At 38.7% G+C, this 63,739-nt stretch overlaps 2 protein-coding genes across 3 annotated transcripts; both read left to right on the forward strand.

The window, feature by feature from the left end:
• The first annotated feature begins 10,839 nt into the window (after positions 1 to 10,839).
• Positions 10,840 to 37,425, forward strand: ifrd1 (interferon-related developmental regulator 1). Its single transcript, XM_043709522.1, has 12 exons — positions 10,840 to 11,095; positions 22,473 to 22,577; positions 24,587 to 24,671; positions 24,955 to 25,079; positions 25,363 to 25,520; positions 25,612 to 25,662; positions 25,754 to 25,932; positions 26,325 to 26,433; positions 27,222 to 27,356; positions 31,145 to 31,273; positions 32,825 to 32,920; positions 33,197 to 37,425. Exons 1-12 carry the CDS (start codon positions 11,062 to 11,064, stop codon positions 33,284 to 33,286), a joined length of 1,296 nt encoding a protein of 431 aa, XP_043565457.1. The 5' UTR covers positions 10,840 to 11,061; the 3' UTR covers positions 33,287 to 37,425.
• A 5,533-nt stretch (positions 37,426 to 42,958) lies between these two features.
• LOC122559668 (leucine-rich single-pass membrane protein 1-like) lies at positions 42,959 to 59,736 on the forward strand. 2 transcript variants are annotated; one of them, XR_006314495.1, is made up of 6 exons: positions 42,959 to 43,141; positions 47,873 to 48,005; positions 50,485 to 50,574; positions 54,027 to 54,085; positions 54,647 to 54,784; positions 59,073 to 59,736. XR_006314495.1 is itself a non-coding variant. In XM_043709523.1 (5 exons), exons 2-5 carry the CDS (start codon positions 47,873 to 47,875, stop codon positions 59,237 to 59,239), a joined length of 528 nt encoding a protein of 175 aa, XP_043565458.1. In that variant the 5' UTR covers positions 42,960 to 43,141; the 3' UTR covers positions 59,240 to 59,736. The 2 variants fall into 2 exon arrangements, 1 of the variants encoding a protein (XP_043565458.1); XM_043709523.1 differs by lacking the exon at positions 54,027 to 54,085 and having other exon boundaries at positions 42,960 to 43,141.
• The last annotated feature ends 4,003 nt before the right edge of the window (positions 59,737 to 63,739 follow it).

The raw sequence follows: 63,739 nt of genomic DNA on the forward strand, positions 1-63,739 counted from the left end.
AGACAAACTGAATTTCCTTAGCCTTCTGAGGAAGTAGCAGTGATGGTGTGTTTTCTTGACTCTTAATGAGGAGAGTTTGGTAAAATATGGTGAGTGAATTTACTATGCCGTGCAATGACAAACCCTCTAAAATCTTCCACACACCTTTGATTTAGCCTTTTTTTAAATTTTGCTAACAATTTGGGACTTTGTATGTGAGAAATCATGTCTCACAAACTTGATTGAGATTTTGAGGAAGTAACAAAGAAGATTAATGAGGGCAGAGCAGTAGATGTGATCTATATGGACTTCAGCAAGGCGTTCGACAAGGTTTCCCATGGAAGGCTGGTTAGCAAGATTAGATCTCACGGAATACAGGGAGAACTAGCCATTTGGATACAGAACTGGCTCAAAGGCTCAAAGGTGGAGGGTTGTTTTTCAGACTGGAGGCCTGTGACACAGTGGAGTGCCACAAGGATCGGTGCTGGGTCCTCTACTTTTTATCATTTACATAAATGATTTGCATGTGAGCATAAGAGGTACAGTTAGTAAGTTTGCAGATGACACCAAAATTGGAGGTGTAGTGGACAGTGAAGAGGGTTACCTCAGATTACAATAGGATCTGGACCGGATGGGCCAATGGGCTGAGAAGTGGCAGATGGAGTTTAATTCAGATAAATATTCTGGTCTCCTTCCTATCGGAAAGATGTTGTGAAACTTGAAAGTTTTCAGAAAAGATTTACAAAGATTTTGCTAGGATTGGAGGATTTGAGCTATAGGGAGAGGCTGAACAGGCTGGGGCATTTTTCCCTGGAGTGTCAGAAGCTGAGGGTTGCGCTTATTGAGGTTTACAAAATTATGAGGGGTATGGATAGGATAAAATAGACAAAATCTTTTCCCTGGGGTGGGCGACTCCAGAATTAGAGGGCATAGGTTTAGGGTGAGAGGGGAAACTTATAAAACAGACCTAAGGGGCAACTTTTTCACACAGAGGGTGGTATGTGTATGGAATGAGCTGCCAGAGGAAGTGGTGGAGGCTGGTACAATTGCAACATTTAAAAGGCATTTGGATGGGTATATGAATAGGAAGAGTTTGGAGGTATATGGACCGGCGTTGGCAGGTGGGACTAGATTGGGTTGGGATATCTGGTCGGCATGGACCGAAGGGTTTGTTTCCATGCTGTACATCTCTATGACTCTATTTCTCTGCTCTGTTGTACACATATATGTATAACTGCTTGATTTCTCTTGCATATCATATTTTTCCAACTTGTAATGCCCTTCACTTACTTAAGGACTATATTGATCTTTAAAGAGCTGCTTGTGTGTTTGCATCTGCAGTTTATAACCCTCCTATGATTGTTTTCACTGCTGGGGGTTATTATAGCTTAGTTGGCTGGACAGTTGGTTTGTGAAGTCACTATGATACCAACAGCATGGGTTCAATCCCCACACCAGCTGAGATTACCATGAAAGACTCTCCTTCTCAACATTTTCCCTCACCTGAAGCGTGGTGGCCATTACCATCAGTTGGCTCTCTCTAATGAAAGGGAAGTCTATGATCTGGTAAGACTATAGTGACTTCATATGATGTTGTTTCACTGTGTTGATTCTCAGCAGAGGAATGTGGTGATGCCAACTTCTTCTCAATGGTTACCAGCATATCCTGTGGTTTATTTATCTGAAGTTTGGATGCTTCACTCCCAATGATCATTCACTTTCCAAAAAAAGATTTAGCTTCCATGAGTTGACTTGCAGAATATTTGAGCCACTCTGCAAAGTCTAGAGTATGGTAAAATTTAAGTCTGTATGGCAGAGATTTTGAATTTTGTTCTGAAATGGGTAATAAAAAATATTAAGACCATTGAATTCTTTTATCATGTATCAAAGATCATTTACATGATATACAAGTATGGAGATTGGTCGGGGCACATTTTCATGGTGAGTAATTTTGAAAACCAGTGTCATTTTATGAAAGATCTTGTTACTTTTGAAAACAAACACATTTTCTAACACACTCAAAAGCTGTTTCTCAGGTTGCTGTCAGAGAGACCTGGCATAGACATGACAGCTGAATGGGCTCTTTCTGTGTTGTAACTCTTACATTGATGCCATATTCCAAAACAAAAATCAAGGGGTATTACCTTGTATATAAAGTTAATAATGAAGTGATCAACTCAATTAATTTTCATGACTAATGAGGAATAATTTTCTTCGAGAACAAGTATTATGCTTTAAATATGGTTCATACAATTCCCTAAACTTCTCACCATACTGGATGTATTCATTTCCAAATGTCTTTTTCAAATTCCATAGTTGGCAAGGAATTTACTTGATGCTTACTTTCTTTATCATTTTAACCTTTTTAAAATGCTGAAAATCCTTCAAAAATGTTGTCTTCTTTTTGCTTATAAATGAGGGACCTACGCTAATATTTGCAAAATGTTAACCAAACAGGTTCTTGCGTCAGAATGAGTGTCACTACACTTTGGCCTGAAGGTCCAGTCCAATGTGCCCCATAGATATGTCATAACATGCTGATTAAAAATACCTAAACCAATGTTTGCAATGTGAGGAAGTAACCTCACTAGCTGCAAATGCCACGTCAAATTGCAAACAGAACTCTGTGTGACTTCATGCATACACTCCTTTGTCCATAAGTTATAATTAGTACAAAGTTTGGGAGAAGATTTGTTCGGCAAACAGAACCACAACAATAATTAGTACAAAATTGAATTAATTGAAATTGTTATTTATATGTATTTCTCATTTAATCTGCGATTCATCATTTTACAGATGCTTAAAATGCTGAACACACAAACATTCAAATCCAGTAAACTCACACTCTCAGACTGAAAACATAGAAAAGGAAGTACGGTGGAGCCAAATTTCTTAAATTTCAAATTGTGTATATCTGTTTCCCTTCCTGAGACTAGTAACCTTATCTTTTGTTGCATTTCTCTGGAGATTACATGCAAAAAGTCCTTAGATTTTCATTCACCATCTTTCATACTTCAAGACTGGCAATCCCACAGTGAAAAGAAGATTGTTACACCATTGGCTGCTCAGAGTGCTTTTGATATGGCTTTTTACACTGCTGCCAATTGTTATTTACCTTAGTGAGCCTGCCAACTTTGGTTGTCATGGAGCTCTACTGGGAATCAGTCCCACTAAAAGTTATTGAGGTAATGCCAACAGAGAGCAGACATGCAACATAAAGAATTTAGAAACTAAACTATACAACAATTAGGGATAACAAACCTTGATACTGGAGGAGAGGGTAAATACAGAATGCTGAACAAAACAAAAACACAACACCAATAGCTGGTTACTTAGTTTCTCGTTGTATAATATACAACCATTGTTAGGGTAAGGATAAAAACAAGTTATAGAAATGTGTAAATTTGTGATCAAAACTACAGTTTTCTGTCACTGCAAAGTAGTTATGATTGTGAGAGAAACAGATGACCTGCAACATTAAATCTAGCTTTCCCTCCAAACTTCCTGCAAGACCTGCTGAATATTACAGACATTTTCTGTTTTTAATTTACCACTATTCTTTGCCTTCTGTCTTTTACTTAATGCCAGACTCATGCTTTGTGGAAGTTTACTATGTGCAAATAGGCTACCCTGACCTTCTATATTATGACAATGATGACACTTCAAATGCACTCATTATCTGCAAAGAGCTTTGAGTCACCCAGTGCTCATGAAAAGTGACGTAAAAATGTAAGACTTCCTTTACCTTTAGTGAAGGCAGAAGCAAAGTACTAATTTGATAAATTAATTAGAACCTTCATAACTCCAAGAAGGTTTATATTTTTTCTTCATAATTGGCTCCACCATTCCTTGAACTATGCTGTTATGTTTCATGATAGCAGATTTTTAAGTTCTCTTTTATCTATGAAAGTTTTTGTTTACTCTCTGTTTACCATTTTCATATCCCTTTTTCACTTGTCTCACTCTGCCCTTTCCATATTCTGCAGCTAACAACTGTCATTAACCTAATTTTTCTGTTTTATTCCAGCCTCTGCTTCCTTTGTCAGCCAGGGAGCGTCAGCTTTGGATGTCCCTATTTTCCTCCTAATGGGAGGTTAAACACCCAGCACTACCACAGCTCTTTTGTGTCTGTGAACTCTAACCAAATAGATTCAGTCTTTGAATGTGTTAATACATCACCGTTCCATAGAGCTGTAAATTTATCTTTGATTGATATAGCTGTCACATGCCTGTCTTTTTCTTCCTTTCTTTTCTGAACTAAATGCATTTTAGCCAGGAATGTTTGGTTTCTATTCTTGACCATATTTTATCTAGGTATCCATTTTAGTCGCTATATTATAACTTCACGTGACAACTTGCACAAACAACTTCTAAATTTGTTTGTAATACTTATGCGTTTGCATACATGCAGATGAACACTGGGCTACTCAACCAGTCAACTTTGCTTGATTTTTTCCTCTCATTTCTGATGGACTCAATTGAATCACAAGATTCCAGGTTCAAGGACTTGAACAGAAAATCATGGTTGGTATTCCAGTGAAGACCTTTTCTCTTTCATATGGCTTTATGAGTAGAAGCAGTTGTCACAGTTTACTGTCAAGTTTCCTAACCACTCCATTGGTTTGTTTGAGATCAAATTTAACTTCAAGTTGTCTTACTCATGCTTTGAGTCAAGAATAAGTTTTTCTGTGCCTAGTTTAGTGCAATCACAGCCGAGTGACATTGTAAGGTAAAAGGAGAATAATGAGGTGGTCAGGTAGACCACTGGACTTGAGAGGGACCTTGGCAGGCAGAATGGCTCAGCCGCTGGGGATGGCCATTTAATTAATGCTAAATGAAAAAGACACAACAGCAGATGCAACACTGCTTCCATAGAGAAGATCCAAAGGAGGATTTAGAGTCATAGAGAAGTACAACATGGAAACAGACCCTTTCGATCCAAATTGTACTAACCTAACCTCATTTCGTTTGCCTGCACTTGGCCCATGTCCCTCTGAACCCTTCCTATTCATATGCCCATCCAGATATCTTTTAAATGCTGCAATTGTACCAGACTCCACCTCTTCCTCTGGCAGCTCATTCCATACACACATCACACTCTGGGTGATAAGGTTGCCCCTTAGGTTCCTTTTATATTTTTCCCCTGTCACCCTAAACCTATGCCCTCGAGTTATGGACTCCCTCAACACAGGGAAAAGACTTTGTCTATTTATCCTATCCATATGCCTCATGATTTTATAAACCTCTATATGGTCACCCCTCAGCCTCCAACACTCCAGGGAAAACAGCCCCAGCCTATTCAGCCTTTTCCTATAGCTCAAACCCTCCAATCCTGGCAACATCCTTGTAAATCTTCAAGGTTCATCTTTCCAATAGGAAGGTGACCAGAATGGCACACAATATTCCAAAAGTGACCTTACCAATGTCCTGTACAGCCATAACGTGACCTCTCAACTCCTGTACTCAATACTCTGACCAAATGCATTCTTCACTATCCTATCTACCTGCGCCTCTGCTTTCAAGGAACAATGAATCTGCACTCCAAGGTCTTTGTCCAGCAACACTCCCTAGGACCTTACCATTAATTTGTAAGTCCTACTCAGATTTTCTTTTCCAAAATGCAGCACCTTGCATTTATCTAAATTAAACTCCATCTCGACTCCTCAGCCCATTTACCCATCTGATCAAGATCCTGTTGTAATCAGAGGTAACCCTCTCCGCTGTCCACTACACCTCCAATTTTGGTGTCATCTACAAATTTACTAACTGTACCTCTTATGCTCGCATCCAAATCATTTATGTAAGTGACAAAAAGTAGAGGGCCCAGCACCGATCCTTGTGGCACTCCACTGGTCACAGGCCTCCAGTCTGAAAAACAACCCTCCACCACCAACGTCTGTCTTCTACCTTTGAGCCAGTTTTGTATCCAAAATGGCTAGTTCTCCCTGTATTCCGAGAGATCTAACCTTGCTAACCAGTCTCCCATGAGGAACCTTGTCAAACACTTTACTGAAGTCCATAAAGATCACATCCACCACTCTGCCCTCATTAATCCTCTTTGTTACTTCTTCAAAATCTCAATCAAGTTTGTGAGGCATGATTTCCCACACAGGCAGACTTATCCCTAATCAGTCTTTGCCTTTCCAAATACTTGTAAATTCTGTCCCTCCAGATTCCCTCCAACAACTTGCCCACCACCGATGTCACGCTCACCAGTCTATAGTTCCCTGGCTTTTCCTTACCACCTTTCTTAAATAGTGGCACCATGTTAGCCAACCTCCAGTCTTTTGGTACATCACATGTGATTATTGATGATACAAATATCTCAGTAAGAGCCCAGCAATCACTTCCCTAGCTTCCCACAGAGTTCTAGGGTACACCTGATCAGGTCCTGGGGATTTATCCACTTTTATGCGTTTCAAGACATCCAGCACCACGTCCTCTGTAATATGGAGATTTTTCAAGATGTCACCATTTATTTCCCCACATTCTATATCTTCCAGGTCCTTCTCCACAGTAAACATCGATGCAAAGTACTCATTTATTATCTCCCCCATTTTTTGTGGTCCACACAAAGGCTGCCTTGCTGATCTTTGAGTGGCCCTATTCTCTTCCTAGTTACCCTTTGGTCCTTAATGTATTTATAAAAAACACTTTGGATTCTCCTTAATCCTATTTGCCAAAGCTATCTCATGTCCCCTTTTGCCCTCCTGATTTCCCTCTTAAGTATACTCTTGCTGCCTTTATAGTGTTCTAAGCATTCATTCAATCTCTCCTGTCTATATCTGACATATGCTTCCTTCTTTTTCTTAACTAAACTCTCATTTTCTCTAGTCATCCAGCATTCCGTATACCTAACAGCCTTACCTTTCACCCTGAGGAATATACTGTCTCTGGACTCTTGTTATCTCATTTTTGAAGGCTTGCCATTTTCCAGCAGTCTCTTTACCTGCAAAAAAATCTGCCTCTGGTCAGCTTTTGAAAGTTCTTGCCTAATACTGTTAAAATTAGCCTTTCTCCAATTTAGAACTTCAACTTTTAGATCTGGTCTATCCTTTTCCATCACTGTTTTATGATCGCTGGCCCCAAAGTACTCCTCCACTAATGACTCAGTCATGTACCCTGCTTTCCTTCCCAAGAGTAGGTCAAGTTTTGCACCTTCTCTAGTAGGCACATCCACATACTGAATCAAAAAATTTTCTTGTACACATTTAACAAATTCCTCTCCATCTAAACCTTTAACACTATGGCAGGCCCAGCCCATGTTTAGAAAGTTAAAATCCCCTATCATAACCACCTTATTATTCTTACAGATAACTGAAATTTCCTTGCAAATTTGTTTCTCAATTTCCCGTTGACAACTGGGGGATCTATAATAGAATCCCAATAAGGTGATCATCCCTTTTTTGTTTTTTTAATATAGCTTTCAGTTTTAACAGTCAAAGCTCTAGCTATGGTTAATTGGACAAATACAGTTAAGACAAACTTGGAAACTATTATGTTAAATGCTTGGGGCCAAGTTGAATCCAAAGATTAATAGCTGGGAAGTTAAAATCATAAAACAGCAGGCGAAGAAAGTCAAACAATGCGTAGCCTTCCTGTAGACTTTTGGTGGAGAAATGATATCTGCAATCCTCCCAGTAAGGGCAGTCCAGAGATATGTTTCTATTTTAATAACTTTGTTTGATAAATTTGTTTAAGAGCATTTTGTGAAACCTGGAGGTTTGTAAAATCGATTACCTTCCTTACATCAAGAAGAAATTTTAAGCAAGGGACACTTAACCTGTTCAAGGACATTACAGCATTTTCTACATCATATTAGAAAATGTAGAGGAGCCTGGGGAGGCAATCTAGCTTCAATTTATATGAGAGTTTGCTGACAAAGTCAATTGTAGCTTGGATTTAATCTAGTTTGAAGCTTGTTGAGTTAAGACAACTGAAGTAAATAGCAGTTAGGTAGGTACGCAGGGAAAAAAGCAAACATTTTCTTTCATGATGTAGAAAACAGGTGAGATTTAATTTAATTTTGGAACTTGTGAAGAAACAGTTGCTGGGATATTGCCTAGTTTGAAACAAATGGAAAAATCTATAGTCACATCTTGTGATGAAAGGGAGCAATCAGGAAAATTATTTGGGAATTATTGAGAAATCAACTGAATCAAAGTACTGAAGCATCCACAGTCAAGAGATCGCCAACTCAGTCACACCTCTGAGAATAGTCAGAATACTGGAAAGAATTAAAGTGAAGATCCAAAGGATGATCATGATTTGGAGATACTGGTGTTGGACTGTGGTGTACAAAGTTAAAAATCACACAACACCAGGTTATAGTCCAACAGGTTTATTTGAAAGCACTAGCTTTCGGAGTGCTGCTCCTTCATCAGGTGACAATCAGACTTTTGGTGCTGTCAGGAGTAAATAACTCTAAACACTCATAGTGTGATAGCATACTTGGGAGAAGTAAGAACAAGAACAAAGTTCATAGTAAGTACATTTGTGAGTCATATGAAGTTAATATGCTTGTTTTATTTAAATCATTCATTTACAGTAAAGTCCTTTTTACTTTATAATGTAGTTATTATAATTTAGTTGTATTGGTTAAAACAAGGCTTTGGATTTCTCTGTGAATGTTAAACAGTTCTTAAATGGATTGTCACAAATTGAATAGGTATCTGTTCCCAATTTTCACTTTTTCTGTAAACAGCAAACTTGGAAACAAAACTCCAATTTATCTTTTTCTTACATAGTGTATATAAACAAAGCACACTAAGGGAATTGTGTTTCTCTTTAATACTAATGAATGACTGTTGGCTTTCATTGCAGCATAAACTTTGAAGATCATGTAATACCTTGCTTTACATTTCATACATTTGTAATCAAGGTTATTATTGAGGTCACACGTTTTTGAGCCCATCTTTCTTTTTGTGCATCAGTTTTGCTAGCTTTCTAAATTCACAATTCTAAATTCTAATCAAATCTAATCAAATCAAATGTAATCAAATCAAATCTAATCTAATCACATGTAAGTCATGTAACATTTGTTTATAATTAGCCTCAATGCATCCACTGTGAAAATCTGCCAAGTTCCCAGCACCACATTGGATGAGTTAAATACCTATGACAGTCCAGAACAAAAACAATTGTACTGTTGAGAGTTTCCATTTACCTCACATAGTTAACATTCATAAGGTGCATTCTAATATTCCTAAGCAGTTACATGTGGAGAAAGTGTGATCATTCCTGATGAAGGGCTTAGTCCGAAACGTCAATTCTCCTGCTCCTCGGATGCTGCCTGACCTGCTGTGCCTTTCCAGCACCACACTCTCGACTCAATGCTTTATATGTGATTTGGGAATAACTCTAATTTGTCTCTCATTTAGTCACTCATGATTTTTGTTACCAATTATTCATTGTGCAGAATTATTATCTTCTTCAATGGTAAGTATAATTTGAATAGTGTAAATGCAATACTGCCCTTTTATGAACATTCATAATTTTACAGTTAGTCATCTTTGCGAAAAGATCTTGCAGTGCATTGGGTAGTTCTCCTGCCTCTGACCCAGAAACTCATGGATTTGCTGGTCAAGGCAGATGTATTTATGTCACAGCCAAACCAGTTGATGTTGACTTGTAAATGTTTCAAGCATATGCAAATGTTAGGTAATATTAACAGGGAAGATTCTTGGTTGGTTTTGTAATGGAAAGAAAATTTGACCATCACAATTCATAACTCTGGACTACAATGTGTATGTTGCTACAGCAACTCAGGGTGGCACAATGGCTCAGTGGTTAGCACTGCAGCCTCACAGTACCAGGGACTCAGGTTCAATTGTCTGTGTGGAGTTTGTACATTCTCCCCGTATCTGCATGGTTTCCTCCAGTTGTTACAGTTTCCTCCCACAATCCAAAGATGTGCAGGTTAGGTGAATTGACTATGCTAAATTGCCCATAGTGCTCAGGGATGTGTAGGTTAGGTGCATTCGTCATGGGAAATGTAGAGTAATAGGGTAGGGGAATGGGTCTGGGTGGGTTACTCATTTGGACAGTCCGTGTGGACTTATAGGGCCAAATGGCCTGTTTCCACACTGTAGGCAGTGTATAATTCAGACTCCTTACAGGGTCAGTTGGCTAGATGGCCAGTGAAGATTAGACTGGTGCGAAAGGCATGGTACCCGATTTGATTTGGAACCTGCTTCCTTACCCTGCCCGTGGCAAAGGCTGTGGTTCACATCTGGCTTTAGGACAGAGAACTGGAGATGAAACAGCTTTGGAAGGAATAAAGTTAACAACAAATTTTCTTATCAAGCTGTTGACAAGTGGTATTACACACCTCTGAAGCAGGTTGGACTTGAACCTGGGTCTCCTGGTTCAGAGGTTGGAACACTACTACTGCACATTAAGGGCCGGTCTACTGATCTGGTATTTCTCAGGCGGGTCTCCCATCCAAGTACTAACCAGGCCTGTAAGGGATATGATACCATTACGTTTTTGAGAAACCTGGAACGTTCGTATCACCAACACTGAATATTTCATTGTAAACATTGGTTGCAGAAAATTTTGGGAGAGACGATCTGATGTTCTTTTTGTGGGGCAGAGGAGGAGACAGTCACCTCAGGAGACACATTCTGGAGCGACGGGGGGGAGAGAGAGAGAGAGTTCAATACATTGACACGTCTCTTTCCCTGGCAGCTTCACCCAAGTCAGTCACTTTCCGCCAACGTGTCACCAGCAGCTGGTCCGCATTGTAACACAGCTGTCCGCCTATTGGCTGAACGTGACACCGCCCCTCCGCATTCCATTGACGTAATTCCGTTACGTAACCTGCGTGAGGACGCTAATATAAAGGGCGAGGCGGGCAGTCTGACGTTGACTCTGGTGAATGCAGAGGTAAAATGAGTCGTTTTGGTTCGTCGCCATTTACCGGGATTATTTATTACTTTTTATTGCCGTTTGGTGATTCACATCTGGTTCCTGAAAGACGTTACAGTAAAAAGTGTTCTTCAATCGGCTGATCGGAGAGACCAGTAGGGCGATATTTAATAAACTGCGGCGTGTCAATCCCGGAGAGCGGGACTCGGGAAAATGCCGAAATCGAAGAAGCGGAACAACAAGGGAGGTAAGGATTGGGAGGGAAGGGGCACTGGGCATGCGCGCCATCGCACTGCTCTTCGGGAGTTGTAGTTCGTTCTGTGTGAACAATCGGCAGCCACGGCTGAGAGGGTGGAGCTGTAGGGACTACCTCACCCAGCAGGCAATGCGGTGTGGCGCGCCGGTGCCAGCCGGGCTGTGGCCGCCACCGCCGGTGCTGATCGCTTTCCCGTTAAAGCCACGTGTGGCGGTGCCGGAACCCGGCGGTCAGTGTCTGTGTCCGCCGCCCGATCCGGACGGTGATTCATATTTGGAATTGTTCGGATGCGCATACGAACCTGCGTGAGTTTCTTAATCCAGCCGGCGGCGATGAGGAGACCCCGAGAGCCGGTCTGAGGGCGCGAATATTTCTATGAAATTATAGGCTGGCCTGCTGTGACTAATTCTCTGGTTCGGCCAGATCTCTCCACCCGTCCCATCGACTTCGCACACACACCTTGTTCAGCAAGTGCCATAAAACGCTGGCGACTATCCCTTGTGATTGTCCGCAGTCGGATTGTTGCAAATAATTCAGAAATTCCTCACTCACTCCTAATTTAAAATCTGACTAATACAATACCGTCTTATCTTTGAACATGTTCAACCTCCAATTGATTCGTGCCTGGGTAGGAGGTTGTCATGGCCGAGAGCGCCCAAGGCTCTTTACAATCAACTAAAATTTTGTGTACAGGGAAGTTTCGCAAACAGCGTTAAGTGACGAATAAATAATGCTGTTGATTTTAAGAATTAAATCGTAGCTAGGAGTTGGGATCTACCCATCTTCATTGTACAGTAGAATCTTGCAATCATTGTGCAGGAGTAGTATTTTTTGGTATCCTCTGAAAAGTTGCATCTTTCCACCATGTGTTGCCTGAATCGATTTTTGTGCAGAATACAAAGAAACAGTACACCATAAGAACATGCCTTTCAACCCATCAAACCTCTGCTGTGTGTATCCATCGTGTGTGTGACTTGAATGGACAAATTCGATCATAGGTGAAGTTACTCCCAATGAGTCACTGCTTGCAAAAGGTGTGCAAATTCTTAAGAGCAGTAGGGATGTTTTGCATGTCCTGAAGTGAATCTTGTAAATGCAGCACTCTGCTGTGCGGAACAACCTCAATTATCTGAACAAAATGGGTGAGGAGTATTTTGTTTAGATAACTGATCTGATCATAAAGGAAGCCTTACAGACACCTTGAGATCATCATCTGAAATCGATGATCTAAAATTCGGATAATTGATTGGATAACAGAGTTTGTTCTGCATGTTACTGAGATGACTAAAAGATTCCTACCCTGTCCATGTTAGTAAATAGTCAATAATTCAACTGCTGAGTTCTAAACACATCAGGATTCAGATCAGGAAATAGACTTCAACTTATCCAAGCTGTCCCAGTTACATAACTAGAGGGCATAGTCAACACACACATCGATACTAGAGGTTTAAGGTGAGGGGAAAGATTTAAAAGGGACTTCAGGGGCAACTTTTTGACGCAGAGGATGGTACGTATATGGAATGAGGTGATGGAGGTTAGTACAATTGTAACCTTTAAAAGGCATCTGGATGGGTATATGAATAAGAAGGGTTTAAGGGATATGGGCTGAAACGTTGATTCGCCTGCATGACCTGCTGTGCTTTTCCAGCGACACATTTTTCAGCTCTGATCTCCAGCATCTGCTGTTCTCACTTTCTCCTAGTTGATTTTAAAGGATATGGGTCAAGTGCTGGCAAATGGGACTACATACTTAGGATATGTGGTCAGCATGGACAAGTTGGACGAAGTTTGTTTCCATGCTGTACATTTCTGACTCTGTATCGAGTTCGAGATTGCAGCTTTCCTCAGTAAACACTTCGAGAAAAATTAGAATGCTGGTCCTTCCCATATGAGGGGCATGGATAGGGTAAATAGACAAAGTCTCTTCCCTGGGGTCGGGGAACCAGAACTTGAGGGCATAGGTTTAGGGTGAGAGGGGAAAGATGTAAAAGAGACTAAAAGGGAAACTTTTTCACGCAGAGGGTGGTATGTGTATGGAATGAGCTGCCAGAGGAAGTGGTGGAGGCTGGTACAACTGCAACATTTAAGAGGCATTTGGATGAATGAGTAGGAAGGGTTTGGAGGCATATGAGCCAGGTGCTGGCAGGTGGGATGAGATTGGGTTGGGATATCTGGCTGGCATGGACAGGTTGCACTGAAGGGTCTGTTTCCATGCTGTACATCTGACTGACTCCTGGAACATAGGAGTTTTAGCTTCATTCTATGTAGAAGTAAATGGCAAACACAACTTCTGTCTGCACTGGGGGTAAGGGTTCACATTCTTTCACTGTGGGTGACATGGTGGCTCAATGGTTAGCACTGCTGCTTCTCAGTGCGATGGACCCAGGTTTGATTCTTGCCTTGGGTGACTGCGAATTCAACACAGATGTTCTCTCCTTGTCTGTGTGGATTTTCTCTAGGTGCTCAGGTTTCCTTCCACAGTCCAAAGATGTGTAGCTTAGGTGGATTGGTATGCTAACTTGCCCAGGGTGTTAGGTGCATATAGGGTCGGGGAATGGGTCGGTTTGGACTTATTGGGCCAAATGGCCTGTTTCCATACTGTAGGGAATCTTTTTAAAAAGGAAAGTAACCAACTTTGCACAAGTTACTTCAGTAATACAATTTAAGTTTCCATCATTTTTCACCTTGCATCTTTTGATAATTTTGATTCATTACTGGGTTTTCAATTGTATCTTGCCCAAGTGGTTATCCTTTGAGATTCATTTATAGAGTCATGTCTTTGACATATGGACATTGATTTTGCTGGTTGTTTCTTATTTGTGTTGAACTACATGGCCAAAACAGTACAGAATGCAAATGAGGAAATTGCAACCTGCTATCGTGCTTTAGTCAGGCTGTGCCCTCGTGATTTAAATTCTAGTTGCAAACTAGAAGCTATCATTGCTGTCAAAGGCACAACTAGTGAAGAAAAATGGGAGAAACATGGGTGCTTTTAATCCTCTTTTAAAGGGGACATCTGATCAGTGATTGTGCAGTCTTTTATAGTACCTGAGCAAATGACAAAAGCTAACTAAACATTACTGTTTAAGCTAAATACCAAGATTACTACAGGTGATGTAAGTCATGCACTGATATTATGTATTGGAGGTGATACCTGAAGTGTTTTGAAACAAATTAATGTTGAAATTAGACATTGTCCAAAATTGATAAGGACACGTTCAATAGTATATGTACATCTTTGCTTTGTTTGGCCATTAGAGTTGTATTCTGAGAATACTTGATGTTTTATCCAGGTTGTGTTGGACTAAGATCACTTCTATTAGTGAGGTGCCATGAGTGTGATGGGTGGAGCCCCAAATATATTGGGCTGGTAGTGGAGGTAGTCCTACCATAGTAGTCATTCCTTTTCCTTTCTGCTTTGTTCATTTTTTAAATAGAATTGTCTGGGATGTCACTCGGTGACTTTGTAGACACTGACCCAGCATGCATGCAGGAAGAGCTCCTGCATGAGCACAGCTTAAACATCAGTGACTATAAATTCGGGGACATGTGTCCAAATTCCTGTTGCATTCTCAATGTACAACTTGTGACAGGAATGTTAATGAAAAATGTGTCTACAATGTAGACCTGTTATACTTGGCTATTTTTTTGACCTCAGGACTTGAGCAGATAGAATCCAAGCCTTTTTCTAACTGTTCCTGGTATTAGAATCCCTACAGTGTGGAAACTGGTCAAACAAGTCCTCACCACCCTTCCAATATGTATCCCACCCAGACCCATTCCCTGACACTATTGCTCTACATTTGCCCCTGACTAATGCACCTAACCTACACATCCCTGGTCACTATGGGCAATAGCAAGTTTTGAGAGGATTTGTAGCTCAGGTTGAGGTTTCCAGAGCTGAAAGGTTCATTTCCAGATGTTGCATTACCTTACTAGGTAACATCTTCAGTGGACAACCTGCAAAGGAATTTTCAGCATTGCTGCTTTCTATTTGTTTGGGTTTCTTTGGGTTGGTGATTTCACTTCCGGTGGTGTTATTTCCTGTGGTGAAGTCACTTCCTGTTCCCTTTTCTCGGTGGTAGATGGGGTCTAGCTACTGGGCAACTTAGCATGGCCAGTTCACCTAATCTGTACATCTTTCTGATTTGTGGGAGGAAATCGGAGCACTTGTAGGAAACCTGCACAAACAGGAGGAGAATGTCCTCTCAACAAAGACAGTTGCCAAAGGGTTGATTCGAACCTGGGTCCCTGGCACTGAGGCAGCAGTGCTAACCACTGGCTTACAGTGCGGTATTTCAAATTTCCTCTGAAGGAGACAGGGGATAGTAGATGAGATTTGTTTTCACATTGAGGTATGTGACTTGGTGTGCTATAAAGATCTGTGCTAGGTTCGCTGTTTTTTGTCACTTATGTAAAATTTATTTGGTTGTGAATGAGGAATGGTTAGTTTGCAGCTGAAACTAAAATTGGTGTAATGGCCAGTGCAGAAGATTCTCAGGACACTGGAACCTTAATCAGGTGGTCCAAGGCGTGGCAGATGACATGTAATTTAGATAAATGGGATGATCCATTTTCATAAGGCAAATCCGGGCAGTACTTGCACACTTAATGGTAGTGTCCTTGGGACTGTTGACAAACAAGGAGACCTTGGGATGCAGGTAGAGGCAACGGGTAGATAGGATAGTGAACAAGGCAAAAAGTTCACTGCCTTTAGTGGTCAGTGCATTTGGTATAGGATTTGGGAGGTCATGGTTGCAGTTATACAGGACGTTGGGTAAGCCACTTCTGGAATACTGTTCAGTTCTGGACTCCCTGCTATAGGAAAGATGTTTTTAAACTTAAAATGGTGCAGAAAAGATTTACAACTAATTGCTGTGGTTGGAGGGTTTTGAAGTATAGGTAGATTCATACAATGGGCAAGTTGGACTGAATGGTCTGTCTGTGCTGTGTCTCTGACTACTGCCTCTAATGCATTTTACATCCTTCCTCCTTTTTAAAAAAAAGTAACAAATATTTTGCAGAGTACTCCAGATGTGGTCTGCATTGTCCATCTAACTGAAGCATAACCTCGTGTGTTTTTTTTTCTGAAATGGCACTCTATTGGCTTTCCAAATTACGCAGTACAACACTAATCTTTTAATATTAATACATAAGTTGATCCAGATCCCTGTATGTCTGAGCCCTGCAACGTCTGTACCTTTTTGTTTGTTCAACCTTGAATGGTTTCATGTCTTGAGTTGCACTGTTTTGGAAAAGTTAGTGTTATCACCTTATGTTTGCCCCAATATGGCATGTGTACCTGCATACTTTACTTTAAGTCATGTGGGTTGCAGAGGTACCTACTGGTTTGATCTTTTGGCTTGAATTAAATACAAACAAAAGCCTCCTTATTACGACAGCACAATCTGTTGATCCCTATTTGTAATGCTATCTGTAATCCAGTAGTCCAGGTTAATGTTCCATTAACACTGTCTTGGTCCCACCATGTTAACTGATTACAAAACTGGATTTGAAAGCTCTTCTGAAGAATGGTGTCGTTGAGGCTGTTATTGTAAATCTCATCTGATTAGATTTTGTTCTGAAGTACATTAATCAGTCATCCTTGTTCTGGTCTAAATGTGACTCCAAATCTCCAGAAATGTGCTTGACTCTTAAGCATTCAGCAACCCTCTGTTCTTAGGCAAATGCTTGCCTTGCTGGTGGTACCCATATCCCATGAAAGAATACGAATAAATTGTGGTGAATGTGAATTTTATTTTTTATCTTGATCAAGTTGCTATAAAAATAATAGCATTCCAGATCTAAAACTTTCCAATGGCTTTTTTCTGCTTGATGTCATGTAGATTTTTAAGGAATTCCCCCCCCCTAAAGGCATGAGACAACATTGACCATTTGTTTTTGATTTGAAGAAATGTTGCAAGATGTCCCCTTTGAACCTTGGTACAGTTATCATAAAATCCCTGCAGTGCAGAAAGAGGCCTTTCAGTCCATATCCGCACCAACCCTCGGACCATCCCATCCAGACTCTGGCAACCCTGCACCTGGCTAATCCACCCCAGTCTGCATAACCCTGGGCATGGCAGGCAATTTAGCACTGTCAATCCACCCAACCTTCACATACTTGGATTCCAGAGCACCCAGAAGAAATCCACACCAACATGGGAATGACAGACAGTAGCCGGAAACTGTATTCAAACCAGGGTCTCTGGCACGGAGTAGCAATGCTAACTACTGTGGTGCAATTCTGCTCGAAATGACACCTTATGTGTTCACAGCCAAGCTCACTTGTACCATGTATTTAGCATTGGGAAATTGAAGTCCAGATTAGTGGTGCTAGAAAAGCACAGCAGGTCAGGCAGCATCGAGGAGCAGGAAAATTGACGTTTCGAGCAAAAGCCCATCAGGAATGAGAAGTCCCCTATATGACATGCAGGTAGTTCAAGTGGAAGTTCTGAAATGTGACACTCCTGCAAAGTCCCAATTATTAAACTTGATGAGAATTTCCATTTTCCTGCTCCAGAAAACAGTGTTTCTTCACTCTTAGGTCTGACCATTGAACAGTTGAACTCTCACCCTTTTGGGGGGGTGGGGGGGAAACATTGTTTGTGGAATGCTAATTAAGTAGATTTTAAGTTGTTTCTTCAGGATTTTTCACGTTTATGGTTTCTTGGCTGGGTATTTGGAGCATCCTTTGAAAGTGATTGGCTGCTTAGACAGCTTGTTAATGTTACTTGAGTTTCATACCAGGAATTTCCCAGTTAAAAATGCTGTTGTTAATTATAGTATCACTGCTAGGTGAATCTCTCGAGTGGATGTTGCATCTCTGAAGGCAAGTTTTGGTGTTGTGTATGCTCTCAGTTGCAAATTGAGCTGACTTACACTAAAGAGTGTAATTTCTTTTTTGTTGTGCATAAGTGTCCTCTGTTGTAACATAAATGCAGGGAACCAGTTTGGTGTACTATCATAACCCAGGAGGTTATGCAAGATGATGTGTGGAAGAGTGTTAATCACATTCATTTAATACCTTGTCTCAAAATGGAGACTATAGGAGACACTTGCTGCACTAATGTGTTTTGGCAAGGATTAGTGTTCAACGGCATGTCTTTGCTTTTGTGGGAATGGAATAGCATCATCTATGTAATGTTATAATCACACAACATGGAAATACACCCTTCAGTCCAACTAGTCCACATCGACCAGTTTACAAAACTAGATTAGTTCCACTTGTCTGCATTTGACTCATTCCTCCAAACATTTCCTATTTGTGTACTTAAATGTTGTTTAAACGTTCTAACTGTACCTGCATTCTCCACTTCATCTAGCAATTCATTCCACACCTGAACTAATGTTTATATTTAATAAAAAGTTGCCCTCATATCCTTTTTAAAAAAAATTTCTCCTCTCTCCTTTAAAAGTATGCCTCCTAGTTTTGAAATCTCCCAATTTAGGGAAACTGCCCTTGTCAGTCATCTTATCTATGCCCCTATGATTTTAAGCCTCAATAAGGTCATCCCCAACCACCTAAGCTCTAATGAAATAAATCCCAGTATTTCCAGCCTAGTTTTAATATCTCAAACACTCCATTCCCAGCAATATCCTGGTAAATCTTTTTAAATCCATTTCCAGTTTAATGATCCTTGCTATATTCCAGAAGAGGCCTTACCAACATCCTTAACATGATATCCCAATTATATGCTCAAAGAACTGATGAAGGAAAGCACACCAACTGCCACTGTAATCACCCTGTGATGCAATTTCAAAGAATTATGTACCTGAAACTCTAGCTCTGTTCTCCAAAACTACCCAGGGCCTTAACATTAATTGTATGAATCCCATCCTTGTTTTTACCGAAATGTAATGCCTCCAATTTATCCAAATTTAACTCCCATCTAGCCACTTCTCAACCTATTGTCCCAATTGATCATGATCACTTTGTAATCTTCAATAGCCTTCACTGTACCATGAATTTTGTTGTCATCTGCAAATTTTTATCCATGCCTCCTATATTCACATCCCAATCACTTTATATAAATGACAAAAAGCAATGGACCCAACACCAATCCTTGTGACACTCCATTGTTTGCAAGCCTCTAGTCTGAAAAACAACCCTCACCCTTTGTCTTGACAGTAGAATACAACTCTGTATAAATTATCAAGCCCCCTGAATCCCATGTGATGTAACTTGACTAATTAGTCTCCCATGTGGAAACTTGTCCAAAGCTTTACTGAGGTCCAAGTAAACAATATGAAGTCCAAGTACCAATTTGCCCTCATCACTTTTTTTAGTTGCCACCTCAAATTCAAATCAAATTTGAGATAGTATTTTGCTGGCACAGAAGCATGCTGACTATTAATCATTCCTTGTCCCTGCAAATCCATGTAAGTACATCTTTCAGAGTTGCCTCCAACAATTTACCCACCACCTCTGTCTGGCTCACGAGTTGATAGTTCCCACGCTTCTCCTCACAGCCTTTCTGAAGGACACTAGGAAACCTCCAGTCCTCTGGCACCTGATAATAGTTAGTTAGTTGGTTAAAGATGATCAATATTCTTAAGGAACTCTCGATTTGGCTCAAACATCAATTTGATACTCAAGTGTGGTTGTAAGGAAAATAACTAGTTTTTTAGCCGCAATTAACTTTAAGTATTGTTAAACTATTTTATTCAATTTAATAAGCCAACTGTACAATAATACATGCATATCTTGAATAAAATCCAGCTGCACAAGTTGAAACTTCCAAGTAATAATGTTGGACTTGTTTCTGCAAAGGTTGACTGGAGCTCTTGAATGATTAATCAGCTGTTTGACTTTAGCTGTTTTCTTGGATTGTAACTGTAGTTGATTTGAAAGGTGAAATGGTATGAATTTTGCAAAATGTGATGGTTTGTAGTGGTGGAATATGGATGTTGTGAAATGATTGCTTCCTTTTTTAATCAAGTTTTAGCTGTTCATGGCAGTGCAGTAAGTACTTAGAAATGGGGAATGAAAGTAATGGCAAAACCTAGTAATCTCCCAGCACTGCTGTTGTGTACGATCAACTTGTGGAATAGTGGCCTCTTTTAAAATAAGATTCTTCCCAGCCAGTGCTGTTATGAAGATAAGGTCAATTTTTCACTACAAATGTAGTGCTTCAGCATATTTACACTTTGGGGTAAAATGATATGCTATCTGTACTTGAGGTTGTAAGTCCTGTGGTGGTTGATATGAATGCTTGAGCAGTTAAAGGTTGTCCTTGCAAGAGAATTTTCAGAAAATTCAGCACAGCAGATCAGATTAAAATTTAATTTAATCATGAATAGAAGTAGGAATCCATCTCTCTCTTCCCTGAAAGACATTAGTGAAATCTGCTATGTTTATCTGGTCTAGTCTAAATGACACTGCAATCTCCTCTCAGCTGCCCTTCAAAATGACCTAGTGAGCCTATTTGTTCCATCCGCTTGGGGCTGGGTAATAAAACGTTGTCCATGTCTTGAAAGTGTATAATGTTCAAGGACTGGCAGCAATGACTAAGCTGACAGGAATGAGCAACAGAGCAATGATTTAAAAGGTATTAAATGGACTAGAGGGCTCTATATACAGTGGGTTCTGCTTTTCTTATTACTGTACTTGGATTTGTAAGGTGTAATTTGGAAATGGTTGATGGCATGCAACCTGGTATACAGTATAGTGAACTGTGGACAGGTAAGCTTGTGTGGAATGGGTGGACATATGGTAGATGAACATTGTAATGCAGAGATTCTTGAAGAGATGATAAACTCCTTGTGTAAAGGAAGGTCTGGGGTGCATTTGTGTACAAATCATTGAAGCTTGAGGAAATGGTTTAAAAAGGCAACAAGATCCTGGGCTTTATAATTAAAGGAACAGAACAAAAACAAGGAAGTTAATACTCCCCACAAATTACTTCCTCAAATTAGGAACCTGGGTGATTGGAAAGGATCCAATACTTGAGACCGCATTAAAGTAGGTGAGAGGTGGCTGGGTACATTTTTCTCACCACAGGTGGTATTTGTAATCCAGTGGATTATATGAAGGCAAAACTTCCAAAGGCTAGTTTAAATTTTACACTAGCTTCTTAATATTCCATTGTATTCAGACTGCAACAGTGGATATAATGATGCTTAACTTTTTGAATATCAAGTTTGCTTTGTTCCTTGATCATAAGCTTATTAGGGAACATCTCCAAATCACCTAATGTCTTTTAAATCCCCTCAAGTTGAGTGTCTTCTGTAAGAGGGTATATTCCATTTGTTTAGTCTCTTGATTTAAGCAATGAGTTGGATTCTTCACATCGAAGGTTAGGCCAGTGTAGCAACAAATTTATATATACAAAGATCTCATTTAAACAACCAAATTGCTAGTTAATCTCTTGGCATCTGTTAGCTAGCAGATTGAAAATGCTGCTGTTTGAGTAATAACTACAAAAATTCACCTGTCTTTTGAGATGGGACCTCTGTTTAATTAGTGAATTTCAGCAATATGGTACTTCCTTGGTATTACATTGACATAGTTTAGATTGTGCTTGTTCTGGATTGTACTTTGAATTCCACATTCTAATTGAGGCAAACTTCCATCTGAGCCTGGATACTAATTTGAGTTCAGTTTTTTTAGATACAGAAACAATAGACATTGAAATTTGTTTTTTAGCTAATTTTCCAGCAATTAATTTGATATTTAATTGGTCTAGGTTTTTTCACTAAACAGGGCAACCAGATACAGATCAAACATCAAGGCCCTTTCAACTGCATCTTTCAAACCTATGTTCTCTACCACCTAGAAGGCCAATAGGCATTTGGGAACACCTGCATGTTCAACTCCATGACACCACCACCTTAGCTTGGACTTGTGTTCCTTTGCTAGTGCAGTAAGCACTTAGAAATGGGGAATGAGCGTAAAGCCAAAACCTTGATCTCACAGGATTGCTGTTGTGTATGGTCAACTTGGAGAATAGTGTCCTCCTCCAAAATATAAGGTTCCTCCCAGCCAGTGCTGTTATGAGGATAAGAGGTCTATTGACAAGCGTAGTGCTTCAGCATATTTACACTTTGGGTGTAAAATGATATGCTATCTCCACTGGAGGTCAAACTCCTGGGGTTTATGATATGAATGTTGCTTAACTTGAGCAGTCGAAAGTTGTCCTTGCAAGTGAATTTCCTAACTTCAATCTGTCATCTTGACTGCAGATTTTGAATTGGTTCAATGCAAATAGTAATTTCATGTGAAGTTACATTAGTTAAATTTCAGCAGGTGTAAATGGGTGGTTTGGGTTTAAGGTCAATATCAGAATTGCCACTTTTGGACAAATGGATCATTGATCTTTGGCCAGTATCCAACAACTCTTTTTTTTTCTCTCTTTCGCACTTCCAGGTCGACAGCAGCGAGCAGTGCAGCCTTTCAGTGATGAGGATGCGTCCATTGAAACATTGAGCCACTGCAGCAGCTTCAGTGATTCAACCAGCTTGGCTGACGAAGGTAGAGTGTCAATTGGTCCTTCTGTAATGTTAAACGTCTGCTGTAAAGATCTTTTTTCCACATTAGTTCTGTATCTTGAGTGAATTAAATGCTGAATTCAGTGGAAACGACATTTAAGTGATTAGTCTGTGAAACACTGCCTTGTGGGACTATGGAACTAGTTAGTGGCCATTGAATCAATTGTGTGAAATAATCTCCAAAAAAATTTAAAATATTCCTTTGTCAGGTGATTTAGTTTGCTTGCTGAGCTGATGGGTTTGTTTTCAGATATTTCGTCACAGTGCTAGGCAACATCATTGATCCTCTGGTGAAGCACTGGTATTTTGTCCCTCTTGCAAGTTGTCTTGGTTTATTGTGGTTTCCTGAAGAAGGGCCTGTGCCCGAAACGTCGAATCTCCTGTACCCTGGATGCTGCCTGACCTGTGCTGTTCCAGGAATAAAGTTTCAACTTTGATCTCCAGCATCTGCAGACCTCACTTTCTCCTTATTGTGGTGGCTGATTGGTAAATGGGAGTTCAGATCGGTATGTTTTAGTGGAGTTCTGGTTTGAATGCCTGATCTCTAGGAATTCCTCTAGTGCATGTTTTTTGTTTAGTTTATCCCAGTATGGATGCATTTCTCCAGTTCTCTCAGAAACCGAACTGGAACAAACCAAAACATGAATGGCAAGTGGGGCAGAACAACTGCACTTCACCTGGAGACTTACTGGTAATGTTCCCTAGCATGGTGACAAAACGTCTGAAAACAAACCTCCCCAGTTCAGCGAGCAAACCAACAACCTTAGTTACAAATCTTCAAGTTCTCACTCACCTGTGTTTTAACATGAGCACTTGAGAAGCTAGTGATTTTGGAGCTTTCCATGTCTGAGGTTTTCCTTGCATCAGAATCTTATAAATGATTGTGTCAAATGACTGGGATTGTTAGAATATGGAGATTGTGAAGTTTCTATCATTCAGACTACCAGATGATAAAGCAGACTAAATGGGGCTTGTTTTGTTTTACAATTGTGCACCATTGTGATTAGTATTGCTTATTCAAGATTAAATTTTAACCTGTCATCTTGACTGCAGATTCTGCATTAGTTCAAATAGTAACTTCGTGTGAAGTTAGACTAATTTAGGTGCAAGTGGGTGGTTTGAATTTAAGGCCAATATCCAAATCATAAAAATCTGTTTCTATGGCTCTACCCTGCTCACTTCCAATTATGGAGATAGGGCAAGAGGTAAAGAACCAAGCAATTCTAAGGAGTGGTGATAGTAAGCTAAATATTTTATGAATGTTGGTGGTCTGATTTGTAGCGATTGTTGTGGGTGAGCTCCCCAGACCTGATGGCTGAAGTGAGGTGAAGACAGTTTTGGGGTGGAGGCAAACTCCTTCAGTACTTATTTTGGATCAAAACTATTGCCTACCTAGCTTCCTTTTTATGTCTCCAAGGGTCAATGATCAAATCTCCCTGGTCCTTTGGGCTTGGTATTTCCAAAAACATTGGTCACAAGGCTCTGTAATTGAAATCAAATAATTTAAACTCTCAACATGTAGGTACCACTTTATTGCCATTGACATCCACTCTTGCAGTTTCTGCAGCCTTATTCCTCTTAATTTCATATCTAAATTATAGATGGATGCAACTTCATTCTGAAGTGTGAACTGCAGTTATGGAATGAGGAGGACTGCATTTATTTTGGATCTGTCTATTCCCCAGTTAGCAGTAAATTTTTTAGACTTGTGTCTAGTAGAGTCTGAGTTGGGGACCTTAATGTGGAAATTTGGTGTGTGAATCCTCAATCAAATTCTGAAAGTTATATCTTGAATGTCAAGTTTTGCACATTGAGAACTTGGTCACCAATAGTCATGCCTGCAGTGAAGGATAAGGGAGATAGCAGTGAAAGAATCTTTTCCTTCACATGTTCAACTAGCAATGTATTTTGAATACAATCTACCATGTGCATATCATTTTACTGACCAAGATGAAACCTTCCTGTCTTGCATAAAAGCAATTTGTCTTCCAGCTATTGAAGACATTGATGAAGAAGCAAGCCAAGAGGATTATGAATATAAACTGAGAGGATTTATTGACAACACTCTGGATAAAAGGTGAACTGTAACACTTATAAATTGTATCCAGTCTTCAGAAGTGGTGATTTTGGGTAAAAGCTAACTGCTCTGTAATCTATACTGATTTGATGCCAATTGCTGATCTGGATAATTCCAGACAACTGTGCTAAAATTAATGGGGAAAGTAGATGACTTCTACAGTGCAGTTTAATGATTAATATCTGTTTTAATACTCCATTGATGTTCCAATAACCATTGCTACAAATTCATGAGTTTTTTAGAATTCATTGTTTCACTAAGCTAATTGTCATTATTTTAACAGTGCAAAGGTCAGATTGTCTGCTCTCGAAGGACTGAAGTCTGCTTTCTCTTCTAAAATCCTTTATGACTTTATTCTGGAAAGAAGGGTGACCTTAACTGACATTATTGAACGTTGTCTGAAAAAAGGTAATGGATACAGGAAGTATTGCTTTCTTTTTATATAATAGAAAAGTTTTGATATGTTTAAAGAAATCCAGCTGTTTCCTTTTAAGGTCCTCAGTAATGACTGTTGCAGTTTTTTTGCTTTGGAGTTTAGAACTTGGCATCAAACTTTAATCCTGTTCAGATTAGTTACTTTAATTTTTTTTTCTCTCTGCAACCTTGAGTATTGGCATGATTTAAAATAAAGCCCAAACTGCAATTAACTTTGTAAACTATGTTACTGTGTGACTTTTTTTTTCATGTGAAGGCAAAACAGAAGAACAATGTATGGCTGCCCAAGTTGCTTCTCTTCTTTGCATTCAGCTGGGATCTAGCATTGAAAGTGAAGAAGTCTTCAAAAGTTTGAGGCCCATCTTCAAGATCATACTTACTGATGAATCAGTCTGTGTACAAACACGAAGAGCTGTAAGTAGGTTTGATCTTTAACTATCCTGAAGTAACTGTCTTTCTGCTGCGTACTAACTTGTAATTTTTTTTGTTTTTGCTGTCCTTGCAGTGTGCTACCAGTTTGGCTGTTTGCTGCTATGTTGCAGCTGATGATATAGAGGTGAGCATGAGTATCTTTAAAAACATGTATGAAAAGTAATAGTTTTGAAGACTAAGACCAGATGTTTACAGTACAAATTAATTGTCAACAGGATCTCCATTTAACAATGACCTACCTTGAGAGTGTCTTCACTACATCCTATCAGAAGGATTTTCAGACTGATTGCTTTCACAGCCCTCCATCAACAACTTTGGGTATCAGCACTTTGGTAGCATGGACACTGCTGCTAACCATTTGTCCACCCTCACTCATGAAGAAAATATTTGAAATGTAAGTTTATTCAAATGCAGTGATTTTAATAATTGTTGTTTTATCCATGTTAATTTTTTTACCATGTAAGCCAAACCTGTTGTGAATTTGCATTCCAGTTGGCTGTTTATAAAATTGGCTTGTCAAGATTATTTTATCTTCTCTACTTTACTTGCATAATTTTAAATATTTTAATATCACAATTGCAGTCCTGATGAAGAACTGAATCAGTAAATTTAAACTTGATCTTGTCAACCTGCTGGTTTAATGGATCTTGTACCCCATTTGAAGTTTAATTTTTATTACATTTGTTATTAAATATGTATAAAGATTACTCTATTTGAGAATAGAAGTTAAACAAATGCATTTTGAGAACAAACTAATTAAGACTTCCCAACTAAATTGTATTTTAGCCATTTGACCAAACTTCCCAGTCTTCTTTCTTGTGGTGATGTGAACATGAGGATTGCTGCTGGAGAGACGATGGCTGTGCTGTTTGAGTTGGCCAGAGATCTGTGTGATGTAAGTTCTTAAGTATTTTGGTTTTCTTGTCCTCTACTAACATCAAATTTGTGTAAGACTCCATTTTAATAAGTGGACAATGGAAAGATAACTATAATGGAGATTCAGATCCACAAACTGAAAGTCAAATAATATTTGAATAAAGGAAGTTTTGCCTAACTTAATGTTTTAATCCAATTAATCTAAAACTTCAGCTTGGTCCCACTTTTGCGAGTAAGGATCCTGTCCTTGAAAGAGGGAGAAGTAATGGAAATGTTTAAATGCCTGAACTGTAACTGACCACCAAAATGAGATATTGGAAAGTTAAATTGCATAACATGAGTAAATAAGAGAAGTATCAAAACAAGTAAACCAGTTTGCTCACTTTTTTGCTGAGCCTTGTAAGATTGAAGCAGTCATCAGGAGCTAGTTGCCTTCTGCCTGATCTTAGTTATGTAAAGTTTATTGTAATAAAATCTAAGTTGTCCCTTTTTTCTAATGGGACTTAAATGCTGTGTGCAAAATCCGCTTCTGGCTCAATATAAACTTGTTTGTTTTTTTTTTCAAAACAATTAAATCACTATCTGGAGATTGAGGGATACAGGGAAAAAGTGGAAGACTGCAACTAGCTGAATAACTCTTGCAGGGAGATGTCTCTGGTTAGAGATAATAACCATTCTGATTGTAATTTGCATGAGGTCTTGCTGAGATACATATTTGTATATGCAATCCCCAAGTGGGGGGAAAATCAGCTTTTCAAATTGTTACTGTGGCACAACCTTTTGTAAAGGCTTTATATCTTTCAACAGGATTTTGAATATGAAGATATGGAATACTTATGTGGAAAGCTGAAGGGTCTGGCTACAGATGGCAACAAATATCGAGCTAAAACCGACAGGAAGAAACAGCGCTCTGTTTTTAGAGATGTTTTGAAGACTGTTGAAGTATGTGTCTATTCAAAGCATTTGGGCAGCTCATTTATGTTTTACATGTTGATGTTTGGTGTCTTGAAAGCTATTTTAACTTTACTAAAGACTCATTGGATTTTAAGTTTGGGGTTTTTGGTTCCTAATTCATAATTAATACAAACACTTACTTCATAAAGTGAGCAATTGATTAAGAGGTTCAGATATGACCGTTTCTCAAATAAAACCTAAATAGTCAGTCAGGTATAGGCAGTGGAGGCTTCCAGGATTCCAGAGGAAAATCCATTTTATTTGGATTTAAGTTTTGCAAACATGTTCCCTTTTTTTTTATTCAAACCATTTTTGAAAGCATCTGCCCATCTGTTTTGTAGTGAAATATTTCCTTTGTTACGTAAAACCCACTGGACAGTTTCCTGCATGTCTGGTTGTAGTATAGTGAGCTGAGTTAGTTGCAATATTTTAGTGTTCAATCTGTGCAGTGTCTCTAAACTTGGCAAGCATTTCAACAAATACAAATACAAATAGGACATTTTCTTGCAACTAATGTTTTCACTGAATAGCAAAAATGTTTTGATATTTGAATTATTTAAATGAGTTTTTTTTGCTTTGCTCATTTTAAATTCAGCCTAGATTTCAGTATCACATTGTAAGTAATGTGTTGCTTTGTACTGTGTACCAAGTCAATTTGTCTACCTCCTTTTCCAGAGAGAACTGTTTTTACTACCCAATTCTGTATTTAATATCTATTATGGTTAATGTTTCACCTCCCCATGTTAGATGAGAACTAGGAAGGTAGTTCAAAAATATGGATCTTCAATTCAACACAGCTGAGATGAAAATTCAAGGGTCATGAGTGGGGAAAATGTTCTGAAATAGAACCATGGAGCCAAATGTTAATGTAAATGGAGGTAGATGAACTCCAACTCAGTGTCTTAAAATTATTGGTGGTAAATGAGAATGTGGAGTTTAGTCCTCAATCTGATCAAGCATGATCTTGAATGACTGAGTTCAATCAAATGGCCCACATGTTGAGCTCAAGTTGTTTACTCATCATGTGAAACTCAGGAATTGTACCTGACAAATTAGAATATAGTTACGGGGGGGTCCATCTTTTAGGCCATTTTGTGTGATATCTGTAAGGATTGCTGCAGTTGGCAGAATGCATGAATAGATTTTGAAACGAGCAATATATCTAAATCCACCTTTCTTGAACTCCTGCTTTGGAAATGCCTTACAAAATTGGCTGCATAACTGTCAAGCTGGAATACTTTATTGGGCATGTATGGGACCTGAATTTGTGATTAGAATAATATAACTTATCTATGAAACAGCACCAACTATGGTAAGGTTCATATTTAAGTGCAAAAATACAAATTTGGCAACATGGTATTGCTTATCTTAGACTAGTGCCACTTTTAAAACTTAACAGGTTTTGCTTATTGCTGAATTTTAAATTCATGCCAATGTTATTAGAGGCATGAATACTCATTCACTACTTCAGTTTTAATTTTTGCAGCTTTCTTGCTGTTTTCTGTTTCAGGTTATTACCTCTAAATTGTGTCCTTAAATCCTGTTACTGCTTACCAGTGTTCATAGGCTTCCGATTTTAAGAATCCATGCTTCCTTGACTTGAGTATTTCCATTTCAGGATAGGCTGTCTGCTATTGTCTGTCCATTACAAGCCTATTGAATCTCTCCTTACCTAGAATGCACCTTTTCACTCTGCTTCCTGCAAGGATACCATTCCATTCCCAGTTTTCCTGTCTTATCTGTCCTGATGCCACCTCCCACTTGACTGCGTCTGCCATGACCTCTTCTCGTTTAAGGATTCTGTCCCTGCATGTGGGCGAGTAATATTTTGTGTGCTCAGGCCTTCAGTTGTGTCCAATCCTTCACCCCTTCCTGTCCTTTCCAGAAGGTTCCATTTTGTCCTCCCTTTCCACCCCAGAACACAACATTCCAAAAATTATTTTCTGCCACCATCAAACACATCTCCCCTTATTGTATCAGAATTTACAGGGAGACCCATGACACCCTGGTCCACTCTAACACTCCCTCACATCTTCTCCCCTCCATCCTCCTCTTTCCCCCCCACGGTCACCTTCCCATTCAATTGCAGAAGGTGTAGTAGTTGCCCAGTCACCACCTTCCTTGCTGTCCATGGCCTCAAACCCAATGCATCTTCCAGGCAAAGCAGATTTTTACTTGTAATTTCAAGCTAGTCTACTGCATTAACCGCAGAAGTGATATTTTACATTGGTGAGGCCAAATGTAGACTGGGTGACCACTTTGTAGAACACTTCTGCTTTGTGTAGGAATTACAATAACCTAGTCGGTTACTATTTCAATAAACCACCTTGTTCCCCGGTTAATGTTTTGTCTTGCCCCTGTTGCAGTCTTTTGCAAAGGCTATTGGTATACAACCTCATTGCCTGTTTTAAGCACTTTTATAGTCTGTCTCCATATTGAATCCATTACTTCAGAAACTGACCAAGCCTGTGTTCCATGTTTCTTGCGTTCTCTTTGCATATCCTCTCCCTTTATGCCTCAATTTACACCATTTTATACCTGTTTCTCTTGCAATCACTAACAATCCCTTTTGTCTTTTGCACTGGGCCTCACTTAACTGTTTCTTTTGCCACATGTGATGCCAGACCTGCTGATTTTTCTGCAGCATTTTGTTGGTTTCAGGTTTCCAAAATCCACAGTACTTTTTACTTTGGATTTTTATGATGTTTGGATGTTCACGGACATCCTGACTTGCTGTAATGCAGGTTACATGCGTATGCAATAAAATGTAAATTTGCAAGAGCTTGTCTAACAAACTGTAGATGCAGTTGGATGTCTGATGTATTTGTAAAGTTGAGTTTAATACGTCAGTCCCTTTCTAATGAGAATGCCTGACCACACCCTAAAATGCTCTCTGAACATGTGCAAGACACTCATAGTACCCCTGTCCTGTTTACTGAATTTATTGTGCTTATTTGTGTGCTGCTATGGACAAAGCATTTATACAAGTATGGAGAGAATCTTCTGTATATGCAATGTGAACTGCTGTTCAGGAGTGAGACAGAAAACCTTGTCATTTTCCTAGAATATGCAATATTTGTTTGCAGAAAGTTTTTTATTACATTTCAAAGTTATGTCCATATACCTTTAAAAGCAATTAAATCACTGCTTACTTTGTATACTTGTTTATATTTAAGCAAAGCTGGACTTAATGTCTACTGCAAAGTCCAAGCTGAATTACATTGTTCCATATTGCATCATAGATTCAGTATACTGAAGCTTGCTTTTCTGTACTCCTGTCTTCTACAGTTTGCAGCAAATGAATGCATATGTGCTGACAAGCTCTTATTTACTAAATGATGAAAAAGTTCATTTTGAATGCCACTGTTGGGGAAGCATTCAAGTAACTAAGCTGTAGTTCTTCATTATTGAACCATTTTGCTGGCTTAGACATGTACTTCATGTTATTGTTTTTTGTTTGTATACTTTAGAACATTGTTTTTAGGACAGGGGATAAACTTTTTGAACAAGTCCCCTTCAGTTGTCCTGAGACAAATGTTGTATAGCCAAGAAACCCCTCTCTTCCACCACTGCTACCTGCTCCACAGACAAGTTTTTTTAAAAAAAGTTTCTAACTTTTAAAATGTGCAATTTTAAGCACAAGGCAGACAGCCCATGTTGGAGGAGTTACTTATTTTTCTGGGAATCTGTACCTGGAAACCTAACACTCATCGCAATCTTAAAGGTGTAAATTGTAAATATTTGACACTGGCTACTTTTTCTTTTGCTTTCCACAGGAGGGAGACTTTGACCCTGAAACTATTACATTTGGTCCTGAATGCATGTATATTGATAGTTGGGTTAAAAAGCGTACTTATGAAACCTTCAAGGAATTGCTTGCATCTGGTATAAGATTGCATCTACAGGTTAGTTGATTTCTCAATTCAAGGTTCAGCGACAACCTTTTTGGCTTTTATGTATCTTTTCGAGCTCTATGGATGTAATTCCCAACCAAAAAATTGCTGCCATGGAGTCAAACATAACTAATTTAATGTGCAAACATCACTTAAACTGTAATAGTGTAGGGGGCTAAATGTTTCCGATTGAGGAATAGTACTTTGAATCTTGCATTTCCATCTAAATAAAAAGTGGCTTTGTTTTTGTTTCACTACTTGTGAAAATGCAACATTTTTTTTCAAGTGAATTTGTATCTTCTGTCACTTTTTTAATGTAATGTCTAAAGGTGCTTCATAGCAACATTATGTGAAATTTGAGCTAGGTAACCTAATTAATGGGGCAGGTGACCAAAACATTGGTCAGATTTTCAGGACCATCTTCAAGAATGAGAGTCCAGAGATCTGATATTTTAATGCTTTCTACTTCATGACCCTGTGGAAAAATAATGCTTTTAATGTTATCATAAAAATAACTATTTGTTATGATGACCAACTTCACTTTTTTACTAATGTGCTTTCATATTTCAAGCCAATTTATGAACTGCTGCAAGTATAAATGAAACTACTCTAGATCAGAACCCTCTTCAGTCTAAATGATCCCTATTATTTTCTGTAGTTCTCTCTTCCAGTTCCTCAATTTCTGTTCCTTTCTTCCTGTTTTATTTAAACTTGCCCTTTTAATGCGTAGCACAACAACTTTCTCTTACACATTCTCAGTTTTGTCTTGTATATCTTGATTTTCCATCTGGCTTCACAAAGGTGTTAAATCCATGTAGATATAACCTTTTAGGTTCCAGCTGGTGCTTCTCAATATTAGTGTGGATCCCCTAGGAATTGACAATCTCTGACTTGTTTGAATATAGGGCCTGTATAAATGTTCAAATTGAATTGTTGCTAGGTCAGTCAGAAGCTAGGGGGAGGAAACTTTCATTTAATTGCAATATATTATGCATTTTGGGTGGGGGGAGTGGTGGTGGGGAACTTGTGACTAGGTCGTTTTTTTTAGCTGTTGATTGGTCGAAATTAAGTTAGTGAATGTAATGCCTCTTTTTGTCCTAATTTCTAAGTCCTTTTAGTTGTAAAGCTGCAAATAACTCCCAAGTTAAGCTGATGCATTTTGCTCTATTGACTGCTGTTTGCAGCTGTATAACTAGTGGATTTTTTCAGTTGCTTAGTTAATCATTTGGCTATTTTTTTCTAAAGTTCAAAGAAAAGAACTAGAAAATCTAGCTTAAGTTCTATAAATATCCTGGAATTAACTGATTTTTTTTTTTCCTCCAATCAAATTATGAAAAGTTACAAAATTGCATTTCAAAAACATCAAGGATATTGGCTTTGTCCTGCAAAGTAGATTGTATATTGTTCACTTAATATGCCAACAACAATTGTGCAGCTACTTCTAAGGGAGTGAAGTGGTGATTGATTCCCTGTATATCTTGATTGCCTGGTGACATTTTGTTCAAGGTAACTAAATTGTTTTGCAGGAGCTCAAAAGCTTTTGTTGTTCAATATGTTAAACAGGCTAATGAATTTGTGCGCAGTGTCTTTGACCTAGGACCACCACTGCTGCTTGATGCTGCTACACTCAAAGCAACCAAAACATCTCGTGTTGAACGGGTAAGGCAAAAATTGTGCTCTCCTCCAAATAGTTCATAAACTTTTCTGTATTTAATGTGGTTAGGTTGCATTTTGAAAGAAAGGTCGACTGGATGAAATTTGAATGCTCAGTTTATTTCCTGATCAGTGACCACTCCTATTCCCAATACTTTTAATTACAAAATGTGATTCTGTTGACTGACTGTCTGTCTGTGAAATGGTAGAACAGTACAGTACAGTACAAATATTTCAAATAAAAATTTTTAAAGTTATTTTTCTGCATTTTTTGTTTTTCAGCACTTTTACAATGCTGCTGTTTGTAAAGCTAGAACTAAGGCCAGGAACAAATTCCGTGACAAGAGAGCAGACATCGGAGAATATGTTTAAATTCCTGACAGAATTCTGTGGGAGGTTTCCTCTGCCCTGTGTGTGACTGTTATATTTGATCTTTGTTAGACGTAGCAAATGGAGGAAATCTCTCCATCCTCCCATAATATACACACACTAACTTTTTTTTTTTTCCCCCCCCGACCCCCACCTCAAGTGTTTGCTTCACTTCACTTTTCAATCACTTCTGTATATCAAATAACCACCAGCACTGAGGTCTAATGGATTTCTCTTTAATTTGTAACTGAACTTTGCACAGATGGGAATGATGCTACTTAATTTGTACAAGACTTTAATTGGTGTAAGTAAACTTTTGTAACTCTAAAGTGATTTGGTTATAATGAAGTATTCATGTTTAATGTGACTGGATTTTAAAATTTATAATGTAAACATTGCATCCACTTTGTGCTGACTGTATTTAATAAATGCATACAAAAAACTGGCAAGAACTTTATTTCAATGTAAATTGAAAAATTGAGTGCAAGCTTAAGTACAGCACTTAATCAGTTTTAAAAGGCTGGCAATATTTCATAGGTCTGGCAGCATCCAGAGGAAGAAACTTAGCAACATTGAGGATCCCTGAATTAAAATGTGAACTGTTCAGTCATCAAACTGCAGGTTATTTGTTTCAATCTCCTCCAAAGCAGGGTATTTCTTGCTTTCTTGCATCTGTAATGCTTTTGTATTGGGATAAAATTGTAAGCCTTTCTTATTGGAAGGCAAGTGTTTACGTGTCTTGAATTATGAAGAAAAATTGCTTGCTCTCTTTTTGACAATGGAAGAATGGAACCTTTTTTGTTATCAAGGGGCTCACCTTTTAACACGGTTCAAAGACCTGAGATGATGATATGCATTGCAATCTCTTGTGCCCAGCTGTGAGATAGTGATCTTGAGCAGGGATAAGATCTCTTAATTGTCTCTTGATTGCAAGCAACAAAAATTCTGCTTTCAGTTAAAATAGTTTTTTTTAGAAAACAAAAACTGGTTGGGTAATAGTTATTCACTCAAGAACACCTTTGTTCTCAATGTAGAGAAAAGGCAGAAATATGTCAAATAAAAATTGTGTAATTTTAAGTGTCTTAAGACTGATAAGTCTAAAGTTAACAGCTAAATGGCTATCTATTTTGGATTACCTTGCATGGATCAGCAACAGAAGTACTCCGCAGTGCTGAGGCTGTCCAACAGTCAGTACTCCAAGACCATATTTTAAAGTCCAGTTGCATACTAGTTCAAATGCTGCAAGCCAGGAATAGCTCTTCAGTTTGCTCATGAATGGATCTCCTTTTTGGCTGGAGGTAAGTTTTTTGGCATGATGGCTTGCAGACAGGTGGATGTGGTGAAGAGGATGATTGTCTTCAGAACTGACAGAGGAGACCATGGTATCAGACCCTGCCAGCCTGGCCTGAAGCTGCCACCTGGATCAGTACTATACTCAATTGAGAGGAACATCTAGCAGTGCAAAGAGCTAGTTAATACCCTCTGCTCTGCAAGGATAAGTGCAACTATCTCATCTCTGCTACTGGACCCACTTCTCATCATGGCTGTGGATCTACCCTTCATATGCAGTATCTTTCCTACATGGATTTCACTTGATTTTCTCATTTCTGTTCTGTTTCCTAAATCTCTCAATCTTTGCCCACTTGCACAGAGACTAGAAGCTGTGCTAACATATTCCTGACCTTTTTCCAGGAGAAAATAGCTCAGAGGACAGTGACTTAAATTGGGTTGAGGGTTGGCTGACATGGTATGTTCAGTCCTACAAGGAAGCTATCATTAGGTGGGATAGGATAGAGACTGCTCCTGTCATGCTGAGTCCATTTCCCAGCAACCAAGCAACATTCACTGCAATGTGAAAAATTGTTCTGCATTTCCCATTAAGCTTTTAATGTGCTCCAGCTTCTCACTCTATCTTCCACTGGCACCGAAAGAACCCACACAATGTCTGCTATGAAAAAGTCAGCTTTTTTTTTGTCTGATTAGCTGCTACTCTTTGAGAGGAAGAAAACACTTCTCAAGTGAGGATTGGCAGAGCCTCTCATTCTGCATCAGCCAAGTTACTAAGACCTGTGGCATTTCAGCTAGATTAGAGTCAAGAGTACATTGTGAGCTTCTATCTCTGCAGCTGTCTCAGGCAAAAATACAGTTGGACTCTCACATTCCAAAGTACTGGAGAACATATTCCACTTATCCCCAGGCAGGAGAGAACCCTATGCTGTTGGCCATTAATAACAACATTGTGTGTTTACACAAACTGAGTTTGTTAGACCTGACAAATGGGATTAAAGGTTAAGAGCTCTGTCCTGCTACTGCTACTATGCTGACCCCAGTATTGCTGGGTGCTTGTAGAGAGCTTGGTAACTGCTTCTGAATAACCTGGTCTAATAATACGTACTGGTTGCTGGAGATGTGCGCGCAGACACCGTTACACTTCATTGCTATACCACATTATAGTCTGCCTCAATGGCTAGTGCACAAGAGACCTTGACCTACACTTGGAACTTGGATGCCCCTTCACTCCAAAGAGACTGGGTAGTGCCAGTCAACACATACAGGTCCTTTCTTCTCTCTTCTCTTTCCCCCCACCCCCAAGCATTTCCTCTTCAAGTACTCCAAAGTTGCCCCTTCCACTCAGGTTACAATGTTTAGTCTTTGAAAGCTCAATTTGGCAGGGGAGGGAGGGAGGAAAAGGGAGTGAGCTTGCATCTGTCCAGGACACTGTCTAGCCCTTATCCCAGTTGGAGACATTAGGGAGGGGAAAAGGAAATCACCTGAGGGTAAAATATAGATAATCTCTTTTGTAAATATTTTCACTTTAATACCTCTGTCATTTTAGCTCCAGTTACCAGAATGAATCCAAAGTAGTACCCCTTCCCAAGTATTGCCTAATGTTAGAACCCAAATTGAAGGAGTGTTGCTCCTTCTGTTACTCCCGTTGTGGCAAAACAGCTTGTCTGAATGTGGGAGTATCAGCTATTGTGAAGCCCTGCAATAGTTGTTCGGCGACATTCTACAAACAAACCAAAAAGATGCATTTGGGAATATGCAGGCTGTTTGACTGTAAACACATGGATGTAAAAGCAATGAATGATTGCTTCATTCAAATCTGCTGTAAATGTCAAGTCCTGTCTGGCTTTTTGTGCTGTATGATGAAAGTATTGTTCCTAATAAATGTTTTATTTTCCTCAAGAATGCTGCTGCTGTCATAGCTCCTCGTCCTCCATGTTCCCCTTCTTGCTGCCTCTAGTTAGTAGAGCCACAACATGCAAGAATTATGCAGGGAACTCTTTCTATCGAATGATGTAAAGTAGGTCCTGATCTGTCCAAGCATAAGAACATTGTCATGAGGCCTATCAATTTGCCTCTGATGGCTCCTGTGCAAACTATGCAGCATTGTATCCATGCTCAGCCTCCCTAAAAGTTGTCATAAAGTCATCGCTTAGATTTGGAGAGGGTAGATGATTTATTTCTGAGCTCTCAGTGAATTGTCATTTCCCCAAATTGATTTTTTTCAGAGTGCTGTTTTATTTTTTGAAATAGTGAAAATAGACAGAAAGGAAGAGTTCCAGCTCTTGTTACACATATATTCTCCTTACTGCTTTGCTTAACTATTTTTAAACAGCTACATTTGTGTGCATCCTAGAGTCTCGCTCCATGGCCTTTCTAAAATGGCTAAAAAGTAAGCAAGCTTTTCCTCTCCCAATATGTGAAACAAACTCGACGTGAATTAAACCAGAAATGTGTGTTTCATGATACATTTCTTTGTCTGGTTTCTGTGGGGTTTTTTTGGAACTGAATTAGACCTTTCAGCCTGTCAAGCCTAGTCAGATTGTGACTTATTAAGCACTTCAGTAGCTCTTTACCTATACCCTATCCAATGAGCCTCTGCACCATTGGTAACCAAACATTTATCAACTGCTATTGAGGATGACTCATTCACTCTTTTTTTTTCAGTCTGTTAGCCAACCTTTAATCCATGTCAGTATGTTACTTCTGATACCACATGCTTGAACTTTCATAATCAATCTCTCGGATGGACTGTATGGATCTTCTGAAGCTTGCCTGGATTTGTGGTTGGGTGGCAACTGCAGGCATTTTAGCCCACATTTTTCTTTGAGAACTTTTAGTCCTTTAAAGACCTCTGGTATTAAACAGCATATGATAAAAGTTAAATAATAAATTGAATTTTATTATGAAGGTCTTATAAGGAAAAGGCTGAGGGATGTGAGGCTGTTTTTGTTAGAAGTAGGTTGAGAAGTGACTTAATTGAGACATAAAATAATCAGAGTTCGATAGGTTGGACAGTGAGATCCTTTTTCCTCAAACCTTTTTCCTCAAATGGCGATGGCTAGCAAAAGGGGACATAGCTTTAAATTGAGGGGTGATAAATATAAGACACGTCAGAGGTCGTTTCTTTACTCAGTAGTAGGGGTGTGGAACACACTACAACAGTAGTAGACTTGCTAACTTTAAGAACATTTAGATAGGCATATGGATGAGAATGGAATAGTGTAGGTTAGATGGGCTTCAGATTGGTTCCACATGTTTGGTGCAACATCGAGGACCAAAGGGCCTGTACTGCGCCGAAATGTTCTCTGTTTCAATAGTCCATATCTTAATGTAACAAAAAGAACAACTCCATAGCATCCATCCTTACAGAAAGTTTTGTATCACATCAAATGTGAATAATGAATGAATATGGAACTGAATACAGCAAGCCTCCTGGCCTCCAATTTTATCACAATTTTGAATATAGTGTTTGAAAATGGAATGGGCTTCAGAAGATATTGTACGTAATTAGACTTTAATTGCTATTAACTTGTGCACCTTCATAATATTTGCATAAAAAGCCAACCATTTAGCTTAAAGTCTCTCCTGCTGTTTAATCCAATCGTCACAGCTGAAACACATTTGATTTCTCAAATTCTGATTTCTCTCTTGAATGACTATTTAATGTTTTATTATAGTTTTGCTTAAATGGTTCATGGTAGAGAATTCTAATCACTCTAGATGTTTTCTTATCTCACGCAATATTATATGTTAAAAATAGACTTTCAAGGTCATATTTTAGATACTTTACTACAAGCCTTTGCAGTAAACCTTCCAGTGTAATGGGAAACACTGTCTTCACCAACCTCTCCACATAATTATAACCTTAATCCTGGTTAATCTGTACCTTACTCCTCTATGGTTTAAACTGTTGAATGTTTCAAGCATTTTCCATTGTTATGATGTGAATAATTAACAGCTGAACACAGTGACATGTCACTGCCACCACAGTCTGCACTGGGTCTGGCATCCTTGCTCTGCCCAGCTTTTGCCAACTGCCAACCCCACTTTGGAGGCCTTACAATGACATTTTATCAAAGGTTTTTAATATTTCATGTTTTATCCTTTTTTATTCATATTTCTAAAGTCAGTCAAATGGGTCTGCTTTATAGATATTTACTCAGTTAACTGTTTTCTCAGTGTCTGCTAATTGTGTGCTGTATAAATAGTCTTGAGCTATTGATAAATCAATGTTGTATAATCCATATATCTTGAATATTTAATTGCAAATCCTAATTGAACAAAAACTATTTGGTAAAAGTTTGAGTGGAATGAAAGCCTGGACTCAATTTTGTATGTAATTCTTATTGTGTGCATCTGGTATTCATTCCTAAAAGCCATCTGCAACCTTCAACCACACACGCATTAGAAAATTGCTTTGTTCACAGCATCCAAATGTAGCTTTAGCTGGCCTTGCATTTCGCTAATTTTTCAATTGCAGTTGCAAATGTAGTTTTGATAAGTTTTTGGCTGCTCTTTTAGAACTTAAATCCTTTTCTTGATAACTGCTGGAATGTGTAGATGTCAATGAATGCTGTCTTGCAGTAGAAGAGTGCTGGAAACACTCAACAGCTTAAGCAGCATTTGTGGAGAGCGAAACTGGTCAAACATAAAACAGATTGTAGATATTGGAAGTGGAATTATTTTGACACAGTCACTAATTTAATATGCTCAGAATTACATGAGAGCAATAGACCGCCTGTATCACTGCAACCAAACTGATGCATTCCTTTGAATCTTTTAGGTATGATCTCTTAAATGTTGCAAAGCATGATCAAAATAGTAGAACTAAAACCTTATGCTGAGTGACTTGGACTCTGCCACCGGTTAGTTTTTTTCTCAAGTCCAGGAATTAAGGGATACGGGGAGAGTGTGGATAAGTGGTGTTGAAATGCCCATTAGTTATGAGTAAATGGCAGAGTGGACTCAATGGGCTGAATGGCCTTACTTCCACTCCTATGTCTTGTGGTCTCTCAAATGCAGTTCTTCCTTCAATTTTGTGTGATACTTCAGTCATATTCTGACCCAATCACAGTCCTTAAATCTCTTTAGACTTTGCAGTGATGAGCATAAACCATTCAATCTCAACATTCTAAGCGTATTGACAGCCTTCAACTGGTGGTTGGCACCATCCTCCTCCAACATATCTCCTCCCATGTCCAGAGTTGTTTGGCATACTTAGTTCCATTCTTCGCTGTTCAATCAAATTTAGAGAATTACCTGTAATGGCCTTTCCCCATTCCTGGAAAGCTCCTGAGGATCTACTTTTAGTTAGTCATATACGTGCGAGCCCTCAAGGCATTCACCCACAAACGCATTAGGAATGTAACATATTCTTCTGGCACTTGCTTCCTTCACCACCTCTTAACCACTTTCTGCTTGTCTGCTATGGAGTATTGGACAAGCAGAATTTTTTTCCCAGTATCGGTTCCCTGTCCCTCATTCAGACAATTGTCTGAAGCTGAACTAGATTGTTTTGCAAATTTTTTTTTCCAGGTGAGTTGTTGACCACCTAACTGAACCATTACTATGTGCTTTCAAATCTGTACCATTGTTCATCTCTGATCCTGCCTCATCTGCTATCAAAACCTGCAGCTTTGGTATCTCTAGGCTTTACTATTTCATTACAGTCCACTAAAGCTGTCAAACTTGGTGTAAATTCCTAACTCTGTCCCATTTTTACAACCAGATGAGGGGACTCCAAATCATGCCCTTCTTTCTAACCTGTGTAACTGGCGTTATTTGTTGTTGTTTTCCTTTTAAAAATGATCCACTGTGACTTTCATCCCAATGTTTAACTTCCAGAAAGGTTTGATTTCAAACCATATAATACATAGCTGGATTCCAGTGTCTTGTACCAGTAGTAGTTTCAGCTCAGACTGATTCTTCTTTACTGATGATTTCATGAGCTTGGCTCAGCCTGGCCAACTGATCATAGCAACCATTTAGGTCCGTGTTTATCTTGTTTAAAAATCATGAAGGTCTAGAGCATTAAAGTCAGAGGAAGTTAGTTGAGTATTGGTCGTCGATGCTTGCTGTTGTCATAATAAGCCTGAAACATTCAATGTTAAATCCAATTTTAGATTTGTTTTTCTTTCTACCTACAAGGATCCAGCTATTTAGCCAGGGAACTAGCACCTCGGATCACTTTGTTGTGGACCTGTTCAAGAAATGTCTGTCACAATACCATCTAAAATGCTGGAGATTGCTTCTCAGGCCAGAGCTACCTCCTGAAGATTTGAGTACTGGCTCTACCCATTTAAGAAATCCTTTCAATACTACCCAAGAATCCCACACCCCAATGCAAAAGTTACCCATATGGTGTTGTGATTACTTTCGTGAACCAGCCCTCCCCAAATTTCAAATTCAGGTGATTATGTAAATCATTCAGGTCTTCAGTCATTGGCTGGACAGGCTGCCTGTTCAGCACACCATCTGCCCAGTGCAAAATTGAAAGTTATTTAATTGCTGCTGAATCCTAAGTCTTGGTTTTAACATGGGGTAGCTAGGAAAACCAACAAACCCTTGTGATAATGCCAGAGTGGGACCAGTGATTGTAATATCTAGACCCTCTTTTAATCTGACTGTTGTAATCTCATGTAATCATATCAGAAAACAGGCAGTTTCTATATTTTTGCAGTCCAGTTTTTAAGTGGATCATCTGAGGAGTGTTTTAAAGTCTGGATGCATGCCTTAAAGTGAAATTAAATTTCTGGTTTTCAAATTTAACGGCAGCCTAGACAGAATTTTGTCTGCTCTATAAGTTTGGGACAAGTTTGATGTGCAATTTTCGTGTCCCTCTTTGGAAGTCAGGAAAAAGATGTGGCATGCCTCTAATAGCAGGATCATCATGTAATTACCCAGCAGATTGGGCAGAGTGAGTTAAGGGGAGCTTAGTTAGTTGCAACAATAGCAAGACTTGGCTATATAGTCGGAAAGGGTTCAATTATTTCACAATTGAAATTGATTATAGTTCCTCACCTCTCCTGTCTTTTAACAACAACTACCAATGCTCCTGTCTCTGTCCCTTCCCACAAATTATAATAGTTTACTCCTTTCAATCAAAAAAAACACTGCAGCACCATTTTCCTGTTCTAAGTATACTCACTGTCTTCACACTAATACTGAAAACAATCTCACCCCACAACTAATGTTTGCACAATCATCACCTCACAGTGCTGTTTCCTAGTTTCACATTGCAGACAGATATCTTTACTTACTCATCTTTTGAACGTCTTAAATGTAAAGGTGATGACAAGTGGAGCAAGAAGAGACCAGGAGCTTCGTTCACCAACTTATAATTCCTGCAAGACTCAGATTTTTTTTAGATTAGATTACTTACAGTGTGGAAACAGGCCCTTCGGCCCAACAAGTCCACACCGACCCGTATAACACCCAGACCCATACTCCTACATTTAATACTACGGACAATTTAGCATGGTCAATTCACCTAACCTGCACATTTTTGGATTGTGGGAGGAAACCAGAGCACCTGGAGGAAACGCACGCAGACACGGGGAGAATGTGCAAACTCCACACAGTCAGTCGCCTGAGTTGGGAATTGAACCCGGGTCTCTGGCGTTGTGAGACAGCAGTGCTAACCACTTTCACAGTGCCCACTGTGAAAATTGGATCTGAAATGTCTTTGGCTCACTTGATTTAGAGACAAATCTCTGTTAATAGCATTCTCACAAACAACTTGTGATTGCTCCCTGAACATTAATGTTTTAGAACCAGTTCACTTTGACTCCTCATTGACCTTCACAAGGAACATTTTAAGCACTGAGATATCTTGATGATATTGCACGTTTTTTCTAACATACTCAAATCAAATTGAGTCCATCTAAAGAGCTCACTGATTATTTTGCAAGGTCATTGTAGCACCACTTTGACTACAGTACTTTTGTATAAAAAAGGCGATTAGTTTCAATTTGTTTATTTCTGGGATTAATTTGTTTGACTCTGCTTAAACGCATTTTCAATCATTAGCCTGCCATGCAACCATATTCGACCCCAGGGAGATCTTTGTTATTTCAGGTTGAAGGTCCATCTGTGCATTCCTTCAGAACCAGCAAGCCAGCTTAAAAGACCACCATTCCCTTCTTGTAAGAATGCAATTCATAGTTTCCCTGCAGCTGTGACCATACATGGAAACAAATATTTCATCGTCATGTCTTGAACTTTCAATTTTAAGTAGAATCCAAAGTTTAACTTAAAAACTTTTTAATGAGAAATTATACAGAGCTATATTGTAAAAATGATTCTCCATGGATATTCCCATGTTGGTTCGATATTTTAAAATTTAGAAACCCGAGTACTTGATGTGGGAACATCTATATTTAGATTGTTGAGTGTAGTTTGCTGGAATCACACAGCTGATCTGCAGCAGTTCTGTTTCAGTAAAGAGAATTTCAAGCAGTACGCTGTTTATATTAAAAGATCACCTCAATTTTGTAATTTTCTTGGTGAATGCTGACAACCCATTGATTCAATTTATGCTTCACAGAATTTGATTCCAAAGGAAGCCTGGTAAGTTGAATTTATTTTTGGAGAAAGTGGTGTAAGTAGTGATTGCTATACTTAAGTCGCTGAGTTTTTAACATTATATCAAATGGACACTAGACAGCAACCTGAAACTTCTGTTCATCAATTTCCAATTTAATATCAAATTTCTCTAACAGTTGATTAGTGAAATAAATGTTTAAGATGCACCTAAGTCCTGACGCACACAGATTTGGAGAGTGATTCTGTAATTGTTATTAAATTTGAACAGTAAAATGTATTTGTTTAATATAATTAAGATGTTCTTATCAATTTACCCAAACTTGAGTCTCCAAAGACTCCATACGTCTATATTTACTGTTTTCCTTGAAAAATCCAAGTAGATATGTAATTATAAATTTAGACTTTTGTTATTGGTTAATTTAAAATTTCACTGGTGTGAGATTTGCACACTCAAATTATCTGGACCCATAATAGAAGTGCAATAATGAAATGAGAAAAGGAGCTGTCAACTCAGCTCGAATTACATCAGAACACAAACAGTGCAGCTTCTAATGGTCAATTGAAAATATTGGAATAACAATAATTTCCTCAAGCCATGTAACATGGGGATAGTAAAACAAACTATTTTATATAATTAGTTGATCTAATCTGACAATGACAGCAGGCTGGCAGTTTGTGCGGACAGGAAGGGGGAAGTAAATGCCACAGTACTTTATCCATGCTTATCGACCTGGATCAGTGTCCACCACAATTTTACCAGCGGCGTGGAGTTGTCAGGGGGCCTGCCAGGCCATGAGCCATTTGAGGCGCCTTAAGTGTTACTTAGAGGCTGGATCATGCTACACTGGTAGGCTTTTACTGTGCAGGTTGGCGATGAATATTTGGTAGGGGATAGGGGGAGTCAGTGGGCTTGTCAGAGAACCAATACCTTCCTACATGTTTGGCTCCTTTGCCCCAGGCCCCTCACTGCATTTTCTGGAGCCTACCAGCCTGGACAAGGCAAAAATCTCCAGACTTACCTTTAGTACTGGTTTCAGCACAACAATGCCTTTGTGCCAGTTCCAGTGCAGTACCAACAGAAGCCATTGCTTCCAATAAAGACATGATGGTTTCTGATTTGCATGTTGCTCCCTGTGCTGAGACTTCCTGTTGGTCAGAAAACCAACTTGAAGGCACTTTTCGTGGACCTGGGCATCGCTGGCCAGCCAGCAGTTATCGCTCATCCCTAATTGCCATCAAGAAGATGGTAGTGAGCTGCTTTCTTGAGCCACTGCAGTCAAGATCTGTAGGTTGACCCACAATGCCGTTTGGTAGGACATTCCAGAGTTTTGACCAAGTGACTAAAGGAATCACAGTATATTTTCAAGTCAGGATGGTGAGTCACTTGGAAGGGAACTTGCAGGTTTCCATGTATCTGCTGCACTTGTCCTTCTAAATGGAAGCTGTCATGGGTTTGGAAGGTGCTGTCTGAGGATTTTTGGTGAATTTCTGCAGTGCATCTTGTAGATAGTACATACTGTTACCACAGAGCATTGGTGGTGGTGGGAGTGCATGCTTGTGGATGTGGTGCCAGTCACGAGGGTTCCTTTGTTTTGGATAGTATCAAGCTGCTTGAGTATTGCTGAATCTGTACCCATCCATGCAAATAGAGAGTATTCCATCACACTCCTAACTTGTGCCTTGTTGATGGTGGATAGGCATTGGGGAGTCAGGAGGTGAGTTACTTGTTGTAGTATTCCTAGCCTCTGACCTGCGTTTGTAACCACCGTGTTTATGTGGTGAGTCTTATCAATGGTAACTCCCAGGATGTTTGATAGCCAGGGATTCAGTGATGGTAATAGTACTGAATGTCAAGAAGCAGTGGTTAGATTGTCTCTTACTGGAAGTGGTCATTTCCTGGCAGTTGTGTGGCACAAATATTACTTGTCACTTGTCAGCCAAACCCTGGATATTGTCAGATCTTTTGCATTTGAACATGGACTGCTTCAGTATCCGAGGAGTAGCAAATGATACTGATCATTGTGCAATCATTGGTGAATATCGCCACTTCTGATCTTATGATGGAGGGAAGGTTATTGATAAAGCAGCTGAAGATGCTTGGGCCTCGGGCACTACCCTGAGGAACTCCTGCAGAGATATCCAGGAGCTGAGATGGTTGACCTCCAACAAGCACAACCATTTTCCTATGTGCCAGGTATGACTCCAAAGAGTTTACCCCCGATACCCATTGATTCCAGTTTTGCTAGGCCTCCTTGATGTCGAGAGCTGTCAATCTCATCTCACCTCTTTTATCCAGGTTTTAAACCAAGGCTATAATAAGGTCAGGAGCTGAGTGGTCATGGCAGACTCCAAACTGGGTGTCACTGAGCAGGTTATCATTGAGCAAGTGATGCCTGATAGCACTGTTGATGACACCTTCCATCACTTCCCTGATGATTGAGAGTCAATTGATGGAGTGGTAATTGGCCAGATTTGGCCAGCTTAATGGTTAGTTAGCCACTAAATGGATGGGGTTGGGTTTGTTAGGCAAAAGTTCACAATGTGAAGTCTTGCCAGGATTTCAGCTGAAGTAGGGTGAAAAGGGGTGGAATATTAAGACCACAGGATTTAGGATAGATAAAATAAGTGATTCTATCATCCATTTCTGAATTGTATTTTCTAGGAGCTAGCTTAATAGCAATGGGATTGATTCATTGCAGACATCTGCTTTTTTTTAAAAAAAAGCTTGATTTACTTGGCAATTTTATAATAACCTTACAGTTTAAAATGATTAGTTTTCATAAAGAAGAGCTGTCATGTTTTCATGAAATTATCACGTCTTCAGGAACCACTTTAGAAAGCGAAGAGCTTTATGCTTCAATGTTATTTTTGTGCCATTGTCAGAATAGGGTCTAAGTATTGAGCTTTGATGATATTAACAGGGGCCTTGTAAGGGAATGGTAACATGTTGGTAATTGCTGGTCAGCCCCCTGCACCCACATTCCAGAGACATTAACTCAAATCCTAGTGGCTAGGGAATTCATACATCAATTAGTTAATAAATCTGTAATATAAAAACAATTCATCACTTTTAAAACTTGTTTGGTTCACTCATGTCTTTTAGGGGAGGAAATCTGCCATTCTGATCTGGCCTGGATTAGCTTGGCTTACTTATGATTCCAGACCGTGAGACTTAGCTTCCAAGTGTAATAGTTGATGTAACAAGCTAATTGTATCAAGCCTACAGTACGTTGAACTGCAGCAGTTCAGTTCTGCATTCTTGAGAGGTTTTTAAGGATGGGCAGTAAATTCCTGAGGTATTCTCTTTGCCAAGAATGATTTAGAAAAAAAAGGCATTGAAATATACTGATTTGAGCTTTGTAACAAGGAATTTAGCATTAATTGATTGCCAACGTGTCTCATGACAATATATGAATGAATTGTAAATAAAGCAAGGGAAGCTCTGCAGGTCGCAACAAGGCGGTGTTATAGAAATATCAATGTTCAGAAATGGCAATAGCATGAATTGGATCATTTTTAAAAAATTGATCAAGTAACCTTAGTTTAAACCTATTGTCAGATGTTAGCTTAGCCTATGTTCTGAAGAATCTCAAAGAATGGGATACCAGAGCTAATTGCCTATTACTGAGGAATCTCATATTATTGATCCATGGTTTTAAGAATGAATGAGGTTTGATTCCAGAACAAAGTGTATGCAGACAAAAGTAAAATAAACTTCACAAAGACTGTTAGATAGGAAGTTGCAAGCCTGCTCAGTCCCAACTTTCTTAGTCCTGAAGAAGTGTTACACTCGAAACATCGACTTCTCCACCTCCTGCTGCTGCCTGGCTTGCTGTGTTCTTCCAGCCTACTGCCTGTCAACCTTGGATTCCAGCATCTGCAGTTTTTTTGTCTCAGTCCCAACTTTCAACTCATTCCATTTAAATGTAGAGAAATCAAAGCTGCAAACTTGCAGTTCCAAGACATCTTGTCATAAACACCTGAATGGAAAATCTCCCCTAATTTCAATGTCAGAGCTGCAGGTAAGATAGAAATCCAAAGTTTTATATAGTGATATGGAGTTTGTGATAGCATGGAATAGAGGAGAAATTATAAAATTAAGGTATGTGCAACCATAATGCTATTAAGAAAGAATGTCATCACCCAACAGTATACGGGGGTTTGAAGGTTTTGTCCTTCTACAAATTTTCTTCATCTTCTTTTATAGTGAAGATGCACTAAAACTTTCATTTACTTGTAAACCTATAGAATGTAAGTACTATCTTTTCCTGGCTTTAATACCTTTTGAGAGATCCTGAATAGAGCCAGCCATTGAGAATTGTGCAGCCTTACAAAGTAGTGGATCTGGGTTGAAAAATACGAATGCTAATGAGGGGTTTAATACAAAGATTTGACATTATTTGAATAGGGCTAGGCTACATTTAATGAAAATATTCTCTACCTTGATTTCCTTCTCTTTTATTTAGTTTTGATGGAATACTGAATGGGAATTAATACATATTAATCTCTTTATACAAATTATTAAGATTAGTAATCTTGAATTGTAATGTAAAAAACACCAAACATCATTTGTACTTTACAATTCAAGATTATTAATCTGTTTATATATGTATTACACATGGTTTTAATCTTTAAGAGATTTGGATGCCCTATTTGTCTGAAATTAAACTCCTTGTGAATTTGTATTCTTTGTATCGCAGATAAGCTGTTGCAGATTTATATTTTAGTTTGCTACATAATTTTCTTTTCTGTTAGATGAAAATGCAGAACGGTATCAAGGATTTTACACTTTTTGACTTGGATGGTGAAAGCAAACTCTATGTGGTTGATTCGATAAACAATTTGCACAGGGCAAATACCTGTGAAGACCCCTGTGACCCAACGTCAAGTACGTATTACTGCAAAATCATATTTTAATAATATTTTCAATCGATTGGGGAACACTTGCACTTCTGAGTCAGAATGTTATCATTTCAAATTGCAATCCAGAACTTGAGCACAAAATTTAGTCTGACTCTCCAGTGCAGTACTGAAGGAGTGCTGACATGTCGGAGGTGCTGCCTGTCGGAAGATATTAAACAAAGGCCCCCAGTTGCCCTTTAAATGGAAGAAAGAGTTCATGTGACATTTTCCTAAGAAAAACAGGAAAGTTCTCCTCAGTTTCCTTTCAATTAAAATCATTCAACAGATTATCGAGTTGTGTATCAAATTGCTCTTTGTCGAACTTTGGAATGCATTAATTAAATTGGCTGTCAAATGCTTTCAGATCCTATAATCGCAAAAGGTGTTATCTAAAAGCAAGTCTTTTTGATCAAGTTTGGAATTCTTACATTATTATGTAATCTATTTTCAAGTGTTCATTTTGCACTATTGAAGCTGTAGGGTAATTATACTGAATTATAATGTTAATTAATGGAACTTAAAAATGTTTTGACTGGTCCCTATTGAATTAGTTTCATTCAATCAAGGCAATGGTAAAGTTACAAAAACTGGTATTGAAATGAAATAGGACACTGTTCCCAGCCTATCTAGGAAGTGTGCATATGAAGATATGAAGTGAGGCTAAAATCAGAGTGATTAGAATCAAAGAATCACTAAAGTGTGGAAAAAGCCATTAAGCCTATCAAGTCTGAAGAGCATCCTATGCAGACGTAGCTCAGAACCTACATTTATCATGGCTAATATAGCTAGCCTCTATGTCACTGGACACTATGGGCAATTTAGGATGGCCAATCCACCTAACCTGCACATCTTTGAACTGTGGGAGGAAACCAGAGCACATGGAAAAAATCCATAAAGACACAGAGGGAATGTGCAAACTCTATACAGAATCGCTCAAGACTGCATTCCAACCTGGGTCCCTGGTGCTGTGAGGCAGCAGTGTAAACCACCATGTCATTGTGCCATCTAATATCGTCAACATTCATTTTTTGTTTTTATTCATTCATGGGATATGGGAATCACCAGCAAGGCTAGCATTTAATTCCCATTCCTAATTGCCCTTACACTGAATGGCTTCCTGGGTCATTTCAAAGGAGAATTAAGAGTCAGCTACCTTGCTGTGAGTCTGGAGGCATATGTTGATCAGATTAGGTGAAGATGGCAGATTTTTCTTCTCTAAAATACATTAGAAAACTAGTTGAATTTTTGCAATAATTGACATTGGTTTCCGGGGTACCATTAGATAAGCTCTTTTTGACTTGACCATCTGCAATTCTGTGATTCAAACCCGTGTCCCGAGAAAATTAACCAGGGACCTCCAGATTACCAGTCTCTGTGTCACTGCTTCCCCCTGTTTTTTGGGTTCATATAAATGCTGGCCATGCAGGCATGGAACTGAGGACGACTGATACTTGTGCAATCATGTAACAATAAGATTTGCTAACTTTAGGAAAACATGGGAGAAAGAGACAGAAGAAAAGTATAAATGTAAGAATGATCCAGCTGGTCAAATAGCCATCTCATGTTAATCTTGATTGAGCTAATGATATAGTGGCATTGTCCTGTAACTGATAAAGAAAGTGTAATCATTTTGTTTAGTATGTGGTATACTCCAGTACATGTAGTTAAAGGTAATCCTTGTATTTCATCTCTGTTCTTCTCTAGAACCTGATGTTATCCCTCACAGAACAACTACCATTCCCAGACAATCACAGGAAATATTTAATAAAAACCAAAAGAATTGTGGATGCTGTAAATCTGAAACGAAAACAGAAATTGTTGGAAAAGCTCAGGTGATCTGGCAGCATTTGTGGAGAGAAATCAGAATTAATGTTTTGCCGTGTATTGGTCTGAGGAAGGATCAACAGGACCCTGACACGTTAATTCTGATTTCTACTTACCTACTCAATATCCCTAGTGTACTGCCACTATTATTCCAAAGAACCTGTAACTTGCTTAAAAGTACTTTAATTTTCCTGTCTAATGATACTTTCAATGATGGCATTATGTTCCGAGGCTTTCATCCACTAAGATGGCCTTACCGCTTAGTAACATTATCTGACAAATAAATAAAATCAATTTTAAAAGTCTCAGCTAGTACAATTCTACAATTTCTAACATCTTTCTTTGATACTACCAACTACCATGTAACATATGTCCTTGCTACAATTGTCCTTGTATCATATACATTTTTTTTAAAAAACACTGCTACAAAGGCACTAACAATGTGTAAGATGTTAATTTATCCAACATCTGTAATGCATAAAAGCACATCAGGGAAAGGACAAAAATGAAATCATTAGCATTTTCCTTTTACTGAGCCTTCATACAATAGTTTGCTGGAAATTATTGAAGTGGTTCAGTGGCATTGTCATTTTAAACATGCAGAATGTGTGCCAAGTTAATTCTCTTTAAATCTCTCCTAGAGTCAGCAGAATGTGGAAGTGTTGCTGATGAAACTGAAGCACCCACGAAGGAATTGTTGAAAAATAATGAGAAAAACGAGCCTGAAGTTGGTATGAGGCACAGAAATTCTGAATGGGCAATCAGAGATAAATGTTAAAATGCTGCAATTTCTGTAGACAGGTTATTGATGTGTTGGTGATCCAGAAGGGGTGAGGTAATTTCCTAAGCAAATGATCAAATACACTAACATAAAACAAGTATATATTATCAGAGTTGCCTTCAGTGGTGTATCATTAACAGTGTAATTCATCAAACAAAATGGTCTTAATGGTATCATGCAAGCAGCTAAAATAATTCAGTACAGTCGTGAAATAGAGTTAGGATGTTCACTTTATTGTACAGATAATTCAAAATCTGTCATTTCAAACAATACACTTGTGGGTTGTTCTTTAGATTACTGGTAATGTACGGTATCTGTATTGTCTAGTAGCTATGGGGACCAAGAATATTTTTTTAATATTTTATGTGTAACACTTATCCTCTCTATTTGCTTCTACTTATTGCTGGACAATGTTGAAAGAATATCAAGATGAAATAATGTATTTTCCATTATATACCCAGCCCTAAAGCACTCTTCAAACAAGTAGTTGACAGGCTGGGAGTAATGCAGACCTATTTTTAAAGTTCTCAACAGCATGCCTAATCCTTCAACTCAAGAGCTTCATTCTGTAGCTGTAATAGTGAAACTGTTTTATCAAACCACTGCAACTTTTAAATATTTATTGTAAGGCTTATATTCATTTTAAATGTAGCTGAGAATAATAGATTTCGACTAACAAATAACCAGAGTTTACTTGCACGTAGAATATATTTAAAAAATGAATTCCAGGTAAAGCCAAGCATGCCTTTAATATACAAATGAAAAGAAATTAATAATAAATTTGGTGAAGTACCACAATAGTCTACCATATCGTGCATTCTGTATTCACTTGGGAGTCAGCTCTCTGACAGTAAATGTAATCTATTGGGCTGATTTTGCAGAAGAGGAAACTTAACAGATTAAGCACAAATTGGAATGCAGATATGCATTGACTTTCAGCCTATTGAATGGTTGCAAAATCCCAGACATGCCAACTGAGTTTGGCTTCTTGCAGGTAAGAGCCCCTGCTAGCAGTGTAAAATCACTGGCTCAAAATTCTGGCATTGTTTTCTGACCATCATCATGGATGTTTCTACACCCAAGGACTGCAGCAATTTAAGAAGGCAGCTCACTGTCACCATCTCCAGGGCAATTAGTAATGGACAGTAAATGTTATCTTAGCCAGCGACACCCGCACCCTATAAACTGATAATAATAAGAAAAATCCCAATATTTAAATCCATTTTATTTGCTTGCAATTCTTCCCTCAATAAGTATTTCAATCTTCTGCTTTCCTTCACCATTTGAAAAAAAACACCTCAAAGGTAATCCTTCACCTCGAATATGCCAGCGCCATCTCCCAGTGTCCTTTTCTGCATGAGACTTCTTTAAAGGTTGGGATCTCTCCACCCTGGAGGCTTCCTGTCTCTATTCCTGATAAAGGGCTTTTGCCTAAAACGTTGATTTTCCTGCTCCTCGGATGCTGCCTGACCTGCTGTGCATTTCCAGCACCACTCTGATCTAAACTCTGGTTTCCAGCATCTGCATTCCTCAGTTTTGCCTTCTTTAAAGGTTGGGAAGAGCAGAATTCAGGATCTTAAAATTTTGAAATCAATTCTGTTATTTGATTATTTACTCTCCAATTTCAACATTGAAAAGCAGTAATGGCTGAACTCAAGCTAGAAAAATATGTTTCTCTCTCAAACTGCTATTATCTATGTTAAATCTGATTACCTGTTTGAAAAAGAACTGGACAAATATTTGGTTAAGAAATGCACTGGAGTTGAAAGGATACATGTGTACACAGATGGTTAAATATCCAAAGAAACTTAAAGCTTTTGGTTTTACAGAAACTATGGGAATATCGAATGTTGTAAAGCAACCAAACACAAGTTCAATGATACAGGTTAAATTTAGAATCATAGAATTCGTAGAAATGAACAAAAACATCTATTCTGGCTGTCATTTTTGTGCTGGTTGATAAATAGCTAACCAGCTGAATCCCATCTTCCTGCACTTGGTTCATAGCCCTGCTATGACTGGGCATGACCAGCATGACTGGTCTGAGTGCTTTTTAAATATGACCAGAGTTTCTGACTCTATGACTCTTTCAGGCACTGAATTTGAGATTCCAACCAGCCTTTGCATGAAAACATTTTTTCTCTTATCCTACAACCACTTGTGTTAAATCTTTGCTCCTTGCTTTTTGATCTTTCCGTTAAGGTAAATGGATTTGCTCTATCAAGGCTTCTCGTATCGTTATGCACCCAATTACTCAACCATCACCTCCCCGTTTCAAGGGAAATAACCCCAGCCTATCCAAACTTTACAATTTTTGCAAACTCTATGACTCTTTCAGGCACTGAATTTGAGATTCCAACCAGCCTTTGCATGAAAACATTTTTTCTCTTATCCTACAACCACTTGTGTTAAATCTTTGCTCCTTGCTTTTTGATCTTTCCGTTCAGGTAAATAGATCATCTGTATTTGCTCTATCAAGGCTTCTCGTATCGTTATGCACCCAGTTACTCAACCATCACCTCCCCGTTCCAAGGGAAATAACCCCAGCCTATCCAAACTTTACAATTTTTTGCAACGTTCTCAAAAATCTCCTCTGTGCCTTCTTCCACGTTTCCTGTAATACAGACCAGAATTGTATACATTACTCATGCTGTAGTTTAGTTGGGGTTGTTTACAGTTCTAGCCTAACCTCGCTATTCTTATATTCTCTATCTTATCTGATAAAGTAAGACATGCCAAAATATCATCTTAACCACCTTATCATGCAAAGATTTGTGGGCATCCACTCCAGTGTTGTTTGTTCCTCCACTACCCAATATTCTCTATTTATTGTGGATTTCATTGCCTTGCTTCACTGCACAAAATGTATGAGCTCAGACTTCTCCAGTTTGACTTCCATATACCAGCCTGACCAAACCATTCATGTCTTCCTGTAATCTAAAATTTTCATCCCTATTGCCAACCAAATGGCCAATTTTAAAATAATCTGTAAAAACTCTTTATTGTAACTCTAGGATTTGATTGTGAATTATTAATATAGACTATAAAAACACAAAGCAAGGGACTCAGTGCTGAGCCCTATAAACCTCCAGTCACAAAAATACTCATCAATCATTGTTTCATGCTTTTAAGTCAACATTGGATCAGATTTGCCACTCTCCCTTGAATTCCAAGTTTTAGCAAGACCTCCCTATGTTTATTTTGTTCCATTTGAAATAAAGCCCAAAATTCCATTTGTTTTCACAATTACCAGCTGAACTTGTTTGTTAGCTTTTGGGATTTATGCACGAATACTCCCAAATTCCTCTGCTACAGCTTTCTACAGTCTTTTTTCCATTTAAGTCGATACTCTAATATGTTAAACCTAATCGACATAGTTTTATCTTCTTGACTATATTCCAGCTTGTTCCACTGAAAGAGAAAATCCATGGTGATGTGAACAGGCAGCCTGTTAAATAACAGTTGGTCCAATATTGCCATTTTACACACCAAAAACTTCCATAGTAGAAAAAGCAGATTCCTTAACTTTTAACTTAGTTACTTAAACTAACAAAATATGAAAAATTTGACATAACTAGTCATTGACTGACATTTCTGGCATATAATAAACCCTGCAGAGTTAAAAACCTTTTTTAATTAATGGCTACACTGGTCATCATACCTTGGCATAATGCATAGATGGGCAAAGATACAAGGTCATAATCAATTAGTCTACATGCCTTATCTCCTGATGTTGAATAGCTGATAAAGGGAAGGGTAGACCAGGTCCTTTCTTATGTTGAAAGGGATAATAAAGCTTCCAGGCTACTGTCCTGCTAAATGGTTGCTGAGCAAAATAAACAATTATATATTTATAGGTTTTTGCTTTCCCCATCAACCATTCAACCCCTTGGAATAAAGGAAAAAAAACACAATTTTTAAGTGGTGGGGGAGGTGTTCAAAATGGAAACAATTTTGCAATAATGTTATAATTTCCCAGTTAATATTTTAATTTTGGTATGATGTTATCTTGTTTCTCCCAGGTCCAACAACAGTTAATTCTACAAAAACTGATCCTCCGTCTTGCTTTCGGCATTTGAAGAAAATGTTACTGCTTGCTACTGTAATCATACTTCTTCTGGTCAGCTTTGCACTTGCTGCGCTTGCTATCTTTTTTATTGGTGAGTATTACAAATTTTAGATTCGCTGTAAATCCCTTTCAAGTTCAGTGGGATTGGTTGGTTTATTAAGCTGCTTCAGGGAATCAAAAGGTACTTCCTTGTCTGGGCCACCAGCCTAACACTAAGATGAATCATTCATGTCACCCACTCTATTCTGCTGAGACTCCCCCATCATGGAACCCTGGTTTAGGTCACTGAATGAGCTGAACTGCCTATTCCATGGATCTTTGGGAAGTGGTGTTGGTTGGAAGAGAGCCAGCTGTTCTTCCTCAATAATTTCAGAGTGGTATTGCTCCATTCCTGTTACCTTAAAATGGCTCCTACAATCTCACCACTCCCAGAGCAAGAAGTAGTAATTGGCTGCTTCTGATGGCTCTCGCCCAAGGCAGACAGAGCAACTGGGTCACTGAGCAACACGTAATTTTTCTTTTTAAAATTTGAAATAGGTTTTATTGAATAAATTAATACTTTGGGACAGCATGGTTGCTCAGTGTTTAGCACTGCTGCCTCACAGCGCCAGTGACCTGGGTTTGATTCCAGCGACTGTCTGTGTGAAGTTTGCACATTCTCCCTGTGTTTGTGTGGGTTTCCTCCGAGTGCACCACAGTACAAAGATGTACAGGTTAGGTGGTTTGGCCATGCTCAATTGTTCTGTAGTGTCCACGGATGTTCTGATATTCTTCAAAAGGTCAGCACAGACTTGGTGGGCCGAATGGCCTCTCCCTGCACTTTAGGATTCTGTGGTTGTATTCTAAGATTCTGTTGGAAACTCTTTCTGGGAACCGATATACCTGGCAGTGGAAACAGATTTCTGATCTATCTGTACTAGATCAGATATCACTTTCACATTTCTGTGAGTGAACAAATTGACAGACAATTGTTATGGTAATAACTAAATGTGACTTTCTGCAAGTTTTCTTGATGTTTATATGAGAATCGTGCCTTTCACTCCAATATGTCTTTCTCTGACTCTTTGCTTCTTACCTGAGCAATCTTTTTGGCCTAGTCTTTTGCCCAACCCATGTTAACCAATACATTTTAATCCAGTTCAGATGGAATTTGAAACAGAAACAGAAGATGCTGGAGAGTCTCAGCAGCTCTGGCAGCGTCTGTGGAAAGAGAAACAAAGTTAGCTTTTCTGGTCAATGTGACTTACTCAAAATGAGTTGATCATTCAGTCCACCGAGTCTGTGTTAGGTCTTTTGAAGATAATTCCAATTATTCCCAGTCCACATTCTTGCCAATATCTCTGTATTTTTCATCAGATTTATCCTAATTCCATTTTGAAGATTGCTACTGAAAAGATAGCCACTACTTCTATCAGTCAGTGCATTTCAAACACACATCTCTAGTTCTAAACATTAAAAAATAGTGCTGTCTGCTGACTTTCTCTGTGATTAACTGTGGGGCAGAAAGATTAACAGGTGGTCTTCATGTTTAGAGATCAATTGAGGCCCTGAATTGACCACTAAAGGACCTCCTAAGGATCTCATTTTAGTCTTGCTATTATTCAACTTTCCATCTGGGCCAGACATGCAACAAATCTTGTTGGGTTTGTCTGTGGACTTCTGCTATCCTGGAGTACTCTTGCTGTCTAATCAAGGGACCTGGGAAAGAGGGACTGCAGGAAAATGCTTCTCCCCTTATGATCAACCCTCCTCCCCACCATCTTCAGTGATCAAATACAGCAATCTTGTGTGCCTCAGAGGATCCAGGAGCCTCAGTGCATGGGCCCTGCTGCTGATTAATAAATCTTGCTTCACGGAGAGATTGGGTTGAAAGGGGTGCCATCAGCTTTCACTGTGGATGATGGGCCTTCTGTTAGTTACATTAAATTCTGATCCACAGCAATCCTTCTTGCTGTTTACTACACTTCCTAGTTTCATCTCCTCATCCAATTTCAACATTTGGTAAGTCCATCTCAGCTCATCCAAAGCAACAGTGGTCTTAGCCCTTAATGTTGGGGAGCACAACTGCATATTTTATTATAATTCAAAAAATCACCGTGAAACTCTGTTTCTGTTTTTGCATTCATGTTTTTATTGCCCTTTTCCCCAATTGTACTTGATTTTTCCATCATCTACAAAATGCACTTTGTCAAATACCTTATGAAAGTCCCTATACAAAAGGAGTCAGTTAGCTCAGTTGGCTGGATGACTGGTTTGTAATGCCAACAGTGTGGGCTCCTTACCATGAAGGACACTCCCTCTCAACCTCTGCCCCTCCCTGAGACATGGTAATCCTCAGATGAAATCACCACATTCTTCCGTCTCTGATAAGCTGAGCAAATCAGTGCTGACTCTCAAGAGTTATTGGATTTGAAATGTTAACCGTGTTTCTTTCTCCACAGATGCTGCCAGACCTGCTGTGTTTCTCCAGCATTCTCTGTTTTTTATTTTAGCTGATGGAGTTTTTCGTTACAAAGACTGAGTCCATTTGATCAGCTACCTTGATTGTTTCCCTTCTCTTTTGTAACTTGTTGATACTGATTAAATCTAAGGTTCTCCCTACTTTGACCCTGAATTCATAAATGTCATTAGTTTTTCTCCAAAATCCCCTCATGTGCTCTCCGTTGATTAGATCCATCTTTTGCTTTCTCGGCCCCATTCTTACTAAGCAGCTGACTGTACAATTTCCTTTCCTGATTCCCATGTTTGCTAATATGCTAATGATTCTCTTTCCTCAGGTACTATTACCTTCTCCTTCAAATCTGTTGTCATCACATCTCTCATCAAAAAACTAACCTTTGACCCCTTCATCACACAAACTACCTGTCCACTTCTAAAACACCATTCTTACCAAGATTTTTGTCTCTCAAATTTGGGCTGTCTTTCTTGGAATGTCATGTCTGAATCCATTCAGTTCAAAGTAACAAAATGGCAGTTACCAAGGTGATAAATGACATCCTATGTAGATATTTTCTACTCATCCTGTTCAGAGATGTTATTACATACCTCCAGAGGAGATGGGTTTGAACACAGATGGGTTTGTCTCAGACTTAGGGACACCACCAACTGCAAGCTATTTTTCTTCCTCATCTTATCTGCAGTCTTTGGCACAGCTGATCATGGAATTCAATGTTAATGCTTCTCCACTGATTTTAATTTTTTTTTTTACCTATTTTGCTAACCAACCTGTTGCAAGATGTTATGACACACCTCTGGAGCAGGTGGGGCTTGAACCTGGGCCCCTCACCCAGGGTTAGGAATATTACCACTGCACTACAAGAGTGCTCCACCACCCCCACACCCCCCGCTTTTCCACTGATATCTGGCTAGCTGGGACTGCAGCACCTGATTCTAATCTGATGTTTTTCAATCCTAGAAGGGAGTCAGCTGTAATTACTTCTCTTTCTGTTCCTACACTGTTATCTCTCATATCCCTCAAGGAGCTATTATTGGTCCGTTCCTGATCCTCAGCTACATGTCACACTGTGGCAACATCATTTGCTAATACCCACCTCCACCTCTCTTGCCCAATGCCCTCTCTCTAAACCATCATACTGTATGTCCAACATCCAATGCTGGGTGAGCAGTTTATTTCCCTCCTAACCATTGGTCCTTGGTCCCCACTTGAACCATGGTTCCCTGGCGATCAATTCGATCTCTCTGACTGGTAAATTGTCTGAAGTGAAATTGGACTGCTTGGGATGTTTTATTGTATGAAAGGTGCTCTTTATTTGGGGTGGTAGCATAATGACAACGTAAGTGGATTAATTATAGATGTATTCACTGTCACAAAATCTGTTTGTTGGAATTATGTAAATTGAGAAGAAACTGTAATTGGGTACAATCAGTTGAAGGTGCTACATCAGTGTCTGAATGGTTCTATATCATTTCAAAATTTCTCAGATAATTATCGATAGTTTTAACCTAGTTGCGTCCACTTTACAGGTACAAAGATTAACCAAGTTAGTCATGCAGAAAGCTTATACCTAGTCTGCACAGTAGTTGGGTGCATTACTAAATTGGGTAGGATGTGGACTTTGGGTGGCTCTGCCAAATACACTGACATGGATTTGTACTTTACTTCAAGGTTGAGGCCTTTGTATTCATTTCAGAGCTGGACACTTAAATGCGATCCCCCTAGTTTTAGTTTGCAATGTCAATTCTGCTAAGTATAGCTTTATTATAAAGTGTTATTCAAAAACCTAACCTTTAACTGAGAATTATACGCAGTAATGTGCTCATTTTGTGGAACTGATTGGATTTTGTGTCTTTAAAGCAATGTAAAATTGACACATAGTTGGAAAACACTTAATAACAAACATATATTCTTGTTTATCCAGTAAGAATGGAGAATCAGCTTAATTACATTTCAACAAGAGTGACCTCAGAAGAGAGAAATATTAAAGACATCAAGATTCTCATGATGAACCATTTCAATGTTTCAAACGAGCTAAATGATAGTAACGTAGCTGGAATATCTTCCATCTCTAACATACAAAGCCCATGATGAGAAGAATGTAATTGAAAGGCATCAATGACTTATAAAGTCTGCAGGTTTTAAAGACTCCAATGAAAACTAAAACATCCAACATGATGCCTCAGTTTACATAATCTTCTTCAAACTATGTCTATTGTATTGTCAACTGTGGTGCTGGAAGAATGCCTAAGCCCAGTCACATGGATTCCTTCAAGAAACATTAAAGAATAACAAACCCTTCGCAGTGAATGCAATTATAAATGTGATCCATTGCAAATGTTCCAGCTAATTAAACTGAATCAGCCATTGACTGACTACAGTCACCTGACCCAGCAGAATAAACTGATTTGAATTACAGAACAAGAAATCCAAAAGGAATTAAGTCACAATGCTGCATGGCAGTTAATTCCTTTTTACAGGAGTCTGTTTAATTCTAAACAATCTCTCATTTACTTCCCAATGCAAGTATCAATCTATGAATGAACTTTGGTATTAAAGTGTTCTATATGAAACTAATAGCAACCAAACTGTTTGATTTGTTTCAAAAACAAGTATCTTCAAATTCCTGTTCAGAAATAGGAATTAATACGCTAACTAAATTCTATCCTTTGATGAGAGTATCAACTAGAATTTTTGCTTCTTTACTAATCAAAGTGAAATATGCTAATCTGCAAAGACTGAGTCCAAGAGTGTGCTATGACATATTCAATGGGTTAAATTCATTCTGGAGAACTTTTAACAACTGGGCAACTTGGGCAACCGTCTATGTGGAGTTTGCACGTTCTCCCCGTGTCTGCGTGGGTTTCCTCTGGGTGCTCTGGTTTCCTCCCACACTCCAAAGATGTGCAGGTTAGGTAGATTGGCCATGCTAAATTGTCCATAGTGTCCTGAGATGTGCAGGTTAGGTGGTTCTAGCCATGGGAAATACAGCATTAACAGAATGAGGAATATGGCATGAAATTTTAGGAAGGCATGCAATGTAAATACATGGAAATTGATATGTGTGTCGGTGCATGAGCATGTATATCAGTACAGCTAGAACTTTCATTCCCACTACTGCTGCCTGTTTGTTTACTTGTGTAGTTTCATGAATAGTTCATTCAGTTTTTTGCTGCTCCAAATTCTGCTGTTTAAGGTGACTGCCAACTTGCTGAATGCTAGAGCTGGCTCAAAGGGCAAGCACAATTTGAAAGCTTTGTAAGTTAATGCTCATTCTTTTACAAGTGAATGGCTTGTTAAACCATTAAGAGTTGACCACATATTATGGGACTAGATGTCAAACACTACGAGTTAATTTTTCATGATTTTGTTTTTTTCATGAAATTGAAACAAATATTGAAGAGATATGTAGCTGTAACAATCAATGAACCTGGAAAGATAATGTGACAAATTTGCATAAAAGGATTAAAATTGACATGTCAATATTTAAAGCGATGGATATAATTGGTGAATTTTAATTAGCTGAGACAAGAACTAAAGGCAATGTAATTAAAAATTAATAATCTGAAAACTGCATTATTAAAAGGTACAAGAACTAATTGGTTAGACAATTTAAATTAAGCAAACGTAAAAGCTGAATGCAGTTCCTATGGCAATATAAACTCAATCTATAATGCATAAACTGAATTAAGTGTGGTTAGCCTCTGGCAACCTCTTCTGAGGTAGAAGCTTCAATAATAAATGAATTAATTAGTAAGCATTAGTTGATCAAATATTTTTCTCCATATTTTTGACTTGGACTGTGTCAATAGTTGGAACCTGTTTTGGAGAGAAGGCTTGGGTTTTCATGAAGCCATCTGTGACCTCAGGATATTCTAAAGCATATTGCAACTAATTTTGAGACATAATTATGGTTGTAGTGGAGTCATAACTGCCAATTTGTGCATAAACACAGGTAACATAAACAAATAGCAATGAAATAAATTACTAGATTCAACATTTTATGTTGATTGGAGTCTAGCACTGCAATGGAATCCCCTTATCTTCAACTAGTGCTGAAGGATCTTTTATGTTCATTTGAGGAGGCAGTTGGTCACAGTTTCACATTTTATCCAACAGTCCTTTATAATTTATGAAGGGCCACCAAAATAACTTCTAAGAGTACTAATCTCTATATATTTCCCAAAGCCATCAGGAAATAATGACTAAAAACAGAGAACTGTAGATGCTGGAAATCAGAAACAAAAGCAGAAATTGCTGGAAAAGCTCAGCAGGTCTGGCAGCATCTGTGGGGAGAAAACAGAGTAACTGTTTCAGGTCCAGTGTCGCTTCCTCAGAACTGAAGTGCTGAGGAAGGGTTAGTGGACCCGAAACGGGAAATGACGATTCACCATCTTGGAAAACAATTTGCCGGAATAAAATTACAACAACTTCATTTATGCCTTTCCTTCAGTGTAGACAGTTTCCGTAGCGCAGAGCGGAGAAAAAAATATTTTGAAAATAGTAAAACAGGTTAAAAAGCAAAGAAATGTATGTTGTTCTTTAGTGGGACAGTGAAAAAAGGAATCAAAGTAAATATTGAAGATGTTGAAAGACACCATGGAGAGGCTGATGAAGTGATGGTGGGATTGAGCTAGATTTAACCAATATAAATATAGAAATAATCTTAAACTTTGTTTAAAATATTATTCAATGCAATGCTACCAGTGGGCAAACTATGCAAGTCTACGCCTTGAGCAACGTAACTTTCACAAGGCGATTTTGTTTTCATTCAGAGGATTTTGTACAGCAGAGGGATGAGCTGACTTAAAAATGCTCCACAACTAAGGGAAATAAATTTTGGGTGCTAAAGGAATTAAGGAGTATGAGGATAGTATGAGGAGGTACAGTTGAGACAGGCAGCTTGTCATAACATGGATTTTAAAACTTTATTAGGATATAAAACTTCAATTTTTCCATAATAGCATTTAAACACTTGCAAAGAAAATATTGCTGGTATAGCATGTGAAAGTTCAAAGATTCTTTAAGATGAGAAATAAAATATTACTTATTTAATGCAAGCTTAAAGTTTTAAATCCATCATTTACTCATTAAAAATCATTATACCTTTGAGGAAAATGTAATAAACAGCATTGATACTCTATGGATCAAAATAGTTTTTAAGTAATAAGAACAAACAATGCATTGAGCAGAACTGGTTGAATAAATAATATTGCCGTCAAGATATAATATCAGAGATGGATCAAACAGGATTGGATATCTTGTACACTCAATTGGGCGTCTTCAATAAAAACAGTTCTTCAGATACAGAATTGCTTCAAAATTAAATACTAAGTCTCAACCTGAATAAGTAAATTCACTGTTTTATTCAGGCAGACTTACAATGGATGATGCTATAAGTTACCAAAATGTAAAAGAAGGCACAGATACCTTTGAAGAAAGTCAAACAGCTTTTGGTAATCTTTAGTCTGAGAGAAAACAGACTCCTTGAAAGAGCAAGGATTTATTTGAAGAGTTCAGCATCCAGGGGATTCGTTAATTTCATTAATGACCTCTGCAGATTAATGAAAAATTGTGACAATGGAGTTTTGAAACCAGAATTTGTATGAGACGGAATTGTTGGAATTCATGATGAGCCTGTCAGATTTATTACATTAGAAAATGCCATTCAAATTGTGCTGGCAGCAGAAATCAGTGAGACTCTGAAACAAATCCTGATAAGAGTGGGACAACCTCACCCTACGAGACAACAGAACCTATCCACTTTATAACAGAACCTATCCACTTAAACACTTTACAAACACATGTAACAGGCCAGCACAAAAGGCAAGTGTGAAATTTACAGTGGATCGGATAGACATCAAATGGTTTACTTGACCTTGAGTCTCAATATCGGCATTGTAAAACAATAATGCCACACAAGCAGAAGTGTTGCCCAGCCCCAACAAAAAGAATGCTATTTCTGTAAATCTGCAGATCAGTTCCAGATGATGTGCAGAAGTAGGAAGTAGTTTCAGTGCAGCAAAACTGATGGTGTTTACAGACACGTAGAGCTCAATGTAAAACTATCCAGCTCACCAGTAAGACAGCCATAGACAGCAAATTAAGAAATCCAAGCTAATCAACAAGTTGAGGAATGTTTCAACAAGATGTATCAGTAAGTTGAGAGACAAAATTTGCTTGAACAAAATGGAAATGATCTGCATGGATCAGAACAATTTCCACAGATTCAGGAACACTCTGTACTTCATGGGGAATCATGCAACCCGAGGGTACTCCACAGAAGCAGATAGTGCGTGCAACAGCAATGAGAGATAGCCTCTGTTATCGCTGATTAAATCGTTGTTCTGTCTGATTTCAAATGTGTTCTTTCAGCTTGAGATGTAAGAATGGCCATTATTTGACTATAAGGTAAAAACAATGACTGCAGATGCTGGAAACCAGATTCTGGATTAGTCGTGCTGGAAGAGCACAGCAGTTCAGGCAGCATCCGAGGAGCAGTAAAATTGATGTTTCGGGCAAAAGCCCTTCATCAGGAATATAGGCAGAGAGCCTGAAGCATGGAGAGATAAGTGAGAGGAGGGTGGGGGT

This window comes from Chiloscyllium plagiosum, chromosome 19, assembly GCF_004010195.1.
Source record: "Chiloscyllium plagiosum isolate BGI_BamShark_2017 chromosome 19, ASM401019v2, whole genome shotgun sequence".
NCBI classification, from domain to species: Eukaryota; Metazoa; Chordata; class Chondrichthyes; order Orectolobiformes; family Hemiscylliidae; genus Chiloscyllium; species Chiloscyllium plagiosum.

What these genes read in the sequence shown, in the direction of transcription:
- LOC122559668 (XM_043709523.1), top strand. Translation starts at nt 47,873, where the DNA reads ATGAAAATGCAGAACGGTATCAAGGATTTTACACTTTTTGACTTGGAT. An exon ending in CCCCTGTGACCCAACGTCAA is followed by an intron (nt 48,006 to 50,484) that starts GTACGTATTACT and finishes AATCTCTCCTAG; the next exon opens with AGTCAGCAGAATGTGGAAGT. An exon ending in GAAAAACGAGCCTGAAGTTG is followed by an intron (nt 50,575 to 54,646) that starts GTATGAGGCACA and finishes TGTTTCTCCCAG; the next exon opens with GTCCAACAACAGTTAATTCT.
- ifrd1 (XM_043709522.1), top strand. Translation starts at nt 11,062, where the DNA reads ATGCCGAAATCGAAGAAGCGGAACAACAAGGGAG. An exon ending in GAAGCGGAACAACAAGGGAG is followed by an intron (nt 11,096 to 22,472) that starts GTAAGGATTGGG and finishes TCGCACTTCCAG; the next exon opens with GTCGACAGCAGCGAGCAGTG. An exon ending in TTGCAGCTGATGATATAGAG is followed by an intron (nt 25,663 to 25,753) that starts GTGAGCATGAGT and finishes AATTGTCAACAG; the next exon opens with GATCTCCATTTAACAATGAC.